Consider the following 72,089-nt stretch of genomic DNA (forward strand, 5'->3'; position numbering starts at 1 on the left):
CCTATAAATATATACTGTATAAATGGAAAGAGTAATCACCACGTTCACATGAGAGATACATATGTAGATAACATATGTGGTTAAGGCTCATATGGATAAAGCTATTTACATCATCAATACTATAGCATTGTAGATATTTTCTCACTGTTCCCACTAACCTTGCCATTTTTGCTTGATATTGCTTCTGACTACATATCAGCTGTAGTCTGTACCAGTTCCAATTTATGGCTCTGCTGAAATGCTATTCTAAGACTTTTTTTTCTTTTTTTTTTCTTTTGAGGCAATCAGATTAAATGACTTGCCCAGGACCTCATTTGAACTCAGAGACTCTATTCACTTCATCACCCAACTACTTCCATCCTCCCCACCTGACAATTCTAATATGAACTTTCAAAAGAACTAGCACCTTAAGATGACAGGGAAAAACAATGATAAATGTTGCTGGGGATATGGGGAAAACTGGGACATTAATACATTACTGGTGGGGTTGTGAAATGATCCAACCATTCTGGAGAATGGCATCTCATAACCAAATGTGGGGGGGGGGTCACAAAATTATTACTTATTTATTTGTACAACTATTTTATCTAATATATATGTATCTACCTATATATACATATAAAAATTTCTTGGGCAAAAAGGGGTCACAAGTGGAACAAATTTAAGAAGCCCAAGCAACAGTCTTTCTGTGCTCTTGTTAATCAATCCCATCTTCTCTGCAGCTAGAGTCTCCTGATTGGACAATGTCATGTGTTTTCACTACAAGTCACAATTATTGAAAAGGTAGAGGGGTGACAAAAATATCTTCTTCCTTTCACCCCTGTACTTTTCTGTATTCGTTGCTCAGTAATTTTATACCAGGATTAATTAATCTTTATGTTAATCCTCATCTCTTTACCCCTAGATATTTCCTTACTTCATCAAGATTCCATAATATCTCCCATAATTTCCCTCTTCTTATACATCCTCCCCGGCAGTCCATTTCATCCTTCACAAGGAATTATATGATTTGCATCTTGGTTCCAACAGAATCTTTACTTCTCAAGATGACTTGTTCATTTGTTTGACATCTCTCCCTCCTTTAATAGATTTGTTTTCCTCTCCTGCAATTAGTTTAAAGCAAAGGCTTTGAGTGAAATGACTTAGAATATGATGAGAACTTAATGAATAAGGGACATGGTAGAAAAAAAGTTTTCTTGTACAAGAGAACCTGGGAAGTTTATGGAGGACTGACTCCATATTAAATTTTCAGTGAAACTGTTAAGAAAGGCAGGAACTGGAGGGAAAAGGTCTTTCAAAATGGCTCTATTGGACACAAAATAATAGAAATGTGATATCTACAAAGCCTTTATGCCTCTATAACCAGAACTTGATAATTCCAATTAATGATTCTGGAGAGCAGTACTGAGTTCTGAAAAGCCAGACAGTTGTGTGTTTATGTATATGTATATGTATATGTATATATATATATATATATATATATATATATATATATATATATATATATATATGTATGTATAAAACGCCACATAAAAGTCATATAATTGATCCTATCCTAATTTGTGATTTTTCATTTTGAAAATCATGTAAATCAGGCTGAAATTATTCTGAAATCTACCTTTGTATAATATCTTTACAAGGTCTGTAAAGGTACCATATAATGAAATTCACTGAGCTTGATATGACTTGGATTTCAAGTCAAAAGAACATACCACAGTGGGAACTTGCCAGTATTTTATGTTTTTTTTAGGTATTTGCAAATCATTTTAGTATTTTTGCTTAATCTGCTACATTTCCATTTATCCAGTAATTTACTGGCCAGAGAGAAAATGAATCCGCATAGACAGAAAAAAAAAAAACAAAAACAAAAAAAACCCTCCATTTAGCCAATTAATTCTATTTCTTTCTAAAGCTTTTAATCCATGTATGAATATTCATCCTTTTTACATCCTTGGAATAATCACTTTTGTCAAACTCAATGAAAACTTTTATTTTTTGCTTGTTTTAAAAAAAAAAATCCTTAAAAATAAGTCCTTGGGGTAGCTAAATGGTACAGTGGATAGAGCACCAGCCCTGAAGTCAGGATGACACTGAATTCAAATGTGCCCTCTGATACTTAATATTTCCTAGCTGTATGACCCTGGGCAAGTCACTTAACACCAATTGCCTTGGCAAAAATAAAATAAAATAAGTCCTTTAGTATTCTGATGAAACAATTCATATATTGTTAAATTTCAAGTACTGGTGCTTGTATAAGTACAAGAAATGGTCTGTGAAGCCTACCTTCTTTATATAAATTGCCTAACTTATCAAAATACATATCCATATCCCTCAAATAAATGGTTTAGCTGTAACACCAACTAGTGAGCTGGTATTACCAGAACAAAAACATTCCAGGATAATAATTCATAATCAATAAACATTTATTGTGTACTTTGTATCCCAAAAAAACTTTGTAAATATTATTTAACTCAAATCCTAAACATATAAGCAAGCAGGTAATGACCACCTATTTTTTATAGAGGAAACTGACAAGCATTAAGACTGATAGTTTATGCTGAGGGTAAATTAGTTGCCTTAGGAGTAATGCAATTCTCTTTCCCATGGTATTCCAGATGGTTTCTGCCAAATATCCTACCCTGGCTCTTTTGGTGGAGATTTCTTTCTTCCAATATATTTCTTTCTTTCTCATCCCTTATAATATTATGTCTTTATACTAACTTTATCATTTCCAAATAATATGCAGAAAGTGCATGTCTTAGTAAAGAAAAAACAATTTATTCTCCATTTTGCTTCCCCTTAATAATTTGTATAGCATCGTGTTTTTCCTGTTATGGATATGGAAAGGAAGATTTTAAAGACCTAAGGACAGATGTGTAAGCATATGTCTTATTTTGCACAATAGGCAACATTCTAGGAAATTTAATCTTTTAAGTAAAAACATACCTGTACTCTAGGAGTCCATTAAGGAGTGCACTAAAATCTTCTTAAAGTGAAAAATCTTAATTGTGAATAATACTACAATTTATGTTTCATTAGCTTAGATTTTCATACAGTACGGCATAATGTGATAGGAGCAATATCCTGATTCTTCAACAAATTTGACTACTTAAAAAAAAAAAAAAAGTACTGAGATTAGAATCAATTCCTGGTTGTTTCAGGAGACTTAAAATTCAGTCTGTTGACATCACTTCCTAGTCACTTGGATGCACAAAGATTACAAAGAGCTTCAATAATATTCTGATGCTTAGTTAGTGGATAATTATGGACAACTAAAGCAAGAAAGTTTTAGCTTAGTTGAATCGGCTTGAGATATCCTCAATGTCTATCCTTCTTGAATGTCTTTCTCGTACTATGGCTAATAAATATTTTTATTAACTCTTGAATGAACTACAAGTGTCTGAACTATAATTACCAGAGAACTTCTCTGAGTCAGGCCCAACTCAAAGCAAGTAACAATCCATTGATGCATGTGCCATTGCATATCCTTCCTTGTACAGCCTGGGAAGGTTTGATTGATTGACCCTTTGTGGAGATGAGAGGATGGCTCTGATCTCACAGCCAATATTATAAGAGAAGGACAAGTTCCATATAGCAATTAATATTTCTTAATTCTCAAAGAAGGGAATGATCATCCACATTTGAACACCAAACCACTTTTCACAACATCCAACTGTAATATTCTTCAACTATCCAGGCCCCTTACTTTCTTGCTTGTCATTAGTTTTTCCCTTCTCACTCAGGTCATGGGTTTTACTTATATGTGTCACTGTTAATAAACTGATCTGACTTGGAGAACTACCTCACCTTCCCTTTATTGCTTTTGCTTGCCACACTTTCCTTATTCCTTTCTCCCATTCTACAAATTCCTGTATATTTACTTTACATATCATCATATACCTTGTAATAATACTTATTTGACTTCATGCTATTTATGTTACCATTCGTTTATGATATGCTCACTTCTCTCACAATAGAAGGATTGGTGAAATGCATAGAGGGATGAACTTGGGAACCAGGAAATACCTGAGTTTGAATCCTGCCTCTGACACTTAATAGCTATGGGACCCCTGGCAAATTGCTTAATCTCAGTTTCCTCATCTGTAAAATAGGGCTAATAATAGCATCTAATCTTGTGAGTTGTTATGTTATGTTATTGAAATGAGATAACATACTGCTATGAATGCTTAACTGGGGCTATTTTATTTTTTTGTCTCTGCAAAACAAGCTTAATAAATACTTGAATGAATGACCCTTCAAATCTCTGAAGACAGCAATTGTGTTCTTCCTAAATCTCTAGATTAAATATACTTAAGTATTTGAGTTGATCTGCATATGACAATTTCATCTTTTCTCTGTTCTGATTATTCTCTTTTAGACAAAGGCCAGCTTGTCAATACAAAGTGACATCTATAACTGAAAATTCTTCAAATATGTTCTGACCAACAATCTGTACTCTGGATTTGTATTATCTCTCTTGTTCTGTTTATTTTAATAATATAACCCTACTGTATTTTATTTTAATGCACATGAGTAATGAGTTCGCAGTTTACTAAAAGCCATAGGATTTTTTTTGTTTGTTTAGACATATCTTTCCCATACAGTCCTTATATAATTATTAAAAAACAAATATAAGGACCTTATACTTTTCATGTTTCCCCCTCATAATTCTAGCTTGCAACAATCTTTTCCGACCATAGTTCTGATATCCAATGTATTATCCCTCCCAATTTCCTATTATCTATAAATTTGAAAAGCCTGCCATCTATGGCTTCATTCAAGTCAGTGATAAAAACATTAAAATCAACTTTCAATTTAAGGAGGAGACTCAAACTAAAGATACTTTCATCTTTCTCCACGCTGCACTGCTGGCCCATCCTCAGTATTTTCTCTATTATGTTGACATAACTATATACTGGCCACTTTTTCCCCACTTTCTTTTTACATAGTATCTTCTCCCCATTAGAATGCAAGTTTCTTTAGGATAAGCATTGTCTTTTTTTTTTTTTTTTCTAATTTTAGAAAAAGTTCACTTTAGCTAATCTTATGTTAAGAAAATTAAATACTTATTATAGGAATTTTTTATGTCCTTTTATAATACAGGACACATAAGAAAAGGTGCTCCAAATCACTATTGATCAGAGAAATGCAATTTAAGACAATTCTGAGATACCACTACACATCTCTCAGATTGGCTAATATGACAGGAAAAGATAATAAAGAATGTTGGAGGGGATGTGGAAAAACTGGGATACTAATACATCTTTGATGGAATTGTGAATGGATTCAACCATTCTGGAGAGCAGTTTGGAACTATGCTCAAAAAGTTGTCAAACTGTGCATACTTTTTGAACTCACAGTGTTTCTACTGGGCTTATATCCCAAAGAGGAGGGAAAGGGACCCATATATGCAAAAATGTTTGTGGCAGCCCTTTTTGTAGTGGCAAGAAATTGGAAACTGAGTGAATGCCCATCAATCGGAGAATGGTTTAATAAACAGTGGTATATAAATATTATGGAATATTATTGTTCTGTAAGAAATGACCAGCAGGATGATTTCAGAGAAGCCTGGAGAGACTTATATGGCTGATGCTAAGTGAAATGAGCAGAACCAGGAGATCATTATACATAGCTACAACAAGATTATACAATGGTCAAATCTGATGGACATGGCTCTCTTCAACAATGAGATGATTCAAACCAGTGCCAATTGTTCAGTGATGAAAAGAGCCATCTACATCCAGAGAGAGGGTTGGAGAACTGAGTGTGGACCACAACATAGCATTCTTACTCTCTGTTGTTGATCAGTTACATTTTGTTTTCTTTCTCAGTTTTTTTTCTTCCTTCTTAATCTGATTTTTCTTGTGTAGCAAGATAACTGTATAAATGTGTATACATATACTGGATTTAACATATATTTTAACATTAAAAAAGGAAAATGAAGAGTTCCTGAGAGGAACAGACCAATATTTGACTCATTTCTTTTTCTTAGCTTAATCTCAGATGATTATGTAGGTCATCCTGAAAAACATGAGACAAATGGGAAAAAGTTCGAGCTGTTGTCTGACTCAACTAGGTCAGACTTTTCAGTGTTAAGTCAAGATAATAGTTAGGGTCATGCTTTCAATATTATTTTAATATAATCATTAATACAGATATTGGATTTTTTGCTCTGCTTAAATAAACATCTCATAGAGAAAAAAAAATTATAATACAGAACATAAAGCCATCCTTCCTGCAAATTTTGTTAAGTAAAAATCTGCCTTTTTGTCCACATTAACCTCACCTGATGAAAACATGCTCCATGGGATGTCAAATTTTACTTAAAGTCTAAAAATATCTTAGATAAGAAGTCTGTTTTACTTGGTTAATGCATGAAATTATGACTTTAACTAAATTTGTTCAACTTTCATGACAATGAAAAAAAACTGGGATTATGGATCTATCTTCTTTTACTATTATGGCCTGGGAGGAATGTAAGATTTCATTATATAAAAGAATTATTTTTGTCACTGTAATATAATTTTACTTCTAAGAGAGCTTTTTAGACTCATAACGGGAGCTCAAGTTTTCTCTGAGGTAAACCAATATTTGAGCATAAATAAACCTAATATTTTTAACCTCTTTAATTTCTATGTTGTAAATATATTTTGGCAGCAGTTACTTATTTCTTCTGTAACATCTCTACAGAAGCACCCATATTTCTCTATTTGCATTTTCATTATCATCACCCTAGACAAATTGTAAGAATCCTAGTTGGTTTAGCTTCTTTCAATGTCTTCTCTCCTCTCCAATTCTTCCCATACATTTATGTAATTTTAAGCCACTCAGTGAAAGACAATTTATATAGCACTTCCTCTCTAAAAATTGCTTAATGCTCAATAAAACCTCTTGAATAAAATTTAAATTATTTATCATGGAATTCAAGGTGCTTCAAAATTTAGTTCCATCTACTATTCTATATACTCTTGAACTCTTCCCCTTTAGTTATCATATATTTCAATCTACTCATACTCCACATGACCTGAATTCAGTTCCTTGCTCCCTTAACTACCTCTGTGAGAAGCCTTTGACCACAGTATCTTCTGCCTGAAATATGTTCCTTGTACCTTCATCTGTTGAAATCCTATCCATCTTTTGGGGTAGAATGCAGGTGAATTCTCACTATTTCCCTACTCTAAAGCAATCTCTTTACTGAGAATTTCTTATGCACTTGTATTCTAATTTACACTCATTTTTATGTGCTTTACCTTTCCTATTAGACTGTAAGTTCCTTCATGACAATGTTAATGTTTTATTTATCCTTCCATTTTCATCAGAATCTAGTATATGCACTCTGACCCACAGTAGGTGTGTGATAAATGTTTGTTGAATTTAATTAATTTGAACACTAGGGATATAAAAATGGAATTAGATTTAATTTAGCTAATATGTTGCTTAAGACAATAGTACATGTGGTTGTCTAAAGTTTAGTGATTACTCTGAACTAACACATCATTTTAAATAAAAATGTCAACAAGGTTTTTCTGCAAAAAACCATATACTTTATTTAAATAAATACAACAAAAGCATATAACATCATTTCTAAAATACTTAAGAGACGTCTATCATTACCATTTGTACTGATTTTTAAATTGCATTTTCATCTTGTGATGAAAAAGCAGACTTTGCAAAACATTCAAAGATATTTAAAACAGTATTCAGTCTCCCAAAATTGGTTATATAATTTTAAAATATAATAAATACAATAATCTCCTTATGTAGTTCAAATATGAATGTTTTTAAAAATGACAAAATAGCTTATTTCTCTACAAAATATAATACAACAGTTTTTTATCTGATTAATTTTGATTAATGCAGACAAAAGTATCTTCTTAAAAACATAAGAAACACAACTTTTGTTTAAAATTAGAGATGTTTAATTTTATTATATCTAGATCCCAACTTTAATTATCCAAAATATTAAGTCTAACTCAGTTCTTTCTACTTTACCTAAAGCTTGTTGTCAACTTATTAATATACTTTACTATCAACTTAAAATTAATGCCTGTAGTTGGATATTACATTCTTATTGTAAGAAAGAAAACATGACCATCAACTAAGAATTAAGAAAATCTGTAGTATTATATTCCTTCATGTTGAGATATGTGCTAATTCCAAAAGTGTATTTAAAAGCATAAATTAAAAAAAAAAGATACTTCTGTCATTTATTTAGCAGCTATTATTTAAAAAGGTCATTTTAATTATTTCAGATATTTGAAAACATATTTTATTGCTACTTAATTAAAACTTCTAGTTCTCTTGAGTTATGGTCTGTAATCATCTTTGTTTAACAAACAGTAATTATTTTGTTTTGGTCATAAAAATCACTAAATATTAATTTGCTGAAGATATTTATTCCTTCATCGTTTAATCATTCAGTTACCTTTCAATTTCTGAAAAATTAAAACTGTTTTGCTACATCTATTAATGCTCTGTAAGCACAGGTTTTGAACTTGTAAACATTAAAGATATATTGAATAAGCTAGTTATACCTACCTCAGTGAATCCTCTTGGGCAAAATGAAGAGCTTTGCTTATCAGGAAAACTAATTTTAGATCAAGTAACAATTTTCTTCCTGCAAATTACCCTCTTTCAAAGAATCGGTCACCCAAAGGTCTTGTAAGATTTTATACTTTTTCTTAAGAGTCCTACGAAAAGCTTTAAATTGCTCAACACGACTATGATCCTCCCCAATGATTACATGGGACACTCCTTCTTCTAAACATGAAATAACCTGTGCTCCATAAAATCGCAGCTCCAGAGCTTTAATGGACAGCCTGGTTCCCTGGATTTGTGTTGTGAGGTCATTAATAATAGCATACATATCCACATATATAACACACTGTCGGAACATACTGAGAGGGTTGTTATCCCAAGAATACCGATATTCTAAATCTGTAATTACTGGAGACATTTCTTTAGGACTATTCTCCTTAACGTTTTTAATTCTTGAGAATACTTCCTTCAGTTGTAGCAGATCTGTATCAGTAAAATAACTGTCCCCATAGCAGTCATATTCACGGGCAAAATGTTCTTTTGTGGATGGACACATGTGAATCATAAAGCAAGGCTGCCATGGAACATGCTCTTTGGCCTTAAAACACTCTAAGAGCCATTCTGCCTTTACCACATCATGCTTGTTTGAAGAGATGATATTTTTTACTCTCACATTCTCAGTACCTGCAATTATACAATATGTGTCTGGGCCAGGGTTCTGTACAATACAACCACCCAATTCCGCTATGCAATTTTCCAGACTGGGTTTTGAATGGCTATCTATTCCACTCATAACACAAAATTCCACATCTTCAAATACATTCGAAATTTTGTTTATGTTAGAAAGATCAGGAGCTTTTAAGTGCTCAATAATTGTAATAACTTTCTTTTTTTTAACAGCTTTCCGTTTTTTTTCCTGTGGTTCTTCATCATCACCAGCTATAAAAAGGTGTTTAGTAGCAAGCTTTCCAGATGCTTTTCCTCTAAGGTTTTCTAATTCATTCAGAGTCATACACTCATACCACTCTTTATCTTCTCTTATCTTTTCAATGCGAGGGAAGCGTAGTGTACAATCAGTTTTATACATATCACTGCTGACAATTTCTGCTGCTTTAATTTGAACAATGACAGAATTACAAGGCTCGATATAAACTTCTGGTTTCTCTGTACCACACAAGATGCTATTTGGTGGAGTTCTTTTATGAAAAGGTTTCCAGTGTTTGGATAATTTCAAACCGAGGTCATATAGTTCTTTCATAGTGTATCCAGAACCAACACGACAAAGAGTATGAAATACAGAAGGTTTTTCACCAGGAGGGGGTGTTTCTGCTACTGCACACAAAAAATGAGACATCATTCCTCCCCGAGAACCTTTACCCCAATAACCACCAACAATTAAAATATCCAATTCATCCATTAACTTATTTATATACTCTGGCTTAATTTTTAACCATCCTTCACCACGTTTATCTGGTTTGTAAATGGAAAGTGGATTTTTAATCACAATTCCCTCCTCACGTTTATCTATTGCTTCATTTAAAGCATCAATGACTTCTTTTTTAGTGTTAGCCTCTGTTTTTTGTACCACTTCTAGTCTACCTTTTATTGGTGTAAAAACACTATCAATAATTTCATACCTTTTTCTCAAGGTCTCATGTCCCAATTTTTTATTATTGACCATTAACACATCAAAAACACAATAACATGTCTGTAGTTCAGAATCTTCTACCATTTTTTTAATATCAAACTTATTTCCCTTCTGCATGAATATTTGTGTGTTGGGATTATAGGCCATCATCTCACCATCAAGAATACAGTTCTGTATGTTCGTTTTGAATGCATTATGAATAAATGGTGTTAAAGAACCTTGAAGGGAAGAGTCACCAAATTGTTCGGTGTAATCATATCCATTTCGAGAAAAGAACTTATACACATCTCCATCTTTGTGCATCTGCATACGCTCACCATCTAGTTTTGTCTCTATGTAGAAACTTTGATGTTTCATGTCCGTTTCAATTCGCTGAATATCTGCCACAGCAGCTAGCATTGGTTTAAAAGCAGAAAATAATGTAATTGAAATATCACTGAGTCCAACTGAAGGATCATGAAGTTCCCTGCATACTTTTTCTAGATCAGTTGTAACATTATGCAACTCAGCAGCATCTCTGTGAAAAAGAGAAAATATAGTATGTTGGCTAAAACCCAGTTTTAAGTCCTTTATAATCATTCGGATAAGCCACTTTTGTTCAAGAGCAGAACTCTGAGTTATGAGCTGAAGAAGGTTCTTCTTTACCAGATCCTTTCTATTGGCTGACTTGCTGCTAGCAATCAAGTCTAAAACATCATTGACTTGCTGTATGGTTAAGCTTCCTTGCTGTGGACACCGGGGCTTCAACACAAAGTATGCAATCATTGCAAAGTCTCCAGCATCTCCACGAGTTCCAGTTGGTGTTCTGTAATTTAAAAGTTTCTGAGCATCTTTTCCTTCTTTTGGTAAATTAAGCAGCTCAATATAAAGTTTAGCAAACATGGTTTCTTTAATTCCATAAGCCATCCTTTCTCGTTCCAGTTGTGGAAGAATAAGTCTCATGGCTGGATAAAAAGAGTCTGTGACTTCTTTTTCATTTTTATGAATAGCATCATGAAATTTCCGCCACGAATCTAAAAATTCCTTAAAGTATTTGATTTTGTCTGGACGGGATTTACTTTTTTGTATTCGTTCTAAAGTTGAACATAAATCTGCAAAAGGCACCTGTGATGCTACTGTTCGTGAAGCTTGTGAAGTGGCCATTACAAAGTTAACAAATCCCTTGATTTACCTATCGGGACAAAAACATAGTTTTAAGAAGATAAAATTAGGCTATATGTTCATTACAGGTTTAACACTATGAGCTTTCTTATTGTTCATAACAGTCAAGCCTATGTCATCAGTTGTTTTGCTTCAATTTTAAACATCATAAACAAATGCATATGTAGAGAGCCAGCTATAAGCCTTGCCAGTAGGACTGGTAGGTGATTTAATATATTTTGATAGGGTTATAGTCACAATTTCACTAGTCTTTTAAACTATAGCTGATTTTATATATGTTTTATTAAGTTACTTTTCTTTTTAAGATAAATTGATGGAATTTTTTCAAATTAATTTGTCTTTTCAATGTCAGTCATGTGATCTTTCTATTTCCATAAGAAATCCACAACTTTATGTCCAAGATATTTTTCAAGATCTTAACTGTTTTCAACTCTCTCATTCAACAAGCATTAAGTGACTACTGTGTACTAGACACTTGGGTACAAAGACAAAAATTAAACTTTTTTCTCAAGAAGTTTACATCTGTGGGGAGAGATAATATGTACACATGCTAGTATATATAAGATATATACAAAAGAAATATAAACTAAATTTGTGGGAGGGTGAGAAAAACTAGCAGCTGGGAGATTTGGAAAGGCTTCAGAGGACTCAACATTTGGGCTGAGCTTTGAAGGCAATTAGAGATGACAGTGGAAAGCAGACCAGGCATGAAGGAAAAATGAGGGAAGAATGGAATGTTGTGTGAAAGACTGCAAAAAGGGCAGTGTGGCTGGCTTGCAGAGTATATATAAAGAGGAATAACATCTAACAGGATTGGAAATAGAACTTGAAGTTGGGTTGGGAAGAATTTTAAAAGTCAAACAGAGGAGTCTATATTTCATTTTAGAGATTATAGAGCCACTAGAGTTTGAGTATGACAATAACACATTCAAATCTGCATTCTGGTAATAATTTAAATGCTTTATGGAGAATAGATAATATTGGAGAAAGACTGAAAGCAAGAAGATCAAATATAGAAGGTCAATGCAGCAATACAAGAAAGGTATTATGAAGGGTTTTTTTAGTAGAGAAAAAAGATAGATGCTTGCATCTAACTAATTAGGGCAAAATAAACAAGATTTAATCAGAGATAAGAATAAATATGTAGAGTGAGGGAGAATAAAGAATCAAAGATAACAATAAAATTGTGAATTTGGGTAAATGGAAGGAAATTAGGAAGAAGAATAGGTTTTGTTGAGAATGTTTATAGACCATTCAATATAAAATGTCTAGTAGGCTGCTGCTGACATGGAACTTAAAAGAGAAGTCAGGGATGAAAATATAGATTTGGGAGTCATCTGCATAGAGTTAATAATTGAAACCACGGAATCCAATGATAGGAAGTCAATTTCCTGCCTGAATAAGTATTCTATCCTCCTGCTCTAGAACCTACATGCTTTATATGCATGTTAGAAAAACTGGAGGACACCACAAAGAATCTAACATTAAGGATGCTATTCCTTGATGTCTAACTTTTATGTGATATACTCCTTCCTTCCCTCTGTCCTGACTTGTCATTTAGTTTCATTTCTCTTTTCTTGACAAAAATCCAATGAAATTACAAAACTGTCAGAGTCCAGTGTAAGATACAGTGATGAAGAGAGGGGCCATTTATTCTCCCTATAGTTCTGAAATTCTAAAATACTAAATATTTTTTCTAATTAACACTTGGAATACCAGTTTTTCATCATCCAAAGCAATTATTTTTTAGAGTCCTATGCTAGTGCCTCAGCACGGCATGTAAGTGACACTGAGTTCTCAAATGCTATGCCAACAGAGTACTAGTTATGGCAGGAACTATCAAACTGTTAAAAGAGTTTCCAATATGATCCTAATAAGAGACATTGTCTACTTTCTGCAAGACCCTCATCATCAATGGGCAGATCATTTGGTGATTAATTCTTTGGCCATGGCAACCCAATAAAACAACAACAACAACAAAAGCAGAATGGCCCTCATTTCTATGTAGCCATCTCTTCTGCTACTACAAAAATAATGGTAGACTGGTATAAGGTGACAAAGAATCCTACGAATTGCAAAAGTTATCATTAAAAATGACAACTTACATTTATATGTTTCAAAGTTTGAAAAACATTTATATTGATTATTTTATTTGAGACTTTAAAATCTTGTGAAGAAAGACACTATAGGTGTTATTAGACACATTTTGTATATGAGAAAACTGAGATTTTATATTTCAGAGAAGCCAAGTGATTTGTCAATAGTCACAAAATAGTCACAGATCAAGGGCAAGATCTGACCACTGTCATTCCATAATCAAATCAAACATACATTTTACTACAATTTTTAAACTAAAATATTTACTACTGATAATTTGAATGTCAGATTATTTTCAAATATCTAGAACTGGCACACTACTAGACACTCTTAACCATATCAATATTGACAGCCCCAGTTGCTGCTAAATGTCCCATGGGCATTTCTGATGGTGCATCTCATTTCCTGGCTATCTTCTCAGTAGCTGCCATTAGCATTACTCTTTCCTCCTCTATAATTTCAAAGCCACCATCAAATAAATCAGCACTGCCATTGCTCTTGAATCTATTCTTCTGTGGTTCCAATTACTATCCCAGTAACTTTCCAAATCAAAATACCTTCTACGAGGTTAACAGTTCCCTATAAATGTTGTTTTGTACTATTAGAATGTTAGCTCTTTACTGACAGGGACTGTTGCGTGTGTGTGTGTGTGTGTGTGTGTGTGTGTGTGTGTATGTGTGTATACATATATATGTGTGTGTGTATATATATATTTTTTCCCATTAATTCTTAGTTCAGTGCTGTATAAGTGAGTACTTACCAAATAAATTTTACTCATCCATCCATCTATCTTAAAACAATATGTCTAAAACAGAACTCATCATATTTTCATCCCCTCAGTTATAACTTCTTTATTTGGGTTGAGGTATCATCATCCTTACAATCACCTGAGTTTACAACCTTGAAGTTACCTTTAACTTTTCCCTCTCCCTTGCTCTTCACATCCAGTTAAGTGCCATATCTTATTAATTAAACCTCTAAAACATTAATACCAATCTCTCTAATTCACACAACTACTACCATAATTCAAGCATTTAAATTATCTTGCCTGGATTCTTATGAGACGTAATTTGTCCTTCTAACCAAGTCTTTTCATCCTCCAATCCAATCTCCACACAGCTAGGAAAGTAACATTCCTAGATCACAAGTATAACTATGTCATTTTTTTGCTAAAGATAATTAGTCAATTAAAAAAATAGACCCCAAAATCCAACACTATTTGGCTTTAACCTACTTTTTAAGGTTTACTCTATATTACTTTCCATAACTCTGTTCTATGAAATCAGCCTACATGCTATTCTCTATACATGAAATTCCATCTCTGTGTCTTTATCTACTCGATTCTCCATGCCTAAAATATATTCTCAACTCATTAATGCTCTGTAGAATCAGTTCAAATTCCATTAAGCAGGAAACAGCCTAATCCCAGTAATAGTTACAATTTCTAGACTGTTCTCCGTCAGAAATTATTTTGAATGTTTTTTGTAATTAATTAATTAATAACATATTATTCTTCCTATAAAATATATAACATGATCATCACTGTCTAGTTCAGAGACTAGCAGAAGATCATAGACTTAAAAGGTAGTTCAAAGACCATCTAGTCTCAGAAAACTAAGGCACTGTGATTTGACCAAAGTCATGCAGTCGTAAGTAGGTAGTAGATGTAAACCCAGATCTAATAACTCAAATGTAGAGCTCTTTCCTATGCACAACTTATTTGGAAAATATAGTAAGAATATTTTGGAAAAATCGTAAGTTACTAATAGAGGAAATTTCTGAAGACTTCAAAATAGACATGTATGAAAGACAACAACAACAACAAAACATGACATAACAAGAAACACTTATTTATGTTACTTTGAAATTTCACATTCCAGTGCTCATGACAAGGATTTGCAAAAAGACAAACAAGAAAACAATTGAAGCATATAGGCCAAAATCTGTTCAGAGAAAGAAGAAAAATTCCATGAAAAACTAGATAATACCCTTAAAATAAAATTAATCTTTGTCTTAATACCCAGTGACTCCAAAAAAAAAAAAAAAAAAAAAAAAATTGGTGAAGAAGGGGTAGTAGAAAAGGTGTTGGAAAATGTCAAAAGAAAAAGACAAAAGTGATCAAATATAGCTTATATCTATACATCAAGAAGATTTTATTCATCAAAGAGCTAGGAAGCAAGGGACATGCTGAATACCAAAAACAACCACCAAAAAAAAAAAAAAAAAAAAAAAAAAAGGAGGAGAGAGAATGAATTATCTCTTAACAGACAGGAAACACCTGTTTAACAGTTCTAGAACCATTTCTGAATCAGCTTGTCTTTATAAAATCAGACTGTTAACCTGTTAAGAGTAAAGATGAAAATTAATATCAAATAAGAATAAAAATGAGAAGGCATGATATATAAATAAAATAACTTCAACCAACCTATTCAGGGGATCAAAAAATTGACCCCTTCTGCTATGGGAAAAAAACAAAAGAACAAACATTAAAATAAGTTATTATCATTTCTTAAGGAATTTTACCCAATGTAAATAAACTCTTGCAAAAGAAAACTAAACAAATGCAGAAATTTTTGCCTTTAAACACTTGATATCTGTGCTAAGATGACTAAGATGACAACTAAGGATAACAGGTATTTAGAATAGTTTTAGAATATAAATTTGTATGATCTTAGGGAGGGAAAAGTATTGTTCCACAAAACATCAAGGAGCCATGAAGGGGGAAAAATATGTTTATAAAAAGCCTGATGAGGAATTCAATTAAGCCATCATGCCAAGAGCATTTAAATATGAAACTTGAAGGCTAACTCATACACATAAAAGTGACAAGATGTATCCAGATTACTATAAAAACTGCTCTCTCAAGCAATGCCAAATAGGTTACCATATTTAGCCTCTAACATCACAACCCCCAATTTGCTGTAAAAATAGCACTAAAGAGGAGAACAGTTAGCCTAAAGCAAGAAGACATAGAAGTGGTTCATGCTAATGTCAATTGAATTTTGATGGCATGGAGGAATTAATCATCAATATATCAAAAAGAGGGAACAATGCTAAATACTTGGCAAAATTAAGATATTACCACCAGCCAAAAAATGGCCACTGAGAATACATCAACAACTGCTAACATCTTTCATTTGATTCTGATCACTTCAAAAATTTTTATTTTAATTATCATCTTCATTATATTTTGAGCTAGCTGAGAGCAAAGACTATCTCTACTTTTTTCCATTTATGTCTCCTCTACTTAGCACAGGCATACAGTGGCCACTTAATGCTTTTTCATTCATTCAATCAAGCATTCATTCACTTATGTTCAAGTCACACAAAAAATTTTGAAAGATACAATAGAGATATCTTTACTGTTGCCATAATTATCAATGAAGCATAAATGAAGCAAACATGCTCACCAAAGGTGTTAGCCACCTTCATTGAAGATGAATACTGCAAAGTCCAAACAGAAGGATTCTTTATGGAAGGTGATGTCCTTCAAATGCAAATCCAGAAACACAATGCAACTCCCTAAAATCAGATCCAAAATCATTCTTATAATACCTTATTGGTTCAACTATGAAATGAGTTAAAATCAAGTGAATGAGGAAGGCCTAGAGAATATAATTTTATACTTATTTGAATGAATGTAAGCCATGTTAAAAAAAAAAAAAAGAAAAAGAAAAAAGAAAAAAGAAAGAGGGGCAACTAGGTAGTGCAGTGGATAGAGCACCAGCCCTGAAATCAAGAGGACTTGAGTTCAAATCTGATCTCGGGCACTTAACACTTCCTAACTGTGTGATCCTGGGCAAGTCACTTAATCCCAATTGCCTCAGCAAAAAATTAAGTAAATAAATTAAAATTAAAAAAAAAAAACAAAACTGCACACCCCATGAGAATTTAAAAAAGAGATGGGCTAGTCAAGTATCAAGAATCAATCTACATAATGTAGAAAGTTCTTGTTTCACTGGTACCCTCATGTTACAAGACATGGGGGGGAAATCACCAGCTAAATGGGGTGAACCTTTCTGAAGGATTTAAGGTAGGGATATAGACAAGGATAATACTGGAGGAAAAAGCAATAATCTATATACTACTTATTGGAGCAAGCTGTCATCTTATTATAGAAATAAAAGCAATGGAGATGGGGGGAGGTCAGCAAGAGTAGGGGAAAGTTACTAAGTTACAGTTTTTAGTTCATAGAATTGAAGATCTAAAGATGGAAGGACTTGAGAGGGCATGGAGCTGATTTTAAAAATGAGGACAATGAAGTCCTAAAGGTTAAGTGAGTCAAATTTACACAAATTAGTACAAATAGTATACAATAAGAGTGGGATTTGAATTCAGATTCTCAATCTTCACAAGGTCCTTCCTAAAATAAAAATCTTATTTCATTGTGCTTTAATATTTATAAAATGTTTTTTTTTTTTTTTCCCTCATAAGATGTCAATGAGGCAGGTGGTACAATAAATTTTATTTTCACAAAACAAACAAAACAAAAAAACCTATAGCAGTTTAGTAGAGGGAGAAAATCCTGCCTTTAATATTTACTATTTAACTTAAGTCAAGTTACTCAACCACCTGGGCCTCAGTTTCCCTAATAGTAAACTAAAGGAAGCGGCTCTTGCAACAGCTCCAGAGCTAGGATCCCATGATTCCATTACAGTCTATGACCTACTGCCTAACTTGGGGACACACCCTACTGAACGTCAGGGCAAGGAGAGGCTCCCAATTCCTCTAACTTTAAGTCCACAATTCAGAATCAGGTCCAGGTCCCTTCTCCCACGCATCCCCAGTCCTCAGAGGAGGCGTTATCAGCTTGGGGATTCGGTAACTGGGTTGGGGGGATGCTAGAGGGCCGTTAAGGAGGTTGCTGCCCAAAAAGGAATGCAAAGGGAAGAGACAACTATGCGATCCAAGAGTCGAGATGCAGAGAGGCAGAAGAGAAAGGAGCCCAAAGTCACTACCCCGCTCCCCTGCCCCGCCTCACTTTACTCCCAAGCTCCTCAAGCAGGCACTTCGGCAGGGTCCCAGCTCAGCTCAGGAGAACTCTCTCGCGGTAGCCGGCTCGGCAGAAACAAGAACCCTGCACAGGCGCAGTCTGGAAGAAGCCTCGGCTAGAAACCCTCGGCAGCTACTGCGCATGCTCAAGGAATCTAGCCCAGAAAAACCTGCTTGCTTTGTGGGATTTAAAATTGTAGACCCAAACGTTTATCACTTCTGATCGGAGCCTTTTCTTGGATCTAGAGAGCAAACTGAGACTTAGAGACATTAAATGATATGACCCCCAAATTAGCCAGAGCAAAGGTCTTGAATCCAGGCAAGAAAGTGTTGGGGATGCAGGACTCTGAAGAGCTGCTTTAGTATCCATTTTGATGATTTTTACTGATCATCCGAATGGGAAAATTTTCTCTTCCTCGTCCCTCCTCTACCTTACCCATATCCCAAAACCCACCACTCCCTTGCAATAGGTGTTTTTTGTTTGTTTGTTTGTTTGTTTTTTACGAAGAGTGACCAATTGTAAAGGAGAATTCTTGGCAGACAAAAATAGAAAAAATACCTAATCATGTAGCACGTTAAGGTTTGTGAAGGGCTTCTTCACATGTTATTTGATATTCACAACAATTTGTTAAGTAGTGTTATAACAATCCCCTCCTTACATATGAGGAAACTGAAGCACAATCAGGTTAAGTTTGAATTTGTGTATCTGATTTCGAATCTACTCCTCTATTCTTTGTGCAATCTACTGTCTTCTTCATAACACTAGAGACTTATCCCAACCTACTCCAATCAGAGGCAATTAGGCTGGGAAAGAAAGAAAGAAAGTTCTGACATCCTTTTCAAGTTTCAGTTTCCTCATCTATAAATCAGAATCAATAAGCATTTATTAGGCACTAAATATGTTCCAGGCATTCATAACTGTAGCACTAATCTCACAAGGTTATTTTGAGGCCCAAGTAAAATAGGTTAATTAAAAGAACTTTGTCTTTGCATGATATAAATAAAAAGCCATTTATTGTTTCAATTTAGAAACTTCAGTTCCTATCTTCACATCCTATCAAGTAACAGCTTTTAGTTAAATGGAAGAGATTATCAGTAACTCTTAGTAATAGAAGTTTACTCTGTTACAATACTGTCCTGTATTGCTTCTCTCAATTTTGCCCCACACGGTTTTATTCGTATATGGGGAGAGGAAGAGGGGGGGAGAGAATCTATATTAATCTGAGTTTGGATCTGTTAAATAACGTTAATAATAGAAAACATCTATTTGGGACAATTTTCCTAGAATGTCAGTCCAAGAATAAAAATCACGGTGGCTTCAAAAAATACATCAGCAACAATAAAACAAAATGAAAAATAAGAGAATTCAATTTAATCATTATTTATTGAGTTCCTTCTAAGGAGAAAGCACTGGGAACTTAAATACAAAATGAAAATTAATCATTTCCCTTAAAGGATTTATATACTGAGTATATTAACAAATATATGTATTTGCATACATGTATATTCACATGTAGTTAAATGTATAAATACATATATGTATACATATATTGAAATGTGATATTTTATATGTATTATGTGTGCATGTGTGCACATTTAAGTGTATGTACATATACATATATATTTAGATTGAAAAGTAAATACAATAAGAGTAAGCCACTGCTGACAAAAAAAAATAAAACGAGAGTGGTAGGATCCCTAACTGAAGAGATCAGAGAAAGATTCCTATATAAGTTACTATCTTAAAATGGAGAAGAAGTGACACTGGTCAAGGGCAATAAGAGGAAAAAGGTCTGAAAAGAAATTGAAATTTATATTTTAGTCTAAATTTTATCTGTTACATCCACTGTGCAAGGCACTCCCCTTTTTCGAGGCTCAGCTTCCTCAGCTTTAGTAAAACCAGGAGATTAGAATGTCTTTAAGATTCCTTCCACAAAATTCTTTATTTCAGATTTTTAATTAAGCATACTTCAGACTAAAATTTTATTTCATTTTACGTGAGGAAATGAGTTTTCCTCCTTAATTAGTTTGAAAAGGACTCAAAGAACCCTATAACTGGAAGGAAACTTTTGAATTTAGTACAGTAACCTTATCGTTACTGAGGAGTAAAATGACGCCAAGAAAGTTAAATGTCTTAAGTGACAGAATTGGGACAAGAGCAAAGATACGAGAGGCTAAGGGTTCTAAAGAGAGGAACATTAGATCCAGAATCGAATCTCTTCTTTGGAACTTAATAGCAATTGGTCTGGATAAATCACAATTTCCAGCTACCTATGTTTCTTTTAAGAAAAATACTTTAGAAACCATAAAGGATTATATAAACATGAGTCATCTCTTGGCTCCTTAACTAAGGCTGTTCAATTAATTTTGCTCTGGAAAACTAAATTCTCTTCTGGCTCCCAATCCGGAGCTATTTCAATTTTTTTTCACGACCAAACTAAATGAAGCCATTTAAAAACCTCTGCCTCATTCTCTCAATTCTCCGAATTAATGAAAACCTGTTTTGACATTCTGTGGGTAGTTCTCACTCTCCATCTCATCATCAATTAAAAGCAAAATAAAAAAGAACTTTTATTGGGTAGACAATAGTGGGGCGGAGACAAAAATGCAACTTGATGATGATGCCTGCAGATAATGATGCCAAGAGAAACCTGCTGGACTGTGGACTCATGTTAGGACATGCACAATTTGGGAGAGGAAAACTTCCGGAGGATGCTGAGAATGCTGAAACCCAACAGAAATTGAAACCCAGCCTGGAATCCTAGTAGGGTATTCCTTGCGTACGCGGTCACGTGTGCGTGTATGACGTCACTGAAGAACACCTGCGCAGTAGGAATGTTGGGATTTTTAACTCTCAGGCTTCTCTCCTTTTTCATCTCTCTGCATTTACTTCTACGGTTCAGATATTTACAAGTTTTCTTTCCTCTGCGGCCACCGTTCAAATCCCGGAACCGAGGACGGAGGGCCGCCCTTACCCCATCCTAACTCCACCTCCCCAGACGCTGACACCACTGCGCATGCCTAGGTGCGCAGGCAGGTATTAGATTTGGGGAAGCTGTGCAACTGGCTGCTGCCGCTGCGGTTCCTGACGCGGCGGGGGGGCGAAGGAGGAGAGAAGGCGGAGGCGTCGGGAGCGTGAGACCGCGGGACGACATTTGGAGGTGACACACGCAGCGTGGGCCGGAAGTGGAAGTGGCTGGAGCGACGCTGTAGGAGCTCCGGAGGAGGTGGCGGCGGTGGCGGCAGCGGACCGGGTCGAGGAGGCGGAGGCGGAGGAGGAGGATGAAGAACGACGGAAGAAGCAGCGGTCGAGGCTGTTGCGCGCTTCCAGGTTTAATGTTTCTGGCTACCTGCGCGGCCGAGGAGCGTATCTGAGTAAGTGAGGTTTACAAAGGTAGGCAGGGGGCCAGGGCCGGCCCCGTTCTCCTACAGTAGGACCTCAGGCGGCCCCGACCCCGGGAGGGAAATGACCTGCAACAGGTGCTGGGACCGGGAGCGGCGGGGGCCGGAATTGAAGCCCCAAAAGAAGTGTTGCCTGTGTACCCAGGCTAGCTAAACAGAAGCATCACCCCCGGCTTATTTTCTTTTTTTTTCCCGGATCAGAACCGGCCGAGAGGAGACCTAAGAGTGAAATAAGCGCCCCCCTTCACGATCAGGAGAAAAAGGGTTCAGTTTCTAGGGCTCATTTGGTTAGAAGTCGTGGGTGGCTGTAATGAGAACCTTGGTTACTGGTGATGTATGTCCTATGGGGCATAAGCGTCTATCTGTCACTGCGGGAGCTATTCATTCTGTAGCCTACTAGCTGGCCATGTTTTGGGAAAATAAGGCAGCTTGTTTTCATGACGTGCATTTGATAGTGGTCGTCTTCATTTCTTGAAACTTGTAACTAAGCAATCCTAAAAATTATGTATGGTTTGCTGAATTGCCTGTACGCTCCAGTGCCAAAAACTTAAATACTCCCAGAATTGAATTATTCTAACTAAATCACAAGTCGGTACCCTGGAAGTCCCCTTTCCACCTCCCTAAAAACAGACAGGAGAAAGATAAGTTATATAGCTGTTTGCAGTGATATGAATGATGTTTCCTAAAAAATCTTAAGTAGACCAAATAAAGATAGCAATTTTTGGTGATGTAAAAATGAAATGTACTAAACATTTTAAAAGCAAAAAATGAATATGTTCATAAGTAAAAATTATTTTGAGAAAATCCTGAAGGTAAGTTTAACTTTTCGGAACAAACCACCTAGAGCATAGTATATAACTCGATACTTAGATTTTATTACTGAAAAAACATTAAGATCCTTTTTTTTTTCCTATTCTGTCATTGTTTCATGTTGTGCTGGAAGTTGCCGATACAAATAGAAGTAAAACAAAAGTTAAAAAAAAAATAATCTGACTGCCCAAAAGCTTACTTTCTAGAGCTCATATTCTAGTCATGTAGACAATGTGCAAACACAAATACATATAAAATTTAAGGATTAAATGGAGGTAATCTCAAAACAAAGACACTTACTGTAAGGGTACTCCTCTTTAAAAAAGGTAAAATTTAAGCTGAGTCTGAGGGAAAGCAAACCAAGCAAAATAATTTGATATATTTCTCAAGAAGAGTGTTGTGCTAAAAGTAGCCCCAAAGGGAAAGAGCATTGATTCTCAAATTTAGCAACCTGGGTCCAAGTTCAATCCCTGACTTACTACTTTAATAACTTCAAGTAAAATACCTATACTCTTCCTGACCCTTCTTTCTTTCAAACTCACTTTCTGGAATTCAAAAAATGAGAGGGTTGGAGGAATGGCTCCTCATATTCTTTTTTGTGCTGATGATTTTAAGCTTCCACGAATTAGGAATTCTTAACCTTCTTTTGAGTGTTACGGACCCCACTGCATGTAGTCTGATGAAATCTTTGGACCTCTTTTCCAAATAATATATTTACATGCGTAAAATAAGGTATATAGAATTGTGAAAGAAACCAATTTTATTTAAATAGTTAAAGTAAATTCTCTGCCCAATACAGATCTAATACAAGCAGTGTGTATGTACTATTTTATTCTGTGGATTATTTTTGATTTTCTTCTTTGTTTTCTCCAGTATCTCCTCTTATTTGTCTAATAGTTTCTTCTCTTTTTTATTTCCTGCTTAAGATCTGTCCTGACCAGTTCCTCCCCACCTTTGTTCCTATCTTTATACTTTTTAAGAAATTCATTCACTTAGATGGATTAAATTTACCTTTACACAAATGACTCCAAAATCTCCATCTCTGACCTCTTACCCAAATGTCAAACCTGAATTTCCAACTTATGTAGCACTTGAAGGTTTGCAAAAATTCTTTATGCATATCATCTTCTTTGATCCTGACAACAACCCTAGAAAGATAGGTGCTATTGTTAGCCTCTTTTTATTTATTGTTATCCTCTTTTTAAAGGTAAAGAAACTGAAACTGGCAGAGGTTGTGACTTGTTTAGGGTTACACAGTTCAGTGTATGAGGATGGATTCCATGTAGATGGCCTACCAAGACTTGAGATTTAAATAATCAAAAACTGTCTTCCTTTCCTTTTTTTGATTTCCTTACTATTACTCTGTTGGTGAAACTTCTTAGTCAGAGACCTGGCATTTAACATAATACCTATCATAGTACCAGCAAGCTCCTACTGTTTCAGGCAATATGCCAAGCACTGGAGAAACAAAGAAAGGCAAAAAATAGCCCTTGCTCTCATTTTAATAGTAGTGACAATGTGGAAATTAACTATACACAAACAAGATATGTGCATGATAGATTTGAAAGACTTATTGCAGAAATTGGGATTTTACCTGAACTTGAAAGAACCCAAGAGAAACTAAGAGTCAGAGATAAAAGGAATTCTGGGCATGGAAGACAGCCACTGAAAATGTTAAAGTTGGGAGATGAAGTGTTGTGTGCAAGAAATTGCAAAGGGAGATAAACCTCATTGGATTGGACAGTATATGGAAGAGGGGATGGTGTAAGAAGATTGGAAGGGTAGAAAGGAGCCAGGTTATGAAGGACTTTGAATGCCCAACAAGATTTTATATTTGATCCTAGAGGTGATAACCCCTGGAAATTATTTGAGTAGGGAACTAATATGGTCAAATTTATGCTTTAGGAAGATTAATTGATAGTCCCGTGGAAGATGCATTGTAATGGGAGAGACTTTTCAGGGAGACCAACCAGCAAAGTTATTGAGACAGTTTAAGTCTGATGTGATAAGGATCTGTACTATAATAGCCTTCATATCAGAGAAATGTTAGGAGGGTAGCAATGATAGGAATTAACAATTCACTGGAAATGGGGAATATATGAGAGTGAGAGGTTGAGGATGACACCTAAGATATAAGTCTGTATGACTTTAAAGATACACTTGACAGTAGTAAGGAAGGTAGTGAGAAAGGAGAGCTTAGGGAGAAAAGTTAAATTTAAAATATCTAAAAGGGAGCTGAAGGTGCAGGACTGAAGGTCAGGAGAGAAGTTAGGGCTGGACAAGTAGATCTGAGATAATAATTGAAACCATGGGAGCTTATGAGATCACTAAGTGAAAAACTGTAAAGGAAGAAGAGAAATTGGCTCCAGACAGAGCTTTGGGGACCCCCACTCTTAGTGGGTGTGATGTGGATGAATGTCCAGAAAGGGAGAAAATTATGGAGCCATCATACAGGTAAGGGGAGAATCAGAAAAGAGCAGTATAGTGAAAATGTAAAGAGCAAAATATCAAAGAGAAGAGGATGATTGACAGTATCGGAGATTGCAGAGGATGAAGAGGTGGCATCTAAAAAAAGTCCATAAAATTTAATATCATTGATAATTGCATATAGCAATTTTATTTATGAGGATGGAAGTCAGAATGCAAAGCATTTTTAAAAAGAGAGTGAATTCCATTGTGTACAGTGTTCAACCACTTTTGAAATAATGTTATAAAATCCAGCAAACATTTTAAAATTCTTACCACCTAGGCTTTGTTCCAAGTACCAGGAGTACAGAGACAAAAATGTTAAAAAGTTCTTGCCCTTAAAAAGCATCCATTTTCTTTGTGTGTATGTGTATATACATATATATGAAAATGAAAAATGAAAAGGCAGTATAATGCAGATATAAAGAGATACAATCTTTCTGAGGGAACCAAATGGGTAAAAGGTGGAGTTACTTCATTCAGCTGGATCATAGAATCATTGTAAAATAATGAGGGCATGTCAGAGAATTTAGATTGTGGAGAGGTTTAAAAAATGTGAAGCTGAGGAATTTATATTTTTTTTTTCCTAGAGACAAGAAAGAACTAATAAGTTCTAGTTTATGTGGCACTTCCTCCATGAATATTTTTCCCTGTCCCTCCCTACCCTTTTTGTTTAATAGTGAAATATTCTCCCTTGAATCTTTTAGCACTCACATATCTTCTCTTTGTAATTATGATGTCTCATTTCATAACATAACTAATGAATGTTAGATCATGACCTTCATGAAGACATTAAAGTATGCTAGGCTTTGGAGGGGGTTAAAAGAAAAATTATTCACCCTTTGTCCTCTAGAAGCTGACATTTTAACTGAAATGATTTGATCTAATTAGGATTTTTCAGACAGATTATGGTTGTTTTCTTCCGTGGCATCATCTTTGGGTTTAGAGCTAGATTTATTTAAGTATACTGCTAAGATTATTAAAATGACATTAAATAAATTTACTAGTATAATCCTTGTGTAGATAATAATGTTTTATTCATGTGTTATTAGGTTATTGTTAGGTTAAACTAGACCTTTAATTTGCATAAGAGGATGTACCTTATATTTAGGCCAGTCATTTCTAAGAGCTTCTGAATTGATTTGATTATGCTATAACTGTATAATAAATAATAGTTATATGGTAGTTACATATACTTATATTTGTGCATATGTAACTATTGTATGTGTGCATATATATATATATATACACATACATATTTTTATATACACATGTAGTGTGTATATATAGTGTGTATGTGAATATATAGATATTTGGTAAAGATAAGGCATTGTGCATTTATATAACACCTACTGTATGCCAGGCATTGTGTTAGATTCAATCACACCAATATTAATAATAATAATAATAGCTAATACTTATATAGTACTTGGTATATCATGGGCACTATACTAAACACTTTACAAATATTATCTCATTTGATCCTCACAACAATCCTTTGAGGCAGGTAGTGATATTATTCTTATTTTACAGTTGAAACTAAAACAAACAGGGGTTAAGTGACTTGCCCAGAATCGCACACATTTAAGTATCTGAGACTGGAAACTCAGGTTTTCCATATTTCAGACCCAGTATCACCAGCTTCCTCTATTTGTTTGATTTTTGATACAAAGATTTTATCATGATGAGGAAAGTATATGTAAGTTGAATATGTGTTTGTATATATAATAGTTACATATGTACCATGTGTTGGAAACACAAAGTGAAAAAGAAGAGAGACCTGAGAAGCAACTCTCTCATTTTACATATGAGAAAACTGAGGCCCCTAAAGGTAATTTGTTCAGGGTCACACAGCTAGTAGTTATCGGAGGCAAAATTGGAACCCACATACTATTGACTTCAATTCTGCCATGTTGTCCTGAAAGAACTTAATATTCTGTGGGGGAGTTCAAGGATGTGAAGACAACATGTGCATTTATTGATATATACAAAATAAATTTGTTGATGAGAAAAGTTTTGTGAGATATTTTAGGATGCAAGCTGGTAAAGAGGAAAGAGCATTGAACATGGAGATGGTGCTTTAAGGATGGATCCTAAGCTTCATTCCTAACCCTGTTAGATTTTTGGCAAGTCTCTTAACCTTCCTTAGTTTCATATTCTTTGTAAAGTAAAAAGATTATATTAGATGAAAAGTCTCTTCTAGCCTTAGATCCACTTCTGTGATCCAAAAGGTAATGGTTGAGTTAAATCTCAAAATAAACTTAGGATTCTAAGAGAGTAATTGAGGAGCATTGCGTGTTCTAGAAATAGGGGATAATCAGTTCAGGAAAAAGGAATGGGAAAATGGAGTGCCATGTAATATGATGAATTATAAGGCCTTACTGACTGACCTTAATTTTTGAAGGAGAGTTATGTAAAGGGGTTGAAAAGGTAGGTTGAAGCCAGGTTGTTAAGGAATTTCAGTGCAAAAGAGGTTTATTTGCTTCCACAGAGTGACTGAGTTGAGAATATGACATGATCAGATCTTTGCTATAAGAAAATCCCTTTGATATGCTTCCACAGAGTGACTGAGTTGAGAATATGACATGATCAGATCTTTGCTATAAGAAAATCCCTTTGATAAGATATGTAAAGGTTGGATTGATGGGGTAAGGCATTTGAGGTATGAAGAATAGTTAGTGTTTCATTAATCCATTCTAGTAATTTTGGGAGCCCTGAGGAGGGAAAAGGGACCATAGGGATTAGATATATGAGCCAAGGGATGTTGAAGGGGGCAAGGATGATTTTGAGTTTTATGTACTTGTATTATTGGAAATGAGAGTCATCAACCGTAAAAATCTTGAAAGAGAAGTGTATTTTGAAGTAAATATGAGTTCTGAAAGATCTTTTCTTTGCTCTAACCTGATGCCCTTTTCCATATTCCCCTTTAAAACAATACACAGTTGAATTCAGTGCTGAGGAGATTTTGATTTCAGTTACCCTAATTTTATCCCCAGTCTTGCCTAGTTTCCTCAGGTATATTTTTTTCTCTCTAAACCCCTTCAGTATCCAGAAATTCTCTTCAGACTCAGTTCCTAACCTTTCTATCCTGTAACTACTTTTTCTCAAGAGAAGCAACATGGTATTCTGTATATAGGATCCCTGTGGGTCATACATTAGTTTTAAAATGTGGTATTACTACTACTTTATTGTATTTTTTTATTTATTTGCACTTTATTATCATTAATATTTGACTCCTCTACTGTAGTGCGTAGAGAGAGAGAGTGAACTTCAAAGCTTCAAAACGAAGTTCAAGCCTTTCTTCTGACATATACTGGCTGTGTGACTTTAGACATATCACTTAACCTCTCTAGGAATCTCTCTAAGACCAAATTGTAGTAAATGAACCAACCTGTTAAGGAGCTTTCTTGTCTGGTCTTCATGACTTTAAGGATCATACTCTTCATGAGGCTTTCTTGGCAAAGATAGTAAAGTGATTTACCATTTCTTTCTCTAGCTCATTTACAAATGAGGAAATTGAGCCAAATAACTTTGGTTAATTTGCTCAGACTCACACATCTCATAAGGGTGTGAGGCCAGATTTGAACCTCAGCTCTTCCTGATTCTTGTTCTCAGCTCTCTATCCACTTAGCCACCTAGGTGCTTTTAAAAATATCAGTGATATTACACAATAATAATAGTTTGTATACTATGAACATTTTGTATTGTTGTTCATTTGTGTACTATTCTTTGTGACCCCTATACTGCAGTGGTTTGCCATATCTTTACAGTGGAGTAAAGCAAATAGAGTTAAAGTAATTTGCCAGAGTCAAACAGCTTGTAAGTTTCTGAGGTCACATCTGAAGTCAGATCTTCCTGAGAACTATTCACTAAACTACCTAGATCAGTGAAAATCAAAAATCTAGTATCTAACCCTTTTCTCAAACAGTAGTATTTTCTACTATCCATTTAGAAATTGTATTTTATTACATTACATTCTTTTAATTGTTACTATTTTAATAATACTGTTTTTATTAGAAACTTAAAGTATTTCATATATATTACTGGTTAATTAGACTTTTATAGCTTTGTCTGGGAAACTATCCATGTTTAATAACTGTCTTTATGGGAAACTTTGTTCTATAATCTATAGAACTGATTTAAAGCAAATTCTTTACATCATCCATTTGTAAATCATAGAACGATTAAATTATGTGTGGGGCACTTAACAAAATATTTTAACTACAACATTATAGTTTTTCATTCTTCCTTATTATTGTTTCCCTTGCTTTGACCCAAAAAATGCGTTTATTATTCAGCAAGCACTTACTAAGCACACGTCTTAAAGGCTCTATTTTAATCACGGATTTGAGAAAAGAATAAAAGAAGCAAAAATTAAAAGTAGACCCTGACTTTGAGGAATTTACATTCTACCGACTTTTATTTAACTGTGATTTTTCAGATTAGATTATGTTTGACATCTTCCATAACATGCACCATTCCCTTTGGATTTAGGATCTGACACTGAAGTACAAGGTATTTAGACTACTGTTAACTCTGTCAATTAAGAGCATTCCCCAATTTTGTTCAGAAGGGCTTATTATTGTGGGAATTTTCTTGGGCAGCAACTTGTCATCTAATTTATTGATAGTCGGTGATTGTTCATTCACTCCACATGATTATTTAATTTTTTTTCTTGATCATTGTATATGAAATTAATAGATAATATATTTTATCTCCAACTTTTTGATGGCACACATCTGAGTCTCCATTTCAGATGCCTAGATGGCATGGTTTCTCAAATTTTCAATCCTTGGCTGAAATAAATATGGATGTTGAGAGCATGTTAAATCTCAATCATAATTTAAGGGAAGTGTGAAAGGAGAGAAAAGCATCTGGAACTGTGATTGAATAGTAATGCTTTCTCAACATCCCATTGTAGTCTAATTATGCTTAATGTATTTAAAGTTATAAAAACATAATCTTGAATTTTTTTTCTTTTTTTATTTTTGCTGAGGCATTTGGGGTTAAGTGACTTGCCTACGGTCACTCAGCCTGGAAGTGTTAAAGTGTTTGAGTTCAGATTTGAACTTGGGTCCTCCTGACTTCAGGGCTGGTGCTCTATCCATTGCACCATCTAGCTGCCCCTTGAATTTTTTTTCCCCCAAGAAAAAATAAGATATAGGTAGTTGCTAAACATAATATAAAGAAATAGCATTATCAATACCCTTGCAATAAGGAATTTGATACTAATGAATATTAGTAATAACAACAAAATCAATCCTTTAAGTCATTTGTTCTGTTAGTGTTTTTAATCTTCACTACCTAATTTCATTTATATTTCCATTGATCTGTAGAAGTATATACTGCATAACTTATTAGTTATGAAAATATATTTTATTAATATTGGTTCTGCTATTGTAGGTAAAATTAAGATTGATATTTTAATTACCTTAATGTGAATTTTTATAAGTTTGATGCTCTGTTGGTATAAAATGTTTTAAATTTTTTCACCAATATATATCACTATTACAAAGGTGGCTAATATGTAGACCACTAGGTGACCTGAGAAAGCCTAGTTGGGTGACCATAGATAGGTTATTTCTTCAAGTTCCTAACTCTTAAACTGTGGGTTGAAAACCCTTATGGGATCATGTAACTGAATGTAGGGTTATAAAATTATAATTATCAGTAAATGTTTGTTTTGTATACCTATTTTTTATATATACCCTGAGTTGCATAAAAATTTCTTGGATGAAAAGGGGTCACAGTTGAAAAGTCCTGGACTAGATGACCATTTGATTCTTTTCGTGTCTAAATCTATAATCTTATGCTTTGTAACTTGACAAAATAATATACAAATGTATAATCAATAAAAGGCTTGGGGCTTAAATCATCTATAAAGTTCTTAATTGTATGATTTTTTTCAATAATAGAAGGGCACAGCCTGAAGAAGTGAAACTTCTGTGGTGGCAAAAAAGAATGAGTTTAATTTAAATGAATTTATCTACTTCCATTCTCTTTAATTCTCCAATTCCCATTTAACTTAGTTATAGAATGAATAATCCAACATAACAGTAGAGAAGCACTATTTCACTTTTGTCATTGACTACCCAGATTATAATTTCTTTTTGGGAGGATAAGGTCAGGATTGCATTTAGGACTTTCAGAAGTAAATAGAAGTACCCAAATAATACTAAATGAGTTCATCATTTGTTGCAAGACAAACATGACGCTGTATATTTATAACATACTTTATGGTTAACAAAATACTTTCTTGTTAAAGTACTTTCACCTGATTCTTTGATCTATTTTAAATTAATATGTTAGACCTTATTTTCATTAGATTCTCCCTCTTCCATTTCCCCTCTCCTCCATACTCATCCTCCATACTCACACATATACTCTGAGATTCACTGGCTCTGACTGGCTTGCTATTCCTTATACAAGACTCTCTGTTATCTAACTCAAGGCAACTTCATTGCCTGTGACCAATGCCCGAGATTCTCTCCCTTTTTACATCTCTTCCTGATTTTACTGTCTTTTTTCAAGCTAAACTTCCATCTTCTACAAGAATCCTTTCCCCATTTCCTTTAAAGCCTGTACAGTAACTTCCCTCTGTTGTTTATCTCCAATTTATCTAGCATTTAAATTGTGTGTAGTTTTTTCCTCTATTGTATTACCCCTCTATCCCACCCCCCACTTCCATTAAACTATGAGCACGTTGGGAACAATCCGGTTTTTGTGTGTCTTTGTATCCCTTCCACTTAGCACAGAATTAGGTGCTTAATAAATCCTTGTTATTTGAACTTTGACTGCTTTATTTTGGAATACATTTTTTATTTCTTTTTAAAATATAATAGCTTTTTATTTTCAAAATATATGCAGGTAGTTTTCAACATTCACCTTTGCAAAACCTTGTGTTCCAAATTTTTCTCCCTACCTTCCCCACTCTTTCTTAGACAGCAAGTAAGTAGTCCAGTATATGTTCAACATGTACAATTTTGCTATACATATTCTCACATTAATCATGCTGCAAAAGAAAAATCAGAACAGAAAGGGAGGAAAAATGAGAAAGAAAATACAAGCAAGCAGCAACAAAGATGGTGAAAAAACTATGTTTTTATCCACATCTCAGTCCCCACAGTCCTCTTTCTGGATGCAGATAGCTCTCAGTCTATTAGAATTTGCCTGAATCACCTCATTGTTGAAAAAAGTCACATCCATCAGAATTGATCATCTCATAATCTTGCTATTGCTGTGTACAATGTACTCTTGGTTCTACTCACTTCACTTAGCATCAGTTCATGTAAGTCTCTCCAGATCTTTCTGAAAGTGTCCTGCTGATAGTTTCTTATAGAGCAATAATATTCTATAACATTCATAAGTATTACTTAGCCATTCCCCAACTGATGGGCATCCGCTCAGTTTCCAATTCGTTGACATTGCAAAAAGGGCTGCTACAAACATTTTTGCACATGCGGATCCTTTTCCTTTTTTTATTATCTCTTTGGGATATAGGCCCAGTAGAGACTCTGCTGGATCAAAGGGTATGTACAGTTTGATAAGCCCTTTAGGTATAGTTCCAAATTGCTCTCCAGATTGGTTTGATCAGTTCACAACTCCAACAGTAGTGTCCCAGTTTTCTCACATCCCCTCCAATATTTATTGTTATCTTTTCCTGTCATCTTAGCCATTTTGAGAAGGGTGTAGTGGTCTCTCAGAATTGTCTTAGTTTTTCTCTGATCAGTAGTGATTAGAGAAGTTTTATATGAAATGGTTTTAATTTCTACATCTGAAAATTGTTCATATCTTTTTACCATTTATCAATTGAAGGTTTGTATTCTTATACATTTGAATCAGTTTTTTGTATATTTTAGAAATGAGGCCTTTATCAGAACCCTTGGATATAAAGATTTTGTTTCCCCACTTTTCTGTTTTCCTTCTACATGGGTTTTGTTTGTATAAAAACTTTTAAATTTAAAATAATCAAAATTAATCATTTTGTATTTCATAATATACTCTAGTTTTTCTTTGGCCATAAATTCCTTCCTTCCTTCTCTACAGATTTGAGAGATAGACTATCCTTTATTCTAATTTGCTTATAGTTTTAGTTTTTTATGTCCAAATCATGAACTCATTTTAAACTTACCTTAGTATATAGCAGGAGGCCTCAAACTTTTTAAGTAGGGGGCCAGTTCACTGTCCCTCAGCCAGACTATAGTAAAAACAAAAACCTTGTTTTGTGGGCCTTTAAACAAAGAAATTTCATAGCCCTGGGTGAGGGGGATAATCATCCTCAGCTGCCACATCTGGCCTGCTGTCCATAGTATGAGGACCTCTAGTATATAGGGTATTAGCTGTTGGTCAGTGCCTAGTTTCTGCTGTATTATTTTCCAATTTTCCCAGCGACTTTTGTCAAATAGTGAGTTCTAAACCCAGAAGCTGGAGTAAATTATTTTTGTCATTGATTATTGTTATTTTATGAACCTAACCGCTTCCACTGATTTCTATTCTTCATTCTATCAAATGATTTTGATGAATGTTGCTTTATAATATAGTTTTAGGTCTGGTACAGCTAGACTACCTTTATTTGCACTTTTTTTTCATTATTTCCATTTAAATTCTTGATGCTTTGTTCTTCCAGGGGGACTATTATTTTTTCTAGCTCTGTGATTTCTTGGTAGTTTTAATTGGGATGGCATGGAATATATTTTTGATATTGACAAAGCCATCGGGTTAGTACAGAAAGAAGAAAGAGAGTGTGTGTGTGTGTGTGTGTGTGTGTGTGTGTGTGTGTGTGTGTGTGTGTAAAACAAAAAAAGTTAGGTTCTGAAGAGATGCTCTTCCACATGTTTTGAAATATATCTGTTTAGACACACATACATTTAAGAAACTGAAGATGGATCAGAATGTTTAACTTGGGGGAGGTCATATTTTCCATGCCCTCTCCTCTCTGTTGAAGAAAGCAGATCCTTACTACAAAGATGGAATTCTTCATATTGAAATATGGGACTTGGGTTGATCATCTCCCAGATCTTCTGGGTTCAACTATATAAGTCCCAAATGCCAGAGAATTCCAAATAGTATTTTAGGAATTCTTCTCTGATTATTCTGCTAAAGTATGACATAAGATACATTGAATGTAAACTATGGCTAAATATCAGTCCATGATTAAGACGTCCAATTTTGAGTGAAAACATCCAATTCTGACCACTTCTCGGAGAGAATGAACATCTTTGGAGATGTACTGATGATTCCTCAGACAATGATGAGGAAAAGATGCCAGATCTGGAATAAAGAAAAAAAAAATTTTCCCCAAGATTTTGGGAAAGGAAGATAATTTCTGTGTAAAATTTTCATAATTGAGAGAATTCCTGCATTAATAGCTCTAAAAGCAGATAATCCTTTAATTTGATGCATTTTCAATGTTTTTAAAAGTCTTCACTAAAAATTGTATGGGTCAGTTTTAAGTAAGCTGAAGCATTAACTTTATTCGGGAACATTTTTCCAAACTTCTAAGAAGTAAATAAGGTTTAAGCAATTGACAAAAGTCATTACAATTTAAAAAGTAAAATTTACTGAATCTCTTTACTGCTTCATTATGCAGATACTGACATAGTATGAAAACTTTGCTTTTTTAAAGTAGTTTAAAATAACTTCTCCCTGATTGAACAGTAAGACTAGAGAGAATTGAAAATATTTATATTTGATGACCGAGGGCAAACTCCTGAAACAAGTTTAATTGGCTGACAACTTCAGGATTGTTCCACTGATGTTTTATTTTTTTAAAAAAATTTTTTTCACTTCACATTGTATTGGTGGTTATTAGTTTTCCAAATGTATCTTAACTGAAAGTAATAAAGCCAAATACATTTAGTATGGTTTGACCCTTAAGGTTTTACATGTCTTAATATTGTCAAAATATTTTGGATACACCCTATTTCCTGAGCCAAAGTCCAGTAAAAGCTGGCTGTGCCCTGAGCTTGGCATAACAATACTCCTCTGCACTTTGGATGACCTCACCCTTTGGCAGAGTATATTGCTCTAGATGTTCACTGAGGGATTTAGCTCCCTGTTTTCCAGAACCATCCAACACATGTTCATGATCCTTGTTGCTTTTAACCACCAGGCCACAGAATTCTGGTTCTGTACCTTGAAGAATAATCGCATTAGCTGTACAGTTTCTTCTTCTATAAAATGGTGATAATGCTTATTTTTTCAAAAGGTTGTAAGATACGCTTTGTATTAAAATAAAACACTTTGTGAGTGTAAAGTATTATATAAATGTTGATACTGCTATTTCTTTTCCCAAGTTTCTGTTTTTTTTTTTTCCCCCAGAGGAATATTGTCGGGATAGAGGACTGACAAAGCAGGCTTAGTGGTTATATTTAATCTTTGACTTTATTTCCAGAAATATCTGTTCTTATTTCTCATCACTGTTAGAAACACTCAGGGAGAAGTCAACTCAGTTCTTTTAATTAATAACTCCTGATTATTTCCATTAGGATTCATCCAAACCAAGACATTTGATAATCTCTCTGTTCCACATGTTTTAAACTGGATTTATTCTGTTCAAGGAACCACCTTCTACTCATAACAAATGATGTAGGATTTTGATATTGGTTTTCTTTCTTTCTTTCTTTCTTTTCTTTCTTTCTTTCTTTCTTTCTTTCTTTCTTTTTTTCTTTCTTTCTTTCTTTCAAATCATTGTAGCTTTTTATTTACAAAACATATGCATGGGTAATTTTTCAACATTGACCCTTGTAAAACCTTCTGCTGCAACTTTTCCCTTCCTTCCCCTCACCCCCTCCCCTAGATGGCAGGTAGTCCAATAAATGTTAAATATTTTAAAGTATATGTTAAATCCGGTATATGTATACATATTTATACAGTTACCTTATTGCACGAGAAAGATCGGATCTAAAAGAAAATTTTTAAAAACCTGAGAAGGAAAACAAAAATGCAAGCAAACAATAACAGAAACAATGGAAATGCTGTATTGTAGTCCACACTCATTTCCCATACATAGCTCTCTCTCTCTCGGTGTAGCTGATTCTCATTATTACTGAACAATTGGAACTGGTTGAATCATCTCATTGTTGAAGAGAGCCACATCCATCAGATTTGATCATCATATAGTATTGTTGAAGTGTATAATGATTACCTGGTTCTGCTCATTTCACTCAGCATCAGTTCATGTAAGTCTCTCCAGGCCTCTCTGTATGCATTCTGCTGGTCATTTCTTACAGAATAATAATATTCCATAATGTTCATATACCACAATTTACCCAGCCATTCTCCAATTGATGGGCATCCATTCAATTTCCAGTTTCTAGCCACTACAAAAAGGGCTGCCACAACCATTTTTGGACATATGGGTTCCTTTTCCTTCTTTAAGATCTTTTTGGGATATAAGTCCAGTAGTAACATTGCTGGATCAAAGGGTATGCACAGTTTGCTAACTTTTTGAGCATAGTTTCAAATTGCTCTCCAGAATGGTTGGATCTGTTCACAGTTCCACCAACAAATCAGTGTCCCAGTTTTCCCACATCCCCTCCAGCATTCGCCATTAGCTTTTCCTGTCATCTTAGCCAATCTAAGAGGTGTATAGTGGTATCTCAGAGTTGTCTTAATTTGCATTTCTCTGATCAATAATGATTTGGAACATCTTTTCATATGACTAGAAATAGTTTCAATTTCGTCATCTAAAAATTGTCTGTTTATATCCTTTGACCATTTGTCAATTGGAGAATGGCTTGATTTCTTATTAAAGTCAATTCTCTATATATTTTGGAAATGAGGCCTTTTTGTTGGTTTTCATATTTGCAGTTACTTGGCATTTAGTATCCCTTTCAGTTGGCTTTTTTTTTTTTAAGTTACTTTGTAAAATATATATTCTAAACCTAATCTAATTATTCCTTTTTGGTCTATATTTTTTAATATGAGGTTTATTTTAAAATTGTAAAATAAATCAAAATATTTGCTGTACTATAATGATCTGTTCTTTTTCTATTTAAACTTTAGCCAGAATAATTTTAGGACAAAGTAATCATTTATTTCTTCTTTACAAATTAAATATTCCAAATACAGATTTTTGCTTGTGCTTTTAAAAAAAAATTACCTTAAAACAAATAAATTTGAATTCCATCGAGGTTTTAGTAATTTAAAAAAGGACTATTGGTCCTTAGCATTGTTAATGTTAGCAATGATTACTATAGAATGTATTTATTAGTTTAAGTTTCTGGACCAAATGTTATTAGTATATTATTGTTTAGCTTTCTTTTTTTATTTAAATGCAAGCCATCTTTGTCATGAGTATGCAGTTTCATAAACTTGATTTAGCATCTTCTAACATCCATTTCTTCTGCTAAATATAAATTAGCTAATTGTAATAAAGAATACTACAGCTTGGTGGCAGTGTTAGTTCCTGGGATGTGGATAAAAACTAATAGATTTTTGAAATCTAACTCAAATTTTGGAAATCACTTTGCAAAATTAAACAAAGAATAAGTACTACTTTAGATATTTGATTATCAGTACCACAGTGAAAAATTATACTTGATTTAAAAAAAATTTCTTTTAAGCCCTTATATTTTATCATTCATATAGACTATTACTTTTTAGGTCTTAAAATTGGTTATATTTTTAATATCTCAGAATAATATGTAAGCTTAAATAGTCATTAACCAAGAAAGAGGTTCATTGTTGTGTAGAGAATAGAGCATTGGACTTGGAGTCAAGAAGACTTTTTTCTGATACTGTATGACAAGTTACTTAAAGTCTCTAAGCCCCAGTTTCATCTGTAAAATAAAAGTCTTATATTAAACGACTTTGAAAATCTCTTCCCACTCTAAACTTATTATCCTATGATCCTAGATTGAGGAAAAGAAAAAATAGTGGTGATAGGGTCTAAAAATGACTTAATAGTTCCATGGAAGATTGTAAGATTTTTTCTTGCTATGAAGTGGAATTTAATATGAAGGGTAATTTAAGACTTCAATGTATTTTTAAAATGCTCTATTTACATTTTAGACATTGATGAACTTTATGGGATTATCCTGTTCTCTTAATATTTTTCTATTGATTTATTTCATATTTTTAGTAGTTTTTCTTTATTTTATTTTCTGCTTTATCTTAAATTTTTGTTGCTTTTCATTCTTAAATGATTTGTATATATGTAATTTTGGCATAATCACTGTTAGATGTAATCGTGAAAATAGAGTTTGTGTAAAAGATGAGTATAGATCGTAAGATGTATAATTCCCTGCCTTTGGGGAAAAAAAGTTTTTACTTTGTCAGTTGTGTTTTTTTATTTCCTTCACTTTATCACTTTTTAATTCATTTGAAAGGAAAGCATTGGTTTTGAAGGCCTCTTAACAAAAAGATTTATTGAACCAAGGTGTTAGGCTTTAAGGAAGGAAGAAAACTTTTTTTCTTGTTTTTCTTGAATTTTTTCCCTAATTTTTTAAAAATAATTTTTCTTATTTTAAAATAAAAATTATTCATATTACCAGTTCATATGTGTTCTTAATAAGAAAGCAGTACCACTTTTAGATGTGGCTTCCACTATACATATAAACCTGGTTTCATTAATTGGTACATTTTGCGAATTTACATAGGTATAGAAATAATGTTGTATGGGTTAGAGTGTAGTCAAGTTATGAAGTCTGAAAATTGATCAAGTAAAGGAGATGATTGAAAGCTGCAAAAAATAAATGATTTTAGGAACCCCTTTATTATAGCAAGATCTCACTTTTTAACAGAATTTTCTTAAACTGAGCCCTTCTTAATCTAATAGCCTGATTATTGACTTTTAAGAAGTTCTTAGTCAAAATATCTCTACAAAATTCCTTCTTTTCTTTGGATTTTTTTTTTTTTTGGATTAATACCTCCACATATATAAACTTAAAATCTAATACTTTTGTCATATTTCATAAAAAAGGGTGATTGGAGTTTTTTGTTTCTTTAGTAAATGAAATACTTTGTTGAATTTTTGGTTATATATTTCTTTCTTTTCTTTTTTTAGGATACTTATGGAATAATAGTTCAAGGAGACCTACAATGGAAAAGTCATGGATGTTGTGGACCTTTGTTGAAAGATGGCTATTAGCCTTAGCTTCATGGTCTTGGGCTCTCTGCCGTATTTCTCTTTTACCTTTAATAGTGACTTTCCATCTGTATGGAGGCATCACCTTACTTGTGTTAATATTTGTATCGATAGCAGGTATTCTATATAAATTCCAGGATGTATTGCTTTATTTTCCAGAACAACCATCATCATCCCGCCTTTATGTCCCTATGCCCACTGGCATTCCACATGAAAACATTTTCATCAGAACCAAAGATGGAGTGCTTCTCAATCTTATTTTACTGAGATACACTGGAGATGATTCAACATATTCCCCAACTATCATTTATTTTCATGGAAATGCAGGCAATATTGGTCACAGGTTGCCAAATGCTTTGCTTATGCTGGTTAACCTGAAAGTTAACCTTTTACTTGTTGATTATAGAGGCTATGGAAAGAGTGAAGGTGAAGCAAGTGAAGAAGGACTCTACTTAGACTCTGAAGCAGTACTGGACTATATGATGACCAGACCTGACCTTGATAAAACAAAAATTTTCCTATTTGGCCGTTCCTTGGGGGGAGCAGTAGCTATTCACTTAGCTTCTGAAAATTCCCATAGGATTTCAGCCATCATGGTAGAGAACACATTTCTAAGCATACCACATATGGCTACTACTTTATTTTCTTTCTTTCCAATGCGATATCTTCCTTTGTGGTGCTACAAAAATAAATTCCTGTCCTACAGAAAAATCTCTCAGTGCAGAATGCCTTCTCTTTTCATCTCTGGGCTCTCAGACCAGTTAATTCCACCAGTAATGATGAAGCAGCTTTATGAACTTTCCCCATCTCGGACTAAAAGATTAGCTATTTTTCCTGATGGAACTCATAATGATACATGGCAGTGCCAGGGTTATTTCACTGCACTTGAACAGTTCATCAAAGAAGTTATAAAAAGTCACTCCCCTGAAGAAATGGCAAAGACTTCATCCAATGTAACAATTATATAATATTCTTTTTCTGATTAATGCACTGTATCTTGACTTGTGCAAAGTGATAAAGAATGTTAATTTTTAATTGTGTATTATGTCTGTACTTGCCTAAAGAGTAAAATTAAACTTTGAAAGGTCTTTAATACTTCTCTGTGATGATCCAGATAGTTTTTACATTTGAAAAACTGTCGTTGTTGGAATAGTTTCATACATTTTCATCAAATCTTTCAATATGGATATGTATCCATATTTTATTATGCCAATATAATGAAGACTATTCAAAGGTTTCTGGTTATAGCAGTTGTAATAATCTATAATCATTGCTATTCTTATACTTTGGTGAGAAGAGAGGTAGATGAGGGAGGAAAAAGTTGAGATAGCAAGACATTTTTCTGTATTCTTCACTTTAGGAAATATTGGGACAATCATGGTTAGCAAACTGTGTTCTGTAACTGCATATTTCACTTCAAGAATTAATATAAAATGCATGATCGTATTTTATTCCCTGAATTATGCAATTCAATATTTTTAATGTAAATAGCACCAGTAGTATACTAGTGTATACTATAATCTGGGTTATATCTATTTTTATGTAAACATTTTATTACATGTTTGTCAAAAGGATAAACCATAAGGCCTGTGTGCAGGGTGCCATTGACTTAGCTTCTGTGAGTGCTGAGGTCTTTTTCCTCCCCTTAGTAATAAGTAGAAGCCCTTAAACAAATGTAATCATAGTATTTCTGTTGAGTACAACCAAAATCCTTGGCATGTCAAAATAGATATTTAGGATTTTACTGCAGCTTTTGTTTGTTGTGTTTATCTAAATTTTTAAACATTTATAGTCATTTTGGTGGCAAAGAAAATTTTAGCTTATGTAAATATCAACAATCTGTAGCTGGACATACTAATAGCAGCCATAACAAAGATTTGAACTTTTTAGAGAATTAACTTTGAAAGTACTTCTCATTATGTGATTGTAGTTACATAGAAGAGTTAAACTATAACCCTTATTTGAATTTTAAGTCCCAGTATCCATGTAAACCCCAAACCAAAGCCAAGATGTCAGCTCAGTGGATTTACCAAAAAAAGAAAAAAAGGTAGAAAGAAAACATCATGTTCTTTGGTTTCCTGCTCCATCTGGTATTAAAAAGAATAGTGTCTGTATCAAATGTTAGATTTTATAGGAAGTATTTTATTTCTGTAGTGGAGGGCAGAGAATTTCCCAATTTTGCCATAAAGCATATTTTCACTATAGGTATTTTTTTTTTTTAAGATTTCTAAGCTACACAGTTTAGTAGACTTAAATGGAAGTAGTATTTAGATATGTTTGCAGAAATATTTTCCCTTTGATTCTTGGAGTATTCCATAATCATTGCTATTCTTATACTTTGGTGAGAAGAGAGGTAGATGAGGGAGGAAAAAGTTGAGATAGCAAGACATTTTTCTGTATTCTTCACTTTAGGAAATATTGGGACAATCATGGTTAGCAAACTGTGTTCTGTAATTGCATATTTCACTTCAAGAATTAATATAAAATGCATGATCGTATTTTATTCCCTGAATTATGCAATTCAATATTTTTAATGTAAATAGCACCAGTAGTATACTAGTGTATACTATAATCTGGGTTATATCTATTTTTATGTAAACATTTTATTACATGTTTGTCAAAAGGATAAACCATAAGGCCTGTGTGCAGGGTGCCATTGACTTAGCTTCTGTGAGTGCTGAGGTCTTTTTCCTCCCCTTAGTAATAAGTAGAAGCCCTTAAACAAATGTAATCATAGTATTTCTGTTGAGTACAACCAAAATCCTTGGCATGTCAAAATAGATATTTAGGATTTTACTGCAGCTTTTGTTTGTTGTGTTTATCTAAATTTTTAAAACATTTATAGTCATTTTGGTGGCAAAGAAAATTTTAGCTTATGTAAATATCAACAATCTGTAGCTGGACATACTAATAGCAGCCATAACAAAGATTTGAACTTTTTAGAGAATTAACTTTGAAAGTACTTCTCATTATGTGATTGTAGTTACATAGAAGAGTTAAACTATAACCCTTATTTGAATTTTAAGTCCCAGTATCCATGTAAACCCCAAACCAAAGCCAAGATGTCAGCTCAGTGGATTTACCAAAAAAAGAAAAAAGGTAGAAAGAAAACATCATGTTCTTTGGTTTCCTGCTCCATCTGGTATTAAAAAGAATAGTGTCTGTATCAAATGTTAGATTTTATAGGAAGTATTTTATTTCTGTAGTGGAGGGCAGAGAATTTCCCAATTTTGCCATAAAGCATATTTTCACAATAGGTATTTTTTTTTTAAGATTTCTAAGCTACACAGTTTAGTAGACTTAAATGGAAGTAGTATTTAGATATGTTTGCAGAAATATTTTCCCTTTGATTCTTGGAGTATTCCATAATGCTACCTTACCAAAAATGTAGCAGATGAGCCATAGATATAAGGTAAGTTGTTTTCAGTAATGTTTGACAGTTCTATGTAAATGAGGTTTGTACATATATATCAACTTTTCAGTACAATTTTAGTTATGATTCTCATTAAGTTCGTATCTTTTTATGATTCTCATTAAGTTCGTATCTTTTTCAATTTGCATTCCTTGATTTAATAAAAGCAGCCATAGTATAAAGACTCAGTAAATCAGTAATAATTTTAGTCTTTATTTAAAAATTGTTCTGTGAAGTTTGGACTAGAACTATTTTTCACAAATCACATTTTTATAATACAATCCACTTCAATGTTAAAGATAATAAAGTCAATGAGAGTTATTGGGAGTACTTTTTTTTTTTTTAACATAACTGAATTATTAAGAAAAGTGCTCTTCTTAAGAAAAGCTTCTTTTTTGGAAAGTATAATCTAGGATAAATTTTCCACTCTAAAAACTTAAATAATATCTTGTCCATGTGGTCTATTGAGTTCTATGTTTTTAATGTCATTCAAAAGAATACATATATTTTCATCAAGCTCTAATATTATAAAATAAGTTGATTCTGGAAAATTAGGAACAATTAGTAATGTCCACATTTACACAGCAACACTTAATTGTAAACACTTTAGGAATTTGTGTTGAAAATAAAATTTTAATTTATGCCAAATGTTTAGCTTCACCCATTTTTTGTTAAATTATAAAAATTGCTAACTGGCAATTTTTTTTAAGGGTGCTAGTGTATTATGTCCTCTGTCTTTTGGAGGAAAAGCGCCTCTGACTTTTGTAATGTATTGAGCAATTTGTATGTGGAGTTTTCTGTTTCTTTACTAGGTATTTGAGGGAAAACATCCTCTAGTCAGATGGTTGAGGGGGTGGAAAGTACACCAGAGGTCTATGAAATCCATAGCAACCTATTTTCAAACATATTTCATGTTTTGTGGCCAAAAGTGATCATTTAGTTATGACAAAATGAATAAATTCAATTGTTCTCTTTCAGACAATCTGTCAGAAATAATGGAAATACATATATAAATTTTCTGATTTAATTAATATAATAGTTGTCGTAAGAATGTTCCCCCATGAAATTTAAATTTAGTACACAATTGTTATTTTGGGGAAAATCTGTCTTAAAATAGCATGATCCTATTTTTAAGAATCTTGTTAGGATAAGGACATTCCATTGAAGAATGATAAAAGAAAGCAAATTTGCTTTTGTACTCTGATAATATCAAACACCGAAACAGTGGAAGTTATAGGAGATTGGAAACATATCCAGAAAGGGAAATCTAAATAGGCTTCATTATATTAGAGGTTTGCCACAAAATGAATTTGATAAGCAAGAAATTTGACCAGCATGTGTTAAAAGCTCTTACAGCCCTTTTGAAATACATAAATTTCTTTGAGGCACTAGTTGATGCTATCACCCTAGGGACAAGAAATAGTTTTAAAATTATATTGCATTTATTGTTTCCTTAAAAACTAAATCAGGGGATGGAACTTGGATTTTAATGTCTAGAAAAGCTTACCTTGTTTTACTAGATATTTTGGTCATTGATAATTATATATTTTCCAACTTTAATTTTATGCATCTTTCTGCTGTTCAGTAGTTCCTTTGCTGTGTTCTGGCTTGATAGAATTGGCAAACATTCAGTTTATTTGGCTATTATTTTATTTAATATTTACTTGTCTATCCAGTTGGTCAGTAATAGTAGAGGGAATAGACTTATTTTGTGGTTTACAAGAAATAAGGCCATAATGAATTTTATGTAAATTTTTATCTTGTAAAATCTGATAGTAATATTTTGTAGTACTATTTTAAATTGCATTCCATCATAGTTGGAAGTGAATTTGGGATAAGATCATGAGCATGTCTCTCAGAAATCACTTTTTTTTCTAGGTCATGAATGGAGACTACTAATAAGGATTCAGCGACTCGTTATTTTTGGCATCATTTATGAAATTTTGAAAAAAAATGCAAATAATGCTTTCAGATTATCCAGTTAAATTGAGCTATCTTCCTTCATATCACTCAGGTAAAGTTACAAAATGACATAGCACAAACATCTATTTATAAATCTCCCAATTGAAAGGATAGTCGGTGAAATGCACTTCTGTTTGTTTATATATAATATATGCACATCAGCATCTCTTGGCTAATCAAAAGTGTCATACATTAATTCATATGGTGAAATTAATGCAAACTGTCATCTTACCCATAAATCGATCCATCTTAGCCAAGTGACACAAATATACCTCCATTTATATTTCATATTTTTAGAACTATGTATACTTTAAAATAGGATTGTGTACAAGAGACACTTTACAAAAGTGCCATATATAAATACCCATTTAACAAAGAAGAGTGGTATGTGGTGTTGAAAATTAATTTAATGCTAGCAGAATTCCCATCAGTACAGTGTATACTGAAAATTAAATTCTCTACGTAAAATAAATTCAGGTTGTTAAAAAAAAAAGATTCTGAAGTCATAATGTAAGTCATATATTTTTTCATTTCCTTGCCATTCTTATTTCAAATAGTGGTGTAATGCATTTTATAAATTAAACTTAAACATTGCAGTATATTTATGTGCTAACCATGGCAGTCTTAAACATTTACATTTTGATTTTTTACAACAAATTTATTTTAAAGAACACTTTCTATTTTTCTGTACTGACATATGCAATAAATTGATACATTAAAAGTTTGAGTAATGTCTAAAAAAATCTGTAGTTGGTTGTTTTTATTTCCTGTTAGAGTATTTTAAGTTCCATAATAAGTCATGTCTTGTTAATAATTTATCATTCTGTTCTGGCATTGTTTAAATCTATAAATTAGAATTTTTTTCCTAAGGTAAATTGCTTAGTTATTTAGTTTAGGCTAATACTTAAATTAGGCTAATACTTGAATTCCCTCAACATTATTACTTGATGGTGATAGGAGAAAGCCTTGAAGCATTTTCAGTAACTGAGAAAAGTGAACCTGGTATTGGAATTTTGTAAGTGGGTTGACAGATTGACAGCTCTTTATAAATTTCCAAGAATTCCCTCTTGTTCACTTAATTATGCTAATAAATGGAATTACCAAACTTAAAAAAAAAAATGTGCAATAATTTTCCAAGTCTTTGGTGAATTTGCATCCCCATACACTCTAATAGAGAAATTTGTTATGGGGATATTCCAAATTAGATACAGGGAAAAAGAAACCCTAAAAATGCTGGAGGGTAGAGAATTCCCCAGATAGACACTACATAGCCATCCTAGAATAATTCCCATTACTTCACTGTAAAAAGATTTAAGTGTATTTCTAAGTTGAAGTTCATTTAGTGCCTCACTTGTGAGACCTTGGCATTTTATTATCAGAAAACTTGCCCCAGAATTCCTATAACTGCAGTAAACTTTTACTTTGTATAAGATACTAAGATAAATTCTTGGACGGATGTAGAAAAAGAATTTTCATGCTCTTAAGAATTTACAATCTGGAAGAAGAATATTAAACATGTATCTCGAATAAGTCATACAAAATGACTTAGTAGCACTTAAAAGGATGATAAAAAGTTGAGATTGAAGGGAAGACAGAGGACATTTTAGTTATAGAAAATTGCAATCAAAGACAATGTTTTACTAAAATATCGGTTATGTATTTGTCTCCTTTCAAATCCAGTTTGTCTGAGAAGTAGAATAGTATGAAGTGAATCTGTAAAGATAGATCAAAGCTGGATTGTTGAGAGCTTCAATTTGTCATTTAGTAAGATGATGAACATTTGTTCAAGATTTTAAAGTAGTGGAATCACATGAAAATACTTGACTATATTGTAAATTAAAGGGGAAAAGATGAAGTAAGGAAATCTTGTTAGATTATTTTTTAGACCAAGTAATAGATATGACTGATTTAAAATGGTGGCATTGACAGTGATGAGTAGATGGAGATTAAAAGTATTGATAGAATGGACAGTGGAAAATGAGTCAGATCAATCATCATATGCCCAGCACTATACTAAGTACTGGGGATACCTAGAAAAACAAGACAGTCCCTGCTCTTGAGCATTTCACAGCAGAATGGAGGAAACAATATGGCAAGCAACTAGGTAAAAGCAAAATATATATGTGTGTCTAAATAGGTAATAGGTCTACATAGTATAAGAAATTGGAGATGTCAATATACAGAAAGTAGAATCAAGAAAAGTTTCTTGTAAAAAGTTGGGTTTTCTGGAACTTGAAGAAGCCAGAAAACTGGAGGCCGAAAATAAGGAAAACGAACTTCAGGAATGAAGTATAGCCAGTGAAAAATGTGCGGAGTTGGAAGAATTGAGTATATTGATGAATCACAAAGGAGGCTTTGGATCATAAAGTATGGGAGATGCATATAGATGAGGTTAGGGGTGAGGAAGTATAAGAAGACTGGAAAAGGAAGAAGGATCCAAATTTTAGAGGACTTTAAAAGCAGAGAATTTTATCTTACTCTGAAGTCATTAGAGGAAGCCTCTGGAATTAATTGAGTCAGTTGGGAGGAATGACTGTAGTAGTGATGCTGATAGACCAGAACTTTAGGAAGATCATTGATGACTGAGTTGAACATAAAGTGAAGTAGGTACACAGACTATTAGGCTTGTATAATAGGTAACGTGATGAGGACCTGCACTAGTGCTGTGGTAATGTCAGAGTAAAGGATGTATATGAGAGAGTTTATAAAGGTAAAATCAGCAGGTTGGACAATCTTTCACACTGGTGGTTGGTAAGGAGCTGAGGGGGATACTTGGGTTAGTGGAAAGCAGTATTTGACGGTAAGTAATAGGCAAGAACAGAGATAAGAAGGGCAGGCCAAGACTGGGGAAGATGAGTTCCATTTTGAATATGCTGAATTTAATATTTAGGTAGACTTTATTCAACATAGAGAACACTGGTGAGGATCAGAAGTCATTCAAATTCCATCTCTCTTAACTCTGACTCTGGGAAAGTCATTAAGCTTTTTGGGCCACATTTTCTTGCGTAGATAATCTTAAAGTCTTTTCCACATTCTACTATCTATGACTCTGATCAGTAACCACTCTTAGGTTATAAACATGGATGACTTAAAGAAAGTGAGCTTCTTAAGCCCATATGGGATCTCATAATTGAATGTTGGAGGTTGCAAAATTATGACTTATCTTAAATAAATGTTTGATTTGTATATCTTTTATATATACTTATATACTCAGAGTCACATAAAAATTTTTCAGGCATAAAGGGGTCACAGGTGGAAAAGAATTTAAGAAACCCTGCTCTAGAAAAGTCAGAAAGAGCCCTGGAGTCACACATTGAGCTTGAGGTATTGATTGGAACATCTAATTAAAAATAAACAGTAGGCTCAAATAGCAAATTGTAAGATGAAAGTTGAAATTCTGTAAAGAGAACGTATCTTCAAAAGAAGTGAGTATAGCCAAGGAACAGGTCCTTGGAAAATATCCTGTTTTAAGAATGTGGAAAAAGGAAAAGTAGAGTGAGAAGCCATGAAAGTATGTGTTGTTTTTATTTATGTTTTTTAAATGAAAACTAAGTGAATTAAGAGTGTTAAAGAGAAAGAGTATATAGTTCTGTATGTGTTTAGTTTTGGTCTTTGTATTCTCTCAGCACTTAACAGAATATCTATTATGTGATAGGGTAAAAACAATTTAGAAGTCATGGGAGAGAAAAACTCATAAAAATCAATTTAATTTGGTGATGTAGTGAAGATGTTAATAGTGCAATTTATTGTAAAAGTAAGCAGTAAGGAAATGTAAAAGAGTAATAAGCTTGAATGAATTTGATAGAAAAGATGATTTGTTTTTAAATTGCAGATTACTTAAATATGTTAGTAGACATACAGAAGTGGAATAGGAAAAAATTAAAGATTTAAGCAATGAGCAATCATTTGGAGAAGAATGAAAGCTTATGATTAGATGCTCAGTGAAAAATTCATTCTTGAATAGTAGAGTTTACCTGTTCCTAAGATGAAACAAAGAGGATATAACATAAATACATATTTTGAGATAAGGAATAAGGATGAGAGCAATTCCATCCATTAAATTGTTTGTTAGGGAGAGTTGCTTTAGCTATCTTCAACTTTTGTTTATTAAATATTTTCCCCCAATTATATTTAACAACTTTTTTACGTTGTTTCTTTTTTTTTATTTTTGAGTGAAGTTATGTAAAACATTTCCATAAAAGTCACGTTGTGAAAAAAAACGATCTATCCTAATTAAAAAAAAAAAAAACCCTCATGAAAAATAAAGATTAAAAAGACAGTAAGAGAGAATGCTTCAGTTGGTATTCAGTAAGCAATCAGTTCCTTCTCTAGGTATGGATAGGATTTTTCATCATAAGTCTGAAGTTGCCATGAATCATTGCACTGCTAGAATAGCAGTCATTTATAGGTGGTCATCCCAGAACATTTCTATTACTTTGTATACAGTATATTTCACTTTGCTTGAGTTCACAGAGGACTTTCCAGGTTGTTGTTTTTTGTTTTTTTTTCCTGAGAATATCTTCCTCACCATTTTCAATAAAGCAATAACATTCCATCACAAACACATACCACACTTCATTGAGCCATTCCCCAATTGGTGGAAATTTTTTTGTCCTGAGAAGAGAGCTGCTATAATCTTTTTATTTGTTTGTTTATATAGGTCATTTTTCTTTCTTTTTTTTTTTTTTTTATTTATATTAATGCCTAGTAGTGTGGTGTTGGGTCAACATGAATTTATAGATCTTTGGGCACAGATCTTATCTTTTTGATTATTTATCAATTGGGACATAGTTCTTATTTTTATAAATTTGACTCAGTTTCTTCTGAGAAATGAGGCCTTGTCAGAGAAACTTGCTTCAGATTCTTTTTATAATCTAATACTAACTTTATTCCCCCCTACTTATTCTACTCTCCTTTCACCCTGCCCTTCCTCAAAAATATTTTGCTACTGACCATTCCCAATGCAATATGCTCTCTTTCTTATCACCTTTCCCTCTTCACTTATCTCATTCTTCTATTTTTTTACAGGGTAAGGTAGATTTCTATACCCATATTTACTGTGAATATTATTTGAGCCAATTCTTTGAGCCAATTCTGATGATAGTTAAGATTCACTCACTCATCCTCTCCTTCCTTCTTTCTCCCAGTGTAAAAGCTTTTTCTTGCCTCTTTTTTTTTTTTTTGTGGCAGATAATTTACATCATTCCACTTCTCCCTTTCCCTTTTTCTCAGTCCATTCCTCTCCTTAATTTTTATTATTTTTTAGAAATTATCCCTTCATATTCAATTTAGTCTTGTGTTCTTTGTCTATATATACTCTTCCTAACTGCTACAATAATGAGAAAGTTTCATGATTTAGAAGTATCATCCTCCCATGTGGGAATGTAAAACAAATATCACTTTCCCGATTACCTCCTTATGTTTCTCCAGAGTCCTGTATTTAAAAATTAAATTTTACATTCAGCTCTGGTTTTTTCATCGTGAATGCTTCAAAATCCTCTATTTCACTGAATGACCACCTTTTCATCTGAAGGTATACTCTGTTTTGTTGGGTAGATGATTTTTGGTTGTAATCCTGATTCCATTGCTCTCTGGAATATCATATTCCAAGCCCTCCAGTCCTTTAGGAAGCTGTTAAATCTTATGTTATCCTGAGATTGTGACTCCATAATGCATGAATTGTTTCTTTTTGGATGCTTGCAATATTTCCTTGATCTGGGAATTCTGGAATTTGGCAATAATATTCCTGGGAGTTTTTATTTTGAGATCTCTTTTAGGAGATGATTGGTGAATTCTTTCAATTTCTATTTTGCCCTCTGGTTCTAGAATATACCAGGACAGTTTTCCTTGATAATTTCTTGAAAGATGATGTCCAGGTTCTTTTTTTGATCATGACTCTCAGATAGACATTCATTTTAAAATTATCTCTCCTGGATCTATTTTCCAGGTCAGTTGTTTTTCCAATGAGGGATTTCATTTTTTTCTCTATAGTTTCATTTTTTTTCCTTGTTTCACTTTATTGTTACTTGATTTCTCACAAAGTCATTAGCTTCCTTTCCTCATTTCTAATTTTTAAGGAATTGCTTTCCTCAGTATACTTCCTTTTTCAATTGGCCAATTTTGCTTTTAAGGCATTCTTCTCATTAGCTTTTTGTATTTCCTTTTGCTCCTCTCTCAATTCTTTTCCTAATTTCCCTTGCTCCCCCTTCCCCCCCCCCTTTTTTTTTTTTTTACTCTGCTCATTTTCCTAGCCTATTAATCAGCTTTTAACTCTTTAAAGTAAGACTGTGTTTCATGGTGGAGGGTATACTGTCTCAAGCTGTTCAGAGAGCCTTCTAAGGATAGATCTTTAGACAGGTCTTTTCTGCTTTGCAACTATTAGGAATCTCTACCTCACTGTGGTTATAAGATAGTGTGCTAATGCAACAGAGTCCTGCTTGTTGGCTCTAGGAACAGGGCTGGCATGGTTTATGGTAGGGTTATATGCTAGACTCTCACTCATTGCCACAGACTTTTTCTGACCTTCCAAGTCCTTTTAGGTGTCTCTGGGCTGAAAGTTTTGGAAGTGACCAGTATTGTGACTGATTCAGAGGTCCTACTTTGCTGAAGCTGGGGTCAAAGCAGGTCCAGGGTTGAAGCTGTGCTAAAGCTAGACTCCCACCCTGCTTCCACAGACCTTTTCTGCTGACCATCTAAGTTGTCTTTGGGCGTCTCTGGGCAGGAAAAAGAGAAACTAGCAGTACTGACATCGATATAGAGATTGCTAAACCTGTTCTGACTTTACTGATATGTGGCTGAGGCTGAAATCAGGGCTACACAGGTACTTTCTCTACTGGGACTAAGCATTGAGCTCCCACTCTGACTCCACAGTCTGCTGACCTTCTAAGTTGTCTTCAGATGGAAAATGTTCTCCATCTTTTTGGATGTTCTGATGCTCTAAAATTTGCTTAGAATCATTATTTAAAGAAATCTGGAACAATTTAGGGGGAGGTATTAGGTGAGTTCCTGCCTCTACTCGACCATCTTGGCTCCATCTCCCTATCCAATTTTTGAGGCAATGTAGTATACTCTAAAACCAAAATTATTTGGATTTAATCATATGTTAAAATCTCCCTTCTTGGAACTGCTAATATGGGGAACCAAAAATCAAGAAAGTTTTGTATAACAAATATTCATTTCCCTTAGTGGTACCTAAATATACCTATGCCTTACTTAAATTATAGTGGAGGAAATAGAATATAAAATCCAGTAAGACAATCAATTCAAAGGGAAAATACCTACTCTATCCCTGTTAAATCTTGGGCCTGGTTAATTTTCTATTTATATTATAAGATATGTCCTTTACCTTCCTTTTCCTTCTCCCAGTGTATTTTAGTGTAATTAGACAAAATGCTTTTTGTGTAATTAGACTCTCCTCACCTTTGATGATAGGATTCAAAAGAGGATACATGTATTATCTACCTATATTTGATGTAAGCACTTTATATTTGTATAGTCCATTTTACTTGTTCATTGGTATTTATGTTTTGCTTCTCTCTAATTCCTGTGTTTCAATTTCACAGTTTCTATACAATTCTGATTTTTTTCTTCAGAAAGGTTTGGAAGTTTTCTTTTATTAAAGGCCTGTTATTTTTTTCCTTCTGTATGATTATACTCAGTTTTTATGAGTACTTTATTATTTATCCTTTTTGCCTTCTGGAATATCTTTTCACAAGACTTCTACTCCCTTATAGTAGTAGCTGCTAAATCATATATGATCTTGACTATGACTTTTTGATATTTGAAATATTTCTTTTTGACTGCTAATGGAATTTTTTCTTTGATATTGAAACCCTAGATTATAATTATGTCATAAGAATATTCATATTGGGATTTCTCTCAGAAGATAACTGGTGAATTCTTCTTATTTCCATTTTGTCATCAGGTTCTAAGATATCTGGGCAGTTTTAAGATGTCATGAAATATTATGTGTAAGCTTTTTAAAAAAAAATTATTTTGGCCATAGCATCGAGGTAGTTTAGTGATTCTTCATTATTCTTTCCTCGGTCTGTTTTCAGATTAATTATTTTTGCTATGATAAAGTTTTAATTTTCTTCTATATTTTCTCATCTTTGGGCTTTGTATTTAATATTTTCTGTTGTCTTATGTATTGCTTAGGCAACACACTTCTTGTGTTAAGCTACTAATTCCTTTTCTGATTCTTCAATAGTGCTCATTCCTTCTTCTTTTTTTTAAGTGCTCTCATTTCATTTGGAAAACAAAACAAAACAAAACATTTTTAACTTTTTATATCTTCCAACAATTGTAGTTGAATATGTTCAACCTGTGTTATTCTTTGAGGGTTAATTTGTAAACATTTTAGTCAGTCTTGTCTTCTAGGTTTATAACATAAGCATCCCTGTCACCATAATAGCTTTTTATGGTATGATTTTTCTTTTTTGTTTGATCATTCTTCCAAACATCCTGACTTCTAAATTTTCAGTGTGAACATTTACACCTTAGAAATTCATAAATATTTGAAATAAAGGCTTATTTTGTTTTGTTGATTGCCTAGGTTTAAAAGAGTGATTGAAAGAAAAGTTAATAATGCAGATTAACTAAATGCTTAAGTGTGTTGTGCTTAAATACTACTGGATGGATACATTGCATATATTTTCAGACTTTTGCAATAGTTTGAGGTTCTCAGCCTGCTTTTCTTTTCTGAATCTTTATTCAAATTGTATCCATAACTGCATACTCCCCAGGATTTTGACTTGGACTTTCTTCTCTTCTTTCTGCTATATTTCACATCAGTTCCCATCCATACTATTATCTCTATGCACTTGATTCTCAGATTTTTTTTGTCTCTTTCTATCTTATATCCTAATCCTAAGACTCACATCTAAAACTGCTAATGGACATATCAAACTGGATGTTTCATCTTAAACTCAACATATACAAAACTGAATTCTTATCTTTTCCCCCAAATTTTCTCCTTTTCCTCAATTCCTAGTATTATTCAGGGTAACACCATCCTCTCAATTAGCCAGGCTTAAAATGTAGTTGTCAGTCTTGACTCTCACTCTTAACACTCCCTCCCCCATCCCCACCAAAAAAAAAAAAAAAAAACAATCAGTTGACAAGTCTTATTGTTTCTATCTCTTCAATAGCTCTCATATAAATCTTCCTCTTCCCCTTGAAATTACCACTCTTTGATGCAGATCCTCATCACTTCATACCTGGACTGTTACAGTAGTTTATTTGTCTCCTTGTCTCATGTCCTTCCCCATTCCATTCAGTTATCAAATTCATTTTTCTAAAATGCATATCTTATCTCTTTATTCTCCTGTTTAATCAGTTCCTTATTGCATTTGCAATCAAATATGAAATTCTTTGGCCTTTAAAGTGTTTTATAACCTGGATTCTAACTTCTTTTCTAGTCTTCTTACACCTTATACTTCTCATCCCCCAAATACATAGAGGCTTCAGTCTAGTGATAACTGACTTCCTTGCTCCTTCAATCAATCAATAAATACTTATTAAACAAGTTTTATGTGCCAGGGACTTGTTCCTTGAACAAAGATATTCTATCTCCTGCTTTGGAGCATTTTCACTATCTGTCCTCTCTTCCTGGAACTCAATTTCCCTAACTCTCCTTCTTGAGTTTCCTGTTTACCTTCAAGTCTTATCTATAAGTCTTTCTCCCATCCTGCTTAATGCTTTTCAATTTATCCTTTATATATGTTCTTTGTTTAAAATTGTATATTGTCTTCCTTGTAAGAATGTATGCTTCTTGAGAGCGGGGACAATCCTTTGCTGTGTGTGTGTGTGTGTGTGTGTGTCCTTAGTGCTTAATACAGAGCCTGGCACAGAGTAATTCCTTATTGACTGATGTTTTACTATTTATACTTTTCTTTTTGTCTCTATTTCTTAAACATTCTCTCTATTTTTAAAAATATTTATTATATCAAGTGTCCCTTAGAGAGAGAAAGAGAGATAGTGGGAAACATTTTTATTGTGTTAAAAAAAAGGGCTCAGTGAAAATTTATGTTTACAGAGTCAACAGCTTATTTTCAACAAACCTATTTATAGCCAATCTATTTCCATCTAATTTAGTATCATCTGTACCCTTTTGTTATATTCATTTTTTTTGTGTCCTGCTTTCTAAAACCCCCAAGTTGGGGTGACAAAATGTACCATTGCTTTCTGGAGGCCCGTCCCCGCCCCCCCCGGATGATGAAATATATCTTCCTAGTGGAGAAGTGATGAGGCAGAACACCTGAGGATGGTGGGAAAATGAGGTCCGTTTATTTCAAGGGCTTTCCCCTTTTTATAATGCAGCAAAAACAATTCTGCTCTAGTGGGACCACATAAACAACTTGCTATTGTATATAGTTTGCCACTTGGTATCACTCTTCCACCTGATATCACTCTGCTTCAATCTCAACACAAGTTGTCACTGCCCCCTGACTTCTCAGGAAGGCTGAGAGCCCTTAGGGGAGATGAGGAGCCAAACCAGACATTGTCAGCAGGTTCCCTCAGGGCTGAAGAGTGTTATACCTTACCCAGAATTTCCCCACTGACTGTGACCCTCTACAAATTTTTATCTTAATTAACCTCATAGCTTATCTTTATATGAATTTGTCAGTGACCATTCCTTGTCTATTAAAATACATTGTGTTTTTACTAGGGGAGATGTATTGTGTATTGCCTACCATGTCTGATGTCTTCTGACTATTCTTTTAAAAGTATAAATGATATATGTGTGTGACATGTGAGTAGACTACATGACTTTGACTCACTCTATATATGTATACACACACACATATACATGTAGTTTTGTTTTGTTTTTTTCTGTCTCTTTTCACATTTATGTTGTTTTTTTCTGTCTCTCTTTTCACATTCATCACCAAATATCCCTCTGAGTATCCCAGGCAAATCTCTAAGATTGTAAGCCGTAAAAGGTTGGTGCTATTCCGATGTTTGCAGAGTTTTCTCCCTCAGAATCCCTTGTACCAAAGAAATCACAAATCGGTTGATGCAGATATCAAACCATATATTGACTTAGTTTATAAGATCTTGTTAACTTTTTCTCAGAGATCCTTACTTCTTCATTCCCTAACAGGTGTTGCTATACAAGGTGCCATTATCTTTATAGTAGTCCATATTTTTGCTTGTCTTGTACACTATAAAGCAAGATGACCAGATATTCTTGCCTATGGGTGCAGGATAATAGGTCTATGATTTTATGATGGTTTACCTATCTCATTTGTTCCTTACAAATTTGTGATTTGATAGGGGTTATTTCTCCATTTTTTTGATAAGATAATAATTAAGTTTCAGAGATTAGCTTGTTCATTGTATCTTAGTAAGATTAAAATTTAAGTCTTCTTGACCTCCTTTTCCAAAAGTATTTTTCATAGCTGACTATTTTTCATACTTTTCTATTGAATCAATTCTACCAACCAATTTATTTATCTTTCCAACAAAAGATTATGAATTGTTCTTCCTTGATCATTCCATCTGCTTCACTCTTATCACAGAGCAAGTACAAAGCCACAGGATTAGGGACTGAAACAAAAATAAAGTGCCCTCTTCTCTTATTCCCAAACTATGCAAGTTTGATTGTCTAGCTCTCTTCTGCTTATTTTGTTTTTCCTCTGATTTCTTTCTGTATGTCCCTTTTCCCCCCGCCATGGCTCTTTAATATCTTTACATTCTTTTGCCCTTAAACCTCAACTGAACAAACATTGAGCACACATACTGTATGTCAGACAATTTGTGTTAGGGACATGAAGAAAAGCAAAAGATAATCCTTTCTTCTAAAGAATTTATAATTTAATGTTCATTCTATAAGTTTTTTTTCAGATCAGCCTTCAATTAATATGAGTTGTTTGTTTTAAAGAAGGCTTGTCTCACTTTAAACTTAAGAGTATTAATTCATGGTTTAGTTATTTCTTATTGAATATAATTTTTTAAAAATTCTGTTTCTTTTGTTTGAAATATTCATACTTTGAATATATTCTGATTTCTTTAAAAGTAATTATTCACATTCTTTTTATTATTGATAGTGGTTTTGTAGGATTTTATATTTTGAGATATAAACTTATCTCCTTGTAAATTCAGCTTTATTTAGAACTTGATTTAGTACTTCTATTTTGGTGTATGAGGTATTTCTTTACATTTAGGAGGACCAATGCTTTGCATGCTTCAAAAATGGTAGGGCGCCAGAAAATGAAAGCTACTTTGTAGTCATTTTTGAAGCTATGTAATCAGTATACTTTCTTCTTGTTTATAGTAGTAATAATTTCACACATCATGTCTTCTAAAATGAAGAAAATTAAAGTAGGGTTTCTGTATGTCTTTCCACATAAAGTTAATTTGTTTGATGAATGTGATATCATTTTTGTTGGTTTCACTTATTTTTTTTTGGTCTTTTCTGTTTTTGGGAGGGGGGTTGTTTTGTTTTGTTTTGTTTTTGCATTATCCTCAGAAGACAGAGGAAAAAAGTATTTTAAAAGGAATATTCAAATTTCATTTTTGATGGATGAAGAGAATTACTGAATGAATTAAACTGATTCATCCTGATGGGTGAAGTACTTGATGATGCTAAAATTATGAAATTGGAACATATTATGCTTTTTGGTCAACTATTCTTTATGTTTCTTTCTTTTTGGCATCTTATGGATTCTATTGAACAATACTTTGTGTTCTTTCTCATTTCCCCTTCAAACCCTGTGTGCCATCCTTTTTCTAAAATTAAATTAGCAATTTTCTTGTTTTCTTTTGTATTATACACAGGTTTTTAAATTTTTCTTGGGTGGGGGGGGGAAGACAGTGCAGGAAAACTATATATCTTAAATTATCACTGTGAATCCAATCTTAAAAATCAATTTGTTTGGTTAAGATAGAATTTGTGTTTTTCAAAACATGGTAGAATTGTGATTTTATTCTGTCAGATTTCGTTTATTAACTGTATTTTTGAGTTGTAACACTACCATTCTTTTTTCAGTGCTTTGTTGTTTCCTATAGATTCTTCTTCATATGTTCTGAATCTTCTCTTGCATTTGAGGTTTTTTTTTTTTTCCTTTGAAAGCTCTTATTTTTACTCTAATTTCTCCTTTAAACTTCATTTCTTTTTTGAACCATCCTGGAGTTTCTTACTATTGATCCACTTATAAGGGATTAGTCTTAAATTTATTGTTTTCTTTTCTTATTTGTCTGTGATTTCAAGTCACTATATTTTACCTTGTTGATTTATTAATTTTATTATCTTTTCAAAGATTTTTCCTTATTTTTTACATCTTTACTTGTCTGATGGTTTTACCTGAAGTGAACTCAAATTTCTCTTTCAACTTTTTTGCCAGTTGTTCCTTTCCTTTCATTCTACTTAGAAGTGCCATTCATTTTCTCATATCACTCCAAAGCTGGATAATTTCAGTGACCACTTTCAATAAAGGATTTGACTAGGGTTTCACTGGATCTGTAACATGTGGATTATCTGACGGGAAATGACCGAACTTGGGTCATACTTGGTGTCAGACTTCTCCTTTGTCTTGGACGTCATAAAGACATCCCTTCCACTCCGTACTAAATAGGATTTTACCTGACTGCCCATTAGAGTCACACCAAAATTAACATTTTCCACTTTTCCATTGGTAGTACTGAACAAATTCAGTGCTCTCTTCCCCTTGGTGCATACATGTAGAACAGACTGGATCATAGAACTAATACCTATGAAATCAGATCTTGAAATGTGAGTGTGACAAGACAGTTGGAGTACTTGGTGAAACTAGGGAAAGGAATTTTCTTAATACAGCTTTTTTTTTGGGGGGGGGTATTGGGAGTGGTCAGATTCTTATGGGTTGGTTTCATTTTCCTGTAATTCTTAATATTTTGTTTGGATTACTTTATTGTTTGAGATGGAGAGGGTCATAATAATGATGAAAAAATATTAACTAGCATTTTTATAAAGCTATGCAAATGGAGAAGAGAAGGGAATAAACATTTATATAGAGCATACTATATGTCAGAAACTATGCTAAATGCTTTTTACAGATACTATATTTTACTCTTATTCATAGAATATTTTCTATAATTACAACATATAATCATAATGAATAATCAGTAATTTTAGAGAACAATGAAATCATATGTTAAATGTAAGGATGCTTGTGATATTGTGGTAGTAATCTAAAGTATGAGGAACTGAATTGTAATACAGTTGTAGAAAATACTATCAAAATTTGAAAATGACTCAAGATGATGTAGTTGAATGGGAGTCAGACTGTTCACATCTCTATTTCAACAAGATTTTTTTTAAAAAGTAGTGGCTCAAAAAATGAAGTAGAAACTACAGTAATTACATTTTTCCAACTCAAGTTTATTCAAAGAGACACCTAGAAGCCTTCAGGTATCAGTGAAGTGACAACCAGAAGAACCTGAGCTTGATTTAGGTAAATCTTTCTTTCCTGAAGGAATGGGGACCAGGGTTGTGAAAGAGAACTCTAGCGTCTCAGGCTGCATATGTGTAACCTTGATGGGAACCTGGATCGGGGTCTAGGCAAGAAACATCCAAGTTATCTTTTGCATCCAAAGTTTTCCAGAACAGGCCTTATATATCCACCCAAGTTAATGCAGGATATTCACCATATACTGCCCAACACATCAAAATGTCCAGCAACTCTGGACCTAAAAAACACAATCCTTTATTATTCAGATTGACTGTAATATAGTTCAGTCAAAAGGCAGGCCTCGTTCCAATGCGCAGTCGGACCTAGACATAAATTGCAATTCATGAAGTAAGATTGGAAAAATAAGCAAAAACAAGAATATACAGATAATAAAATATGGAGCCTGAAATGCTTAAGAAGTAAATTCAAAAGATGAGTTCACATTATCTACCAGCAAAGCTTCAAAGAAATCCACAAATATGACACAAAATATATTAGAATTTGTAGAATTGAAACAATAGTTTAAAAAAGATAATTTTTAGATTATTAAAAAAATGAAAATCTCTCAAAGCTATCCTAGTTACCTATGATTATTCTGGTTTTCCTTCTCTTCTTTACATTGCATTTCAATAACATGTTTCAATGACCCTTTATTTATTTATTTTTTTTTGTGATAACCATTACTTCCCACTATTTCCTCCAAGAAAAAAGGAAAATAAAACCTTTCTAACATAAGCCTAAGTCCAAAATTATACATGGACAAGTTATTTCCAAAACTGTCTCAAATTCTTCAGGCTATCAGGAATTAAGTAAGTAGCTTGATTCTGGTTATCATTTAGAATTATCACACTCTTAGCCCACAGACTGTAAGCCACAGCAAGAACCCCTGAGTGCAGCCCCAACTAGATTCAAGTGTAATTAGAAAATAAATAAAAATATCTCAAAGAAATACTAAAGAAGGAAAAGGGAGCTGTTTCTGCAAAAATGTTTGTGGCAGTTCTTTTTCTTTTCGTAGTGGCTAGAAACTAACAGCATAGGTAAAAGTAATTTGATGTTTTCTAAGTTATTGAATAGCCTACAGGAATATTTTCTATTTGAATTTGACACTTTTAGATAGATCATAATTCTCAAGGTTGTTTTTTTTTGAAGTTATTTATATTTGCAAAATTGTTCCCCAGGGTTTTGCCTACTTCACTCCACATTCTACTTACATATTTTTTCAAAGTTTTGATCGATAGACTTAAAAATATCTTAGGTATTTTGAAGTTACTGTGAATTACTGTGAATATTTCTTTTTTTTTTTAATTTTCTTGCTGTTTCATTCATAATACATAGAAATATTGATGATTTATATGGATTTATTTTATATCCTGATCCTTTGTTAAAAATTAGTAATTGAGTTAGATCTAAACAATTGGAAAAATATTAAGTGCTCCTGGATAGGTTGAGCAAATATAATAAAGATGACAATACTACCTAAACTGTTCTATTTTTTTAGTGCTATGCCAATCAGACTCCCAAGAAACTGTTTTAATGGCCTAGAAAAAAATAACAAAATTTATCTGGAAGAACAAAAGGTCAAGAATTTCAAGGGAACTAATGAAAAAAAAAAATCAAATGAAGGTGGCCTAGCTGTACCTGATCTAAAACTATAGTATAAAGTAACGGTTACCAAAACCATTTGGTATTGGCTGAGAAATATACTAGTTGATCAGTGGAATAGGTTAGGTTCACAGGACAAAATAGTCAACAACTATAGCAATCTAGTGTTTGACAAACCCAAAGACCCCAGCTTTTGGGATAAGAATTCATTATTTGACAAAAATTGCTGGGAAAATTGGAAATTAGTATGGTAGAAACTAGGCATCGACCCACACCTAATACCATACACCAAGATAAAGTCAAAATGGGTTCATGACCTAGGAATAAAGAATGATAGTATAAATAAATTAGAAGAACATAGGATAGTTTAGCTCTCAAACCTGTGGAGGAAAAGGAATTTGTGACCAAAGAAGAACTATAGGTCATTATTGATCACAAAATAGACAATTTTGATTATATTAAGTTAAAAAGCTTTGGTACAAATAAAACTAATGCAGACAGGATTAGAAGGGAAGCAATAAAGTGGGAAAACATTTTTACAGCTAACGGTTCTGATAAAGGCCTCATCTCCAAAATATAGAGAGAATTGACTATAAGAAATAAAGCCATTCTCCAATTGATAAATGGTCAAAAGATATGAACAGACAATTGTCTCAGATGAAAAAATTGAAACTATTTCTAGTCATATGAAAAGGTGTTCCAAATCAATATTGATCAGAGAAATGCAAATTAAGACAACTCTGAGATACCACTGCACATCTCTCAGAATGGCTAAGATGACAGGAAAAGATAATGGCGAATATTGGAGAGGATGTGGGAAAACTGGGATACTGATACATTGTTGGTGGAGTTGTGAACGGATCCAACCATTCTGGAGAGCAATTTGGAACTATACTCAAAAAAGTTATCAAATTCTGCATACCCTTTGATCCAGCAGTGTTACTACTGGACTTATATCTCAAAGAAATACTAAAGAAGGGAAAGGGAGCTGTTTCTGCAAAAATGTTTGGCAGTTCTTTTTCTTTTTGTAGCGGCTAGAAACTCTAAATTGAATGGATGCCCACCAATTGGAGAATGGCTGAATAAATTGTGGTACGTGAATGTTATGGAATATTATTATTCTGTAAGAAAGGACCAACAGGATGAACACAGAGAGGCTTGGAGAGACTTATATGAACTGATGCTGAGTGAAATGAACAGGACCAGGAGGTCATTATATACTTCAACAACAATACTACATGATGATCAATTCTGATGGATGTGGCTGTCTTCAACAATGGGAGGATCCAAATCAGTTCTAAATGATCTGTAATGAACAGAACCAGTTACACCAGAGAAAGAACATTGGGAAATGAGTATGGACTACAGCATAACATTTACATTCTTTCTGTCATTGTTTGCTTGCATTTTTTTCTTCTCAGATTTTTACCTTTTTTACAAATCCCATCTTTCTTGTGCAACAAGATAACTGTATAAATATGTATGCATGTATTGTATTTAACATATTTAACATGTGTGGGACTACCTGCCATTTTTAGGGGAAAGAGGTGATTGGAAGGAGAAGAAAAATTGAAACAGAAGTGTTTTCAAGGGTCAATGTTTAAAAATTATTCATGCATATATTTTGTATATAAAAAGCTATAATAAAAATTAGTAATTGTTTTAATTGATATTAGATGACTTGTGTCATGTGTTGTGATGGACACATCATTTTCAAAAAAAATGATAGTTTTATTTCTTTTTCTCTGCTTATTTCTTTGATTTAATTTGTGTGTGTGTGTGCGTGTGTTGCTATGGGTGGCATTTCTAAAATTTTATTATAGTAACAATAATAAAGATCTTTGCTTTTCCTTTAATCTCCCTTAAGCTTTTTCTATTACGTGTTTTCTTCTTGAAACTGTTCGTGTGTTTTAGTGAAAACAGCTTACCACATTAAAGAATGGTGCATTTATTCATGCATTCTATTTGTTAACTTCATTTTTTTAAAACCAAAATGAACTTTTGGATTTTGTTAAATGCCTTTTCAAGCATCTTTTCAGGATCGTAATAGTTTTTTTTTTAGTTTTGTTATTAAAAGTTTTTATTTTCTAAATTTTTATTTATTTATTATTTATATTTATATTTATTTATTTGATATATATTTATTTATAAATAATAATATATTGTTCACATATTATAGTTATAATATTTATTATACATAATATATAATAATATTTGTAAATATAAATAAATTTATTATATATATATTTAATTATAATGAAACTAATATGTTTAATATATTTGTGTCAATATTAATTAGGGATATTGATCTATAGTTATATTTTCTTTGTCTCCATGGTTTTACTATCAAGACCATATTTTTTATCATAGAATTTGAAGAATCTTTTATTATTCTTATGTGGTCTATAAAATTTATGAAATTTTCTTTCATGTTTGATAGAATTCATTTATAAATCCAGCTGGTCTTGGGATTTTGATCTTTGAGGTATCACCTGGACTTCTTCAACTTCTTGATCTGATATTGAGTTATTTTAAAAATGCATTTCTTCTCCTGACAATCTGCTTGCTTTATAGTTTTATAAATCATCCATTTATTTCTCACTTTTGTTGGCATTTGATTGACAATGTTTCTATTTCTCTTATTTCATCTTTTATTTGCTGTGGTTTATGTTTTCTTCATTTTAATATTTATCTGGTTTTTCTTTATTAATCAAAATTACAGTTAATTTAGTTTTTTAAAGGGCCATAATTTTATCAATTTAATATTTTTTAGACTTGTTACTTTCAATTTTGTTATTCTTTTCTTTGACTTTCAAGATATCTGTTTTGGTGTTTAGGTTTTTTTGGCCATCTGTTGTTTTTCTTGGCATTTTTATTTGTTCCCTTCTCAATTCATTGATCTATTCTTTGTTTTTGTTTCATTTACCTCTTTTTTTTTTAAATTGATGAATGTATTTTAAAAAGAAGTCAGCTAGGTGGCTCAGTAGATGAAGCTCTGGGCCTAGAGCCAGGAAGACTGAGTTCAATTTGGCTTCAAACACTTACTCTGTGTGACTTTGGGCAAGTCATTTAACCCTATGTTTGACTTAATGCACTGGAAAAAAATGGTAAGCCACTCAAACATCCTTGCCAAGAAAGCCTCATGGAGGAGCAAGTAGGTGGCACAGTGGATAGAGCACCAGCCCTGAAATCAGGAGGACCTGAGTTCAAATTTGGCCTCAGACATTTAATACTGCCTAACTGTGTGACCCTGGGCAAATTACTTAACCCCAATTGCCTCAGCAAAAAAAAAAAAAAAAAAAAAAAGAAAAGAAAAGAAAAAAGAAAGCCCCATGGTCAGTATGGTACTCAGTCATGAAGAATTGGACATGATTGAATAACAAGTGTTTAGAGATAATATTGTCCTAATAATATCTTTAGCTCTATGTCAAAAATGTTATATGCGATATTTTAAGAAATACTATGAACTAAGTTTGCCTGGACCTATTATAATTGAAGAATAAAGTGAAAATAAAAAGAGTCTACTAAGAATTTTCTGAAAGAAACGGTAAAACAAAAACTCCCAAGAACATAGGCAAACCTAAAAAGCCCAGGTTAAAGGAAAAAAATAACTCAAGAAGAAAGATTTCATGTACTGAGTAAGGTATCCAAATAGGATAATCAAATAAAACTTTTGTAACCTGTTTGCAAAAATAGTAAAAGATCCTATATTATCAAATTGCTTCTATGATACCTAAACCAGGAGACACAAAGAAAAGGAAAACTATATGCTAATATACCTAATCTGATATCTGATAATACCTATCAATCTGATAATTTGAAATAAAATGTTAGCAAAGAGTCTACAACAATGCAATAAAGAGAGTATATCTTACTAATAGGTAGAATTTATATTAGAAAAGCAAAGTGGTCAGATAAACTATAAACATAATAGAATTCAAGAAACTCAAATATATGATTATATTAGTAGATGCAGAGAAAGATTTTGACAAAAACTAGTATTCATTTCTGTTTAAAACAGTAAAAAGGAGGGCTGCTATATAGCACAGTGGATAGAGCACCAACCCTGAATCTCTTTGGGATATAACACTGCTGGATCAAAGGGATGCACAATTAGATAACTTTTTGAGCATAGTTCCAAATTGCTCTCCATAATAGTTGGATCTGTTCACAATTCCACCAACAGATCAGTGTCCCAGTTTTCCCACATCCCCTCCAACATTCATCATTATCTTTTCCTGTCATCTTAGCCATTCTGACAGGTGTGTAGTGGTATCTCAGAGTTGTTTTAATTTGCATTTCTCTGATCAATAGCGATTTGGAGCACCTTTTTATATGACTAGAAATTTCTTCATCCGAAAATTGTCTATTCATATCCTGTGACCATTTATCAATTGGAGAATACTTGATTTCTTATAAGTTTGAATCAATTCAATTCTCTATATATTTTGAAAATGAGGCCTTTATCAGAGCCTTTGAATGTAAAAAATGTTTTCCCACTTTATTGCTTCTCTTCTAATCCTGTCCGCATTAGTTTTGTTTATACAAAAACTTTTTTACTTAATATTATCCAAACTATCTTTTGTGATTAGTAATGAGCTTTAGTTCTTCTTTGGTCACAAATTCCTTCCTCTTCCACAGGTCTGAGGTAAACTATCCTATGTTCTTCTAATTTATTTATAATATCATTCTTTGTTATGCCTAGATCATGACCCATTTTGACCTTGGTATATGTTGTTAAATGTGGGTCAATGCCTAGTTTCTGTCACACTAGTTTCCAATTTTCCCAGCAGTTTTTGTCAAATAGGGAATTCTTATCCCAAAAGCTGGGGTCTTTGGGTTTGTCAAACACTAAATTGCTATAGTTATTGACTATTTTGTCCTATGAACCTAACCTATTCCACTGATCCACTAGTCTATTTCTTAGCCAGTACCAAATAGTTTTGATGACCGCTGTTTTATAACATAGTTTTAGATCTGGTACATCTAGGCTGCCTTCATTTGATTTTTTTTTTCATTAGTTCCCTTGAAATTGTTGACCTTTGGTTCTTCCTGATGAATTTTGTTATTTTTTTCTAGGCCAATAAGATAGTTTCTTGGCAGTTTGATTAGTATAACACTAAATAAATAGATTAGTTTAGGTAGTATTGTCATCTTTATTATTATATTCACTTGACCTGTTCAAGAGTACTTAATGTTTTTTCCAAATGTTTAGATCTGACTTTATTTGTGTGGAAAGTATTTTATAGTTTTACTCATAGAGTTCCTGATTTTCCATTGGCAGATAGATTCCCCAGTATTTTATACTATTGACAATCATTTTAAATGGAATTTCTCTTTGTATCTCTTGCTGTTGGATTTTGTTAGTGATGTATAAAAATGGTGATGATTTATGTGGATTTATTTTGTATCCTGAAAGTTTTCAGAAGTTGCAGATTATTTCTAATAGTTTTAAGTAGATTCTTTGGTATACCATCATATCATCTGCAAAGAATAATAATTTGGTTTCCTTATTACCTACTCTAATTCTTTTAATCTCTTTTTCATCTCTTATTGCCAAAGTTAGCATTTCCAATATAATATTGAATAGTAATATTGATAGTGGACAACCTTGTCTCACTCCTGATCTTATTGGGAATGGTTCCAGTTTATTCCCATTACATATGATGTTTACTGATGGTTTTAAATAGACTACTGATTGTTTTAAGGAAAAGTCCATTTATTCCTATACTCTCTAGTGTTTTTAATAGGAATGGGTCTTGGATTTTATCAAATGCTTTTTCTGCATCTATTGAGATGATCATATAGTTTTTAATTTAGTTATTGATATAGTCAATTTTGCTAATAGTTTTCCTAATAATGAACCAGCCCTGCATTCCTAGTAAAAATCTTAGTTGGTCATGGTGTATTTTCCTGGGAATGATTTTCTGTAATCTCTTTGCTAATATTTTATGTAAGATTTTTGTATCAATATTCATTAGGAAGATTGGTCTATAATTTTCTTTCTCTGTTTTCTTTTTTTTTTTTTTTTTAATTTTATTTTATTTAGTAATAACTTTGTATTGACAGAATCCATGCCAGGATAATTTTTACACGACATTATCCCTTGCAATCACTTATGTTTCGTTTTTTTCCCCTCCCTCCCTGCTCCCCCCCCCCCAAGATGGCAAGCAGTCCTATATATGTTAAATATGTTGCAGTATATCCTAGATACAATACATATTTGCAGAACCGAACAGTTCTCCCGCTGCACAGGGAGAATTGGATTCAGAAGGTAAAAATAACTCGGGAAGAAAATCAAAAATGCAAATAGTTCACATTCATTTCCCAGTATTCCTTCTTTGGGTGTAGCTGTTTCTGTCCATCATTTCTCCAATGAAACTCAGTTAAGTCTCTTTGTCAGAGAAATCCACTTCCATCAGAATACATCCTCATACAATATCGTTGTCGAAGTGTATAATGATCTCCTGGTTCTGCTCATCTCACTTAGCATCAGTCCATGTAGGTCTCTCCAAGCCTCTCTGTATTCATCCTGCTGGTCATTCCTTACAGAGCAATAATATTCCATAACATTCATATACCACAATTTATCCAGCCATTCTCCAATTGATGGGCATCCATTCATTTTCCAGTTTCTAGCCACTACAAACAGGGCTGCTACAAACATTTTGGCACATACAGGTCCCCTTTTTTAGTATCTCTTTGGGGTATAAGCCCAATAGAAACACTGCTGGATCAAAGGGTATGCACAGTTTGATAACTTTTTGGGCATAATTCCAGATCGCTCTCCAGAATGGCTGGATTCGTTCACAACTCCACCAACAATGCATCAGTGTCCCCGTTTTCCCGCATCCCCTCCAACATTCATCATTATTTTTTCCTGTCATCTTAGCCAATCTGACAGGTGTGTAGTGATATCTCAGAGTTGTCTTAATTTGCATTTCTCTGATCAAAAGTGATTTGGAACACTCTTTCATGTGAGTGGTAATAGTTTCAATTTCTTCATCTGAAAATTGTCTGTTCATATCCTTTGACCATTTATCAATTGGAGAATGGCTTGATTTTTTATAAATTTGAGTCAGTTCTCTATATATTTTGGAAATGAGGCCTTTATCAGAACCTTTAATTGTAAAGATGTTTTCCCAGTTTGTTACTTCCCTACTAATCTTGTTTGCATTCGTTCTGTTTGTACAAAGGCTTTTTAATTTGATATAATCAAAATTTTCTATTTTGTGATCGATAATGGTCTCTAGTTCATCTTTGGTCACAAATTTCTTTCTCCTCCACAAGTCTGAGAGATAAACTATCCTATGTTCCTCTAATTTATTTATAATCTCGTTCTTTATGCCTAGGTCATGGACGCATTTTGATCTTATCTTGGTATGTGGTGTTAAGTGTGGGTCCTTGCCTAATTTCTGCCATACTAATTTCCAGTTATCCCAGCAGTTTTTATCAAATAATGAAATCTTATCCCAAAATTTAGAATCTTTGGGTTTGTCAAACACTAGATTGCTATAGTTGACTATTCTGTCTTGTGAACCTAACCTTTTCCACTGATCAACTAATCTATTTCTAAGCCAATACCAAATGGTTTTGGTGACTGCTGCTTTATAATATAATTTTAGATCAGGTACAGCTAGACCACCTTCATTTGATTTTTTTTTTCATTAATTCCCTTGAGATTCTCGACTTTTTATTGTTCCATATGAATTTTGTTGTTATTTTTTCTAAATCATTAAAATATTTTCTTGGAAGTCTGATTGGTATAGCACTAAATAAATAGATTAGTTTAGGGAGTATTTTCATCTTTATTATATTCGCTCGGCCTATCCAAGAGCACTTAATATTTTTCCAATTATTTAAGTCTGACTTTATTTGTGTGAAAACTTTTTTGTAATTTTGCTCATATAATTCCTGACTTTCCTTTGGTAGGTAGATTGCCAAATATTTTATGCTATCAACAGTTATTTTGAATGGAATTTCTCTTTGTATCTCTTGCTCTTGGATTTTGTTGGTGGTGTATAAGAATGCTGAGGATTTATGGGGATTTATTTTGTATCCTGCTACTTTGCTAAAATTATGAATTATTTCTAATAGCTTTTTAGTAGAATCTCTGGGGTTTTCTAGGTATACCATCATATCATCTGCAAAGAGTGATAGTTTGGTTTCCTCATTGCCTACTCTAATTCCTTTAATCTCTTTCTCGACTCTTATTGCAGAGGCCAGTGTTTCTAATACAATATTGAATAATAATGGTGATAGTGGGCAACCTTGCTTCACTCCAGATCTTACCGGGAAAGGTTCCAGTTTTTCCCCATTGCATATGATGCTTACTGAAGGTTTAAAATATATGCTCCTAACTATTTTAAGGAAAAGTCCTTTTATTCCTATGCTCTCAAGTGTTTTTATTAGGAATGGCTGTTGGATTTTATCAAATGCTTTTTCTGCATCTATTGAGATGATCATATGGTTTTTGTTTGGTTGGTTGTTGATATAGTCAATTATGTTAATAGTTTTCCTAATATTGAACCAGCCCTGCATTCCTGGTATAAATCCTACTTGGTCATAGTGTATTATCCTGGGGATGATTTTCTGTAATCTTTTTGCTAATATTTTATTTAAGATTTTAGCATCAATATTCATTAGGGAGATTGGTCTATAATTTTCTTTCTCTGTTTTCAGCCTACCTGGTTTAGGTATCAGTACCATATCTGTGTCATAAAAGGAGTTTGGTAGGACTCCTTCAATCCCTACTTCTTCAAATAGTTTATTTAGCATTGGAGTTAATTGATCTTTAAATGTTTGATAGAATTCAGATGTAAATCCATTTGGTCCTGGGGTTTTTTTCTTAGGGAGTTGATTGATAGTTTGTTCTATTTCTTTTTCTGAGATAGGAGTGTTTAGGATATTTACTTCTTCCTCTGTTAGTTTAGGCAAGCTATATTTTTGGAGGTATTCTTCTATTTCATTTAAGTTGTCGAATTTATTGGCGTAAAGTTGGGCAAAGTAACTCCTAATTATTGCTCTAATTTCCTCTTCGTTAGTGGTGAGTTCTCCCTTTTCATTTTTAAGACTAACAATTTGATTTTCCTCTTTCCTTTTTTTAATCAGATTTACTAAGGGTTTGTCTATTTTGTTGGTTTTTTCATAGAACCAACTCTTAGTTTTATTAATTAATTCAATAGTTTTTTTACTTTCAATTTTATTGATCTCTCCTTTTATTTTTAGAATTTCAAGTTTAGTGTTTGACTGGGGGTTTTTAATTTGTTCCTTTTCTAGCATTTTTAGTTGCAAGCCCAATTCATTGACCTTCTCTTTCTCTATTTTATACAAATAGGCCTCTAGAGATATTCTTTCTCTGTTTTCAACCTACATGGTTTAGGTATTAGTATGATGTCTGTATCATAAATACAGGTAGGAATACTTCATTCCCTATTTTTTCCAAATAGTTTATATAACAGTGGAATTAATTGTTCTTTAAATGTTTGGTAGAGTTCACATGTAAATCCATCTGGTCCTGAGAATTTTTTCTTAGAGAGTTTATTAGTAGCTTGTTCTACTTCTTTTTCCAAAATGGGATTATTTAAGCAATTTAATTCCTCCCTTGTTAATCTGAGAAGCCTATGTTTTTGTAGGTTTTCATCCATTTCACTTACATTATCAAATTTATTGGCATAAAGTTGGGCAAAGTAACTCCTAATTATTACTCTAATTTCTTCTTCATTGGTAGAAAGTTCTCCCTTTTCATTTTTAAGACTAACAATTTGATTTTCCTCTCCTTTTTCAAATCAACTTTACCAAAGGTTTATCTATTTTATTGTTTTTTTCTTAGAACCAACTCTTAGTTTTATTTATTAATTCAATAATTTTTTAACTTTCAATTTTATTAATCCCTCCTTTTATTTTTAGAATATCAAGTTTAATATTTGATTGGAGAATTTTAATTTGCTCTTTTTCTAGCTCTTTTAGTTGCAAGCCCAATTCATTGATCTTCTCTTTCTCTCTTATATCTCTATAAAATTTCCCCTTATTACCATTTTGGCTGCATTCCACACATTTTGGTATGTTGTCTCATTATTGTCATTTTCTTGGATGAAGTTATTATGTCTATGATTTGCTGTTTCACCCAATCATTCTTTAGTGTGAGATTGTTTAGTTTCCAATTACTTTTTGGTCTATTTTTCCCCTAGCTTTTTGGTCTGAGAAATATGCATTTACTATTTCTGCCTTACTGCATTTGAGTTGGAGGTTTTTATGTCCTAATATATGGCCAATTTTTGTATAAGTTCCATGAACTGCTGAAAAGAAAGTGTACTCCTTTCTGTCTTCATTTCATTATCTCCAGAGATCTATCATATCTAACTTTTCCAGTATTCTATTTACCTCTTTGATGTCTTTCTTATTTATTTTGTGGTTTGATTTATCTAATTCTGAGAGTGCAAGATTGAGATCTCCCACTATTATTGTTTTGCTGTCTATTTCTTCTTGCAGCTCTCTTAACATCTCCTTTAGGAATTTAGATGCTATACCATTTGGTACATATATGTTTAGTATTGATATTGCTTCATTATCTATAGTACCCTTTAACAAGATATAGTTTCCTTCCTTATCTCTTTTAATTATATCAGTTTTTGCTTTTGCTTGATCTGAGATCAGGATGGCTACCCCTGCTTTTTTTTTCTTCACCTGAAGTATAATAAATTATGCTCCAGCCTTTTACCTTTATTCTGTATCACCCTGCTTTAAATGTGTTTCCTGTAAACAACATATTGTAGAATTCTGGCTTTTAATCCAGTCTGCTATCCACCTCTGCTTTATGGGAGAGTTCACCCCATTCACATTTATGCTTACAACTACTAATTCTGTATTTCATGCCATCTTATTATCCTCAGATTATACTTTTCTCTTTCCTTTCCCCCTACCTCTCTCCCCAATATTTAATTTAAGGGTACCATTTGCCTCAAGCAGCCCTTCCCCTTTGGAATCCTTTTCCCTTATAGTCCCTCCTCCTTTCTTATACCTTTCCCCTATTATTTCTGTATTCCTTTCTATTTTGTCTACCCCTTCTTTTTCCCCTTTTCCCTCCCACTTTTCAATGAGGTGAGAGAAATTTCTCTGTAAACCAAATATGTCTAATCTTTTCTCTTTGAGCCAAATCTGATGAGAGTAAGATTCACACAATGTTCATCCTCCTCCTTTCTTTCCCTCAGATACAGTAGGTTTCCTTTGCCTCTTCTTGAGATGTAATTTCTCTCTTTTTACCTCCACTTTTCCTTTTTTTCTGGTACAATCCCTTTTCCAACTCTTTCCTTTTTTATATTATAACAGTAAAATCAAATTATACATGTGCTTTATGTATGCCCATAAAAGAAATATAGTTCTCAAAAGTTCTTTTTATCTTTTTATGCTTCTCTTGAGTCCTGTATTTGGAGGTCAAATTTTTTGTTTAGCTTTGTTTTTTTTTTTTTTTTTTTATCA

The 72,089-nt window shown here is 33.1% G+C and overlaps 2 protein-coding genes across 4 annotated transcripts; one reads left to right on the forward strand and one right to left on the reverse strand.

Moving 5' to 3' along the window:
* Positions 1–7,521: 7,521 nt before the first annotated feature.
* On the reverse strand, positions 7,522–17,026 carry LIG4 (DNA ligase 4). The gene is made up of 2 exons (XM_051984173.1): positions 16,855–17,026; positions 7,522–11,357 (listed from the first exon to the last, which is right to left on the reverse strand). The coding sequence occupies exon 2, from the start codon at positions 11,327–11,329 to the stop codon at positions 8,594–8,596; it is 2,736 nt and encodes a 911-aa protein (XP_051840133.1). The 5' UTR covers positions 11,330–11,357; positions 16,855–17,026; the 3' UTR covers positions 7,522–8,593.
* A 4,524-nt stretch (positions 17,027–21,550) lies between these two features.
* On the forward strand, positions 21,551–45,320 carry ABHD13 (abhydrolase domain containing 13). Of its 3 annotated transcripts, none has more exons than XM_051984176.1 (3): positions 21,551–21,811; positions 39,123–40,156; positions 44,494–45,320. In XM_051984176.1, the coding sequence occupies exons 2-3, from the start codon at positions 39,158–39,160 to the stop codon at positions 44,512–44,514; spliced, it is 1,020 nt and encodes a 339-aa protein (XP_051840136.1). In that variant the 5' UTR covers positions 21,551–21,811; positions 39,123–39,157; the 3' UTR covers positions 44,515–45,320. The 3 variants fall into 3 exon arrangements, with proteins under 3 accessions (XP_051840136.1, XP_051840134.1, XP_051840135.1); XM_051984174.1 differs by lacking the exon at positions 21,551–21,811 and adding an exon at positions 24,479–25,102; XM_051984175.1 differs by lacking the exons at positions 21,551–21,811; positions 44,494–45,320 and adding an exon at positions 24,480–25,102 and having other exon boundaries at positions 39,123–40,298.
* Positions 45,321–72,089: the final 26,769 nt, after the last annotated feature.

The sequence above is a fragment of the Antechinus flavipes genome, chromosome 3 (genome assembly GCF_016432865.1).
Source record: "Antechinus flavipes isolate AdamAnt ecotype Samford, QLD, Australia chromosome 3, AdamAnt_v2, whole genome shotgun sequence".
Classification (NCBI taxonomy): Eukaryota; Metazoa; Chordata; class Mammalia; order Dasyuromorphia; family Dasyuridae; genus Antechinus; species Antechinus flavipes.

What these genes read in the sequence shown, in the direction of transcription:
- LIG4 (XM_051984173.1), bottom strand. Translation starts at nt 11,329, where the DNA reads ATGGCCACTTCACAAGCTTCACGAACAGTAGCATCACAGGTGCCTTTT.
- ABHD13 (XM_051984174.1), top strand. Translation starts at nt 25,054, where the DNA reads ATGTGGATGAATGTCCAGAAAGGGAGAAAATTATGGAGCCATCATACA. An exon ending in ATTATGGAGCCATCATACAG is followed by an intron (nt 25,103 to 39,122) that starts GTAAGGGGAGAA and finishes TTCTTTTTTTAG; the next exon opens with GATACTTATGGAATAATAGT. An exon ending in TGGCAAAGACTTCATCCAAT is followed by an intron (nt 40,157 to 44,493) that starts GTAACAATTATA and finishes TTTTTTTTCTAG; the next exon opens with GTCATGAATGGAGACTACTA.